Source organism: Dipteris shenzhenensis, chromosome 5 (genome assembly GCF_047967505.1).
Source record: "Dipteris shenzhenensis isolate YYH24624 ecotype China chromosome 5, Dip_SZ_1.0, whole genome shotgun sequence".
Classification (NCBI taxonomy): domain Eukaryota; kingdom Viridiplantae; phylum Streptophyta; class Polypodiopsida; order Gleicheniales; family Dipteridaceae; genus Dipteris; species Dipteris shenzhenensis.
Window position 1 is genome coordinate 25,675,007 of NC_141600.1, and position 72,089 is coordinate 25,747,095.

Sequence of the window (72,089 nt, forward strand, 5' to 3'; positions counted from 1 at the left end):
GCATGACCTTCATAAACATTTTTCCTCATATGTTTGGAGTATCGTGCAAGCGATTTCAAACCCGGTCCACAAATAGGACAAGCATGGTACCCACTTGCAAAAAGTCCTACACGTGTGCATGAATGTGTTACTCAGGGGGGTTACTCATCATATGTAACCCTATCACGTGAGTTCAACAGAAGGATATTTTCTATTTCTAAAATTTACATAAATAAATATACATAAGGGACTATTTAAAATAGTTTTGGAAAATTTTTACAGATTTGTATAGAAAAGGGGTACATTTTATTAATGAAAAAATTTACAGATAAGGGATTTTAAATATAGGCCTTGCACGCACGTGATATAAAGGGTTTATACATAGTGACCCCCCTGAGATGTGTTAGTATAAGACATGCGTGTGAAAGAGAGACATAAAAGCATAATCCTATATTATACATGAAAAGACACAATCACGTACCTGCGCACTCTCCATATCCTGGGTAGTCATGCATGGTCCACATCAAGATACCCCTGACTAAAATATCATTGGTATGTCTAGGAGCTCTGGAATTATCAAAGATCCGCACTCCTCTCCATAAGATATGTAACTCCTCTATCAAAGGTGCCATGTACACGTCCATATTAGAATATAGCTTAGAATACCTGTAAGACATTGAGCATTAAGCTTAGAATCCTACAGCATGACATTTAGCAAACATTTACAAACTCCTGCATTCTTTGAATTAGAGTGACAGAGGTTTGTATTTGTTTCCTCAATGGTAGGCTATTGAAGCTTCACGTGGGAAAAAAGAGAAGGAAAGAGAAAGGAAAAGAGAGGAAAAGAGAGGAGAAAAAAGAGAGAAAAGAGAGGAGAAAAAGGAGAAAAGAGAGGAGAAAAAGGAGAAAAGAGAGGAGAAAAAAGACAGAGAAAAAGAGGAGATAAGAGAGAAAAAGAGGAGAAAAGAGACGAAAAGAGAGGATAAAAGAGAGAATGATAAAAGAGAGTCATAATTCAAACATACGTAGGCTTCAAATAATGATGATTCTCAAACATACATGATGATTCTCAAAACAAGCAATATCCAAATAATGAGTCAAATTAATGCATGAGCTAACCTCATTAAGGCAGAGACACTTGTATCCGAGCACCCATAGTTTGCTTGCAGATTCAAGATTGAGAGACAAGCCCGTAGTTTAGACATCCTACTACCCTCGTACAACTGTGTTGATTGCAACTCTCGCATATTGACCTCAGACTCTGACATCACGTGTACATGTGATGTAGTGCCCTTGAAAATAGAATCCATCATGTCCACCATACCCTCATCATCATCTGGCACATCCGGGAGACTATAGTCTTGCTCAAAGTGTCAAGATATATGCACACCCTCGCCACCCTCCTCATCCTATCTCAAGATTTCGTGTAAATATAAGATCTTGTCTCAAGGTTTCGTGTCATAATGGTATCCAATATTAATCACAAACTCAAATAGCATTGACTTACTGATGATCCATCACCATGTGCAACACCAACAGTGGGTACTGGTTTGGGCTACTCCCCATACATCCACAAGTGGCACATGACAGTACGACATTGATGTCGTACTTCTCGCTTGCAATGAGTGCAATGACAATACAACCTCTCCATAAGCCATTCTGCACCCTCGGGCGTTGACGCATCATCTAACGAGCTTCCACTCGTCCCTTCCATCTGCACACTTCCAAAATCACAACATGACCTACAAGGAGATCTGTTAAGATCCAAAAAATAGCCACCCATGAGCAACATCTTCATATTTTTAGAGGCAAGAGTTGCCACAATTGTAATGCCAAACTAGCAAAAATTGTGCATAGCATGAACGAAAAGTTTTTCAATTATAGAAACATGTTGTAACTATTTCCACGCAAAAAATGCAATCCACTAACTTCTTGACACAGCTACTCAAACAACCTTATGGCCTTTTCTTGAACGAGACCAAATTTAGAAGTGGTTTGTTGGAGAGAGTTGTGGTTAGTGGATACACATATATTGAGACCTAAGGCCACTGTGTATACAAAATACATATGCTTGTAAGCTATGAACTTCCCTTTCTCAAACCTTTGGACAAAGTCAATGCATGTGCATTGTCGAGCCTTGATCATAGTCACATTGTAAGTACTTCCAAAAGGAATGGTTGCATAACTTTCAATCTGAATGACATCCTTCCTTCTAGTTATTAATGAATTTCTTCTGCAGAACCACAGCTTTCAAATTTATTGCTATCTTGATCTCCTGTCATTTGCTATGTAAAAAAATGTTTTCCTTTTTCTTCGTATCTCCCTTATGCAACCTCACCAGGCTCGAGAGTATTTTCTGACACCACATTATTGGCTTGCACATCATGGACCTTCAACATCTAGCTTCCTTTGTTTAATGCATCAGTTCCTCCTCGCTCATGTTAGCTCCATTGTCATCTAGCCATGGTTGTAGTGGCACTATGGGTGGATTTACAATGCTTTTATTTAGATGCTACATGTGAGCCACATTATTAGGATAGAACCACATGGATTGCATCATCTCACCCCCACTATAAGACCACTTTCCAAAGAATCCTAGGGCCAAAGTGTTCTCTGTTGTCCTACCCAAGGTGATTGCCTCTCTCTCTCTCTCTCTCTCTCTCTCTCTCTCTCTCTCTCTCTCTTCCTTTCTCTTCCTTTCTCTCTTCCTCTCTCTTCCTCCCTTTCTCTCTCTCTCTCTCTCTCTTCCTTTCTTGCTTTCTTTCTCTCTTCCTCTCTCTTTCTCTCTCTTCTTGCTTCCTCACTCTATTTCTTTGTCTCTTTCTTTCTCACCACCCTCTCTTCTTTCCCTCTCTTCCTTTCTCTCTCCCCTTCTATTCTCTCAATCTCTCTCATTCCTCTCTCCCTATATTTTAACCTATCTTATTCCCTATATTTTCATATTTTTCTTCTTATCTTCTTTCTCCTCTTTCTTGTTAAAGATAGTGTAAATTGCACTATCCACATAGGGCATAGGGATAAACCCTAACCATAGGGCATAGGGGTAAACCCTAACCATAGGGCATAGGGGTAAACCCTAACATAGGGCATAGGGGTAAACCCTAACCCTAACCCCAAGGGGTTCACATGTATATCTTCATGTTCATTGTTATTACACTTAGTGTAGAGGTAGCTATATCAAGTGCACTCATCTCTCTCCCTCTCTCACTTCCACTATCATGGTATTAGAGTCGATGGTGCTGCCACTCCCTTCATGAGTGTCAAGCCCTCCTTGCGTGAGGCATCTTCCATTGAGAGAGATTTCTATCAGAGAGAATAAAAGCCCTTTCTTTCATCAAGGCACAAGTTCTCTCATCGAGGCATCTTCATTCATCTTCAGCTTCCATCGTATAGCTCTTCTCCACCTTCATTTTGCTTGAAAAAGCTCCCAGATTTGATCTCTAGAGCTCAAGATGTGGTGTTGAGAAGATTCGTGGTTTCCATGAGCGTTCAATGAAAAAGAGACTCTGTTCTCTGATTTTCTGAGAGATTCTCTATGCATTCCTTAAGGTACGACCTACAGAACTGTGGTCGCACAGCAAAAACAAGGCCTTTTTCTGAGTGCCTGTGGAGAACTTCTGCCTCCAAAATGAGCCCCGAAATGACCTTGAATCAGAAAAATAAAGTCACCAAGGGCTTTGCCCTTGCCCGCAGCATATAATGCCCTCTCGCCACACCGCGAAGGGCGTCTCAATCTGAGACAGTGCACTCTTGCACTTCCGGCTGTGCTACCTGCAAAGATTTGCTCCCAAACTTGAAAGAGGAAAGCAATGTAAAGAATAAGGGAGAGAGATAGGAGACTCAAGTTCAGCTTTCTTCACAACACACAAAAGAGAGAGGACACACGGTTGGAGGGTGAAGCCTTTCTTCACTTTTGCACACAACAACAATACAATAGAAGAGGGAAATACCCTATATGTCAAACCTAGAATACGTGGTTCATATGTGAATCCAAACCAAAAACATACGTGGCAGTCTAACTACACCACGAGTACAACTAACATAGGCGGTGACATAAATGATAGTCATCCAGGAGATATATTGGGGGTAGAGCTTGATATCTCAACACTCCCCCTCAAGCTCAAATCCATCTCACGTACACCAAGCAAGCTCCTAAATCTACGAAGCTTCTCGGTACCCAATGCCTTCGTAAAAATATCAGCCACCTACTCCTCAGTGCTGACATAGACAAGATCAATCTCACCAGCTAGAACCTTCTCTCTCACAAAGTGATAATGCACCTCAATGTGCTTCGTTCTACATGATAAACTGGGTTATTAGCAAGCATGATGCTGCTAATGTTGTCACAATGAATGACAACTGCTGCATGAATTGACTGTCCCATATCTGCAAGTAGCTTCCGTAACCAAGCTACCTCACATGCAGCCATTGCTGCACCCCTGTACTCAGCCTCTGTGCTCGACAAGGCAACTGTTGGCTGCTTCTTGCTGCTCCAACTGATGGCACCACTCCCAAGGGAAAACATAAAACCACTAGTAGATCTCCTGTCTGAGACACTACCAGCCCAGTCAGCATCTTTGTATCCATGTACCTGTAATGCACACCCAGCTTCATAAAACAGTCCATAATGCAATGTGGACTTCACATACCGTAGTATGCGCCTAGTCGCATCCAAATGTGGCTTCCTCGGTTCCTGCATAAACTGACTCACCAGCCCCACAGCATAGCTCAAATCTGGTCTGGTTATAGTCATGTAAATCAAGCTACCTACTATGCGCCTGTACATAGTAATATCTTCAAGAAGCTCACCTGTCTCTGCATTGAGCTTCACATTCTGCTCCAATGGAACAGAGATAGGCTTACAGCCTGTCATCCTATATTTGGACAGCATGTCCAAACCGTATTACCTTTGCAACAGCCATATCCCACTCGGGGATCTAATAACCTCAATGCCCAAGAAGTAACGCAGCTCTCCCAAATCCTTCATCTCAAATTTCTGCTTCAACAGTAGCTTCACTTCATAAATGTCTGCATCACTATCACCTGTAATAATCAAGTCATCAACATAGATGACTACAAGCACAATCCCTCTGTTTGTCCTTTTCACATAAAGTGAAAAATCTGAATTGGAAATCTGAAATCCAATAGTGACAAGATATTGCCCTATCTTGTCTGACCATGCCCTCAGCGCCTGTTTTAAGCCATACAAGGCTTTGCGCAACCTGCATACAAAATCGAGGTGTGAATTATCCTCATAACCTTCTGGCTGCATCATATAAACCTCTTCCTGCAAATCACCATGCAAGAAGGAATTTTTCACATCCATCTGATGCAAAGACCATCCCTTTGCAGCAGCCATAGCAATTACTGCTCTCACGGTTGCCATCCTTGCAACTGGGCTGAAGGTTTCCTCATAGACAATTCCATATGTCTGCGCAAAGCCTTTCGCAACCAATCTTGCCTTGTACCTGCTAACAGACCCATCAGCATTGTGCTTTACTTTGTAAACCCACTTGCAGCCAATAGCCTTCTTATCATGAGGCAAAGGCATCAAATCCCAAGTGTGGTTTGCATCCAAGGCAGCCATCTCTTCATCCATAGCTGCTTCCCAATTTTTATGCCCTGCTGCATCCTCAAAACATGTGGGCTCTAGCTCCTCTAGAACCTTGACCATATAAGCATAGTGATGTGCTGTATACCCATCATATCTCAACCTGTCAACTGGATACTTAATACGAGTGGACCTCTGTACAATTGGATCAGTTGCAGGGGTCTTTAAATCATGCCTGCTTTTCCTTGCACCAGGTGTAACAATAGAAGGAATCCCAAGTTCCTCATCAAGGCTCATTTCAGAGCCGCTTGACTCTCCATCAACATGAGAGCTACCAGCAGACACATCAAACACTGGAGCATGGTCTACTTTTTCTTTTCCCTTATGTGATACCTGCACAACACTATCAGGGCTGCCATGTGACGATTCACTAGATCTCAATCTCCCTGTCCATGCATTAGATCCACTAGTAGAGGACTCTCTGGGTCCACTCAAGGCTTGAGATTGCTGCTCTGCATTTATTGCAGCATTCCCATTTCCTGCATCTGCATCTCCTACCATAACAGTTGGTGCATACCAGCTGCTCATTTCATCAAAAACAACATCTCTGCTCACTTGCATTTTGCGCGTGGAAGGGTTATAACAGCGATACCCTTTCTGGTGCAGAGCATATCCAATAAAGATGCATTTTTCTGCCTTTGGATCCAGCTTTGTTCTCTTCTCATCAGGAACATGAACATAAGCTATGCAACCAAATACCTTCAAGTGAGAAATATCTGGTTTTTGGCCTGTATACATTTCTTCAGGCGTCATGCCATGGACAGTTGCAGTGGGGGTTCTGTTCATAATATAAACAACAGTTGCTACTGCTTCAGCCCAAAAATAATCAGGCATGTTTTTCTCATTTAGGATCGCCCATCCTACTTCTGCAATATGCCTGTTCTTCCTTTCTGCAACCCCATTCTGCTGAGGGGTAGACCTGCATGAGTACTTCCTTTGAATTCCCTGTTCTTTCAGATATTCACAAAATTCTTCTGAAAAGTACTCTCCCCCTCCATCAGATCTTAGCACTTTAATATACACACCTTTCTCTTTTTCAACCATGGCCTTAAAAGCCTTGACATGGCTGAACACTTCACTTTTGTGCTTCATAAAATAAATCCACACCTTCCTAGTGTAGTCATCAATAAACGTCACATAATAATGGCATCCACCAATAGAAGCAGCTTTGGTTGTCCAAACATCTGAATGGATCACTTCCAAAGGTCTTCTTCTCACCTTAGCATTTTTGGGAAATGCATGTCTGGCCTGCTTACCCATTTGGCATGCTTCACATACCTTTTGCATTCCCTCAACTCTGAATTTAGGCAAACCTGCAACAATGTTTTTCGTTTGCATAGATTTCAGCCTTTGTATATTCACGTGCCCAATGCGCTTGTGCCATATCTCAATATCTGCAATGACACCTCTCCCATGCGCAAACATAGCAGCTTTCACCTCAGGCATATCAACATCCAAGGTGAACATTCTGCCATTTTTGTTGCCTTTCGCAACCAAGCGGCACTTATTTTTCAAGTCCTCAACAAAGCATCCATCAGGATTAAATCTAACTTGCAGACCTTGCTCAACCATCTGGCCAACTGAAACCAGGTTCTTAGTGATTTTTGGAACATGAAGTACATCTGCCAGGTACTTCGTTTTGCCATCCTGCATAGCCAATGGCACTTTACCAACCTGCGTAATTGGGTGCGCAGTATCATCACCTGTTTCAACATAACCTGGCTTATCCAGATTTCTAACATCATGAAACCACTCACCATGACTGGTCATGTGGTTAGAGGCACCTGAATCAACATACCAAACATCATTGCAAGCTGCAGCATCTCTTGACATGGAGTTAACCATATGCTGCATCACAAAAAGGTGCTCATTTCTGTCGTCACCATGCCCACTTGATGATGCATAGTTGCTTTGCTGCAACTTCCCACTTTTGATGTCATTCTGCTTTTTATAGCATGTATTCTCCTTGTGTCCAGGCTTTCCACAATAATAGCATTCTGTGCTGCTATTTACTTGCTGGTTCCTTTGCCATGAACCACGGCCTCTTTGGCTCCCCCTGCCTCTAGAACTACCACGTCCTCCTCCATAGGACTGGTTTTCCTGTTGTTGCTGTTGGTTCTGATTTCCTGCACAGCCACCAAAACGGCCTCTTCCTCTACCCCTGCCTCTACCTGTATTTGAGTAGAAAGCAGTCTCTTGAGAAGTTGAGGTGGCTGAACCACCATTCCTTTGCTCTTCACTCAGCAAGAGAGCAATAAGTTCCTGAAAATCAGGAAATGTTTCACGGACTCCAATGGATGTCCGAAACTGTGCATAATCTTTCCCAAGACCATTCAAGGTCACAGACACTAAGTCCTCATCATCAACAGGTGCTCCAATGGAGGCAAGAGAATCTGCAAGGCCTTTCACCTTCAAGGAATACTCATTTATATTCAGATTTTTCCTTTGCAAATTGTGCAACTCCTGCTTTAGCTGCATCTTTCGTGCTTTGGTATTTGTGCTATACAGCTTCACCAATGTATCCCATGCCTCCTTAGGCGTCTCTGCATCCTGTATATGCACAATCATAGAATCTGAAATGCTAACAGAGAGCCAATACAGGCATTTTCTGGCTTTTTCATGCCATTCTTTAAAGGCCTTCAATTCAGCAGGAGTGGGAGCAGCACCCAAAACTGGTTCTGCAGTTTCACCACTGATGTACTCCCAAACTCCCTTTCCCATAAGGAAGTTTGTCATCCTGAACTTCCATGCTTGGAAGTTGTTCTTGTCAAGCTTCTCACTGACAATGGTAGACAGATTCTCAGACATTTTACAAATCACGAATTTCAACAGCAACCTATAAACATAGCAAATGCCTCACAAGGGCAAATATCAAAACTTCTGCAAAAAGCCTCACAGGGGCAGATCTGCAACACTGACGAAAGTGGTATTTCACCACACAGTCACTTCCTAGTGACGATTTTGCATCAACAGGCAACATGCATGAATCTGCAACTCCCAATATCTTTGCACACAGGCATACGATGCAATTTCTGTGGCACCTTTCCACCGACTAGCCGCGCAGTGGTCGCACAGCGAAAAACAGGGCCTTTTTCTGAGTGCCTGCGAAGAACTTCCGCCTTCAAAACGGGCCCCAAAACAGCCTCAAATAAAAAAAATAAAGTCACCCAGGGCTTTGTCCTTACCCGCAGCATATACTGCGCTCTCGCCACACCGCGAAGGGCCTCTCAATCTGAAACAGTGCATGTAAAGAATGAGGGAGAGAGATAGGAGACTCAAGTTCAGCTTTCTTCACAACACACAAAAGAGAGAGAGGACACAAGGTTGGAGGGTGAAGCCTTTCTTCACTTTTGCACACAACAACAATACAATAGAAGAGGAAAATACCCTATATGTCAAACCTAGAATACGTGGTTCATATGTGAACCCAAACCAAAAACATACGTGGTAGTCTAACTACACCACGAGTACAACTAACATAGGCGGTGACATAAATGATAGTCATCCAGGAGATGTATCGGGGGTAGAGCTTGATATCTCAACACTCCCCCTCAAGCTCAAATCCATCTCACGTACACCAAGCAAGCTCCTAAATCTGCGAAGCTTCTCGGTACCCAATGCCTTCGTAAAAATATCAGCCACCTGCTCCTCAGTGCTGACATAGACAAGATCAATCTCACCAGCTAGAACCTTCTCTCTCACAAAGTGATAATGCACCTCAATGTGCTTCGTTCTAGCATGATAAACTGGGTTATTAGCAAGCATGATGCTGCTAATGTTGTCACAATGAATGACAACTGCTGCATGAATTGACTGTCCCATATCTGCAAGTAGCTTCCGTAACCAAGCTACCTCACATGCAGCCATTGCTGCACCCCTGTACTCAGCCTCTGTGCTCGACAAGGCAACTGTTGGCTGCTTCTTGCTGCTCCAACTGATGGCACCACTCCCAAGGGAAAACATAAAACCACTAGTAGATCTCCTGTCTGAGACACTACCAGCCCAGTCAGCATCTGTGTATCCATGTACCTGTAATGCACACCCAGCTTCATAAAACAGTCCATAATGCAATGTGGACTTCACATACCGTAGTATGCGCCTAGCCGCATCCAAATGTGGCTTCCTCGGTGCCTGCATAAACTGACTCACCAGCCCCACAGCATAGCTCCAATCTGGTCTGGTTATAGTCATGTATATCAAGCTACCTACTATGCGCCTGTACATAGTAATATCTTCAAGAAGCTCACCTGTCTCTGCATTGAGCTTCACATTCTGCTCCAATGGAACAGAAATAGGCTTACAGCCTGTCATCCCATATTTGGACAGCATGTCCAAACCGTATTGCCTTTGCAATAGCCATATCCCACTCGGGGATCTAATAACCTCAATGCCCAAGAAGTAACGCAGCTCTCCCAAATCCTTCATCTCAAATTTCTGCTTCAACAGTAGCTTCACTTCATTAATGTCTACATCACTATCACCTGTAATAATCAAGTCATCAACATAGATGACTATAAGCACAATCCCTCTGTTTGTCCTTTTCACATAAAGTGAAAAATCTGAATTGGAAATCTGAAATCCAATAGCGACAAGATATTGCCCTATCTTGTTTGACCATGCCCTCGGCGCCTGTTTTAAGCCATACAAGGCTTTGCACAACCTGCATACAAAATCGGGATGTGAATTATCCTCATAACCTTCCGGCTGCATCATATAAACCTCTTCCTGCAAATCACCATGCAAGAAGGCATTTTTCACATCCATCTGATGCAAAGACCATCCCTTTGCAGCAGCCATAGCAATTACTGCTCTCATGGTTGCCATCCTTGCAACTGGGCTGAAAGTTTCCTCATAGTCAATTCCATATGTCTGTGCAAAACCTTTGGCAACCAATCTTGCCTTGTACCTGCTAACAGACCCATCAGCATTGTGCTTTACTTTGTAAACCCACTTGCAGCCAATAGCCTTCTTATCATGAGGCAAAGGCATCAAATCCCAAGTGTGGTTTGCATCCAAGGCAGCCATCTCTTCATCCATAGCTGCTTCCCAATTTTTATGCCCTGCTGCATCCTCAAAACATGTGGGCTCTGGCTCCTCTAGAACCTTGACCATATAAGCATAGTGATGTGCTGTATACCCATCATATCTCAGCCTATCAACTGGATACTTAATACGAGTGGACCTCCGTACAACTGGATCAGTTGCAGGAGTCTTTAAATCATGCCTGCTTTTCCTTGCACCAGGTGTAACAACAGAAGGAATCCCAAGTTCCTCATCAAGGCTCATTTCAGAGCCACTTGACTCTCCATCAACATGAGAGCTACCAGCAGACACATCAAACACTGGAGCATGGTCCACTTTTTCTTTTCCCTTATGTGATACCTGCACAACACTATCAGGACTGCTATGTGACGATTCACTAGATCTCAATCTCCCTGTCCATGCATTAGATCCACTAGTAGAGGACTCTCTGGGTCCACTCAAGGCTTGAGATTGCTGCTCTGGATTTATTGCAGCATTCCCATTTCCTGCATCTGCATCTCCTACCATAACAGTTGGTGCATACCAGCTGCTCATTTCATCAAAAACAACATCTCTGCTCACTTGCATTTTGCGCGTGGAAGGGTTATAACAGCGATACCCTTTCTGGTGCAGAGCATATCCAATAAAGATGCATTTTTCTGCCTTTGGATCCAGCTTTGTTCTCTTCTCATCAGGAACATGAACATAAGCTATGCAACCAAATACCTTCAAGTGAGAAATATCTGGTTTTTGGCCTGTATACATTTCTTCAGGCGTCATGCCATGGACAGCTGCAGTGGGGGTTCTGTTCATAATATAAACAGCAGTTGCTACTGCTTCAGCCCAATAATAATCAGGCATGTTTTTCTCATTTAGGATCGCCCGTCCTACTTCTGCAATATGCCTGTTCTTCCTTTCTGCAACCCCATTCTGCTGAGGGGTAGACCTGCATGAGTACTTCCTTTGAATTCCCTGTTCTTTCAGATATTCACTAAATTCTTCTGAGAAGTACTCTCCCCCTCCATCAGATCTTAGCACTTTAATATGCACACCTTTCTCTTTTTCAACCATGGCCTTAAAAGCCTTGAAATGGCTGAACACTTCACTTTTGTGCTTCATAAAATAAATTCACACCTTCCTAGTGTAGTCATCAATAAACGTCACATAATAATGGCATCCACGAATAGAAGCAGCTTTGGTTGTCCAAACATCTGAATGGATCACTTCCAAAGGTCTTCTGCTCACCTTAGCATTTTTGGGAAATGCATGTCTGGCCTGCTTACCCATTTGGCATGCTTCACATACCTTTTGCATTCCCTCAACTCTGAATTTAGGCAAACCTGCAACAATGTTTTTCATTTGCATAGATTTCAGCCTTTGTATATTCACATGCCCAATGCGCTTGTGCCATATCTCAAAATCTGCAATGACACCTCTCCCATGCGCAAACATAGCAGCTTTTACCTCAGGCATATCAACATCCAAGGTGAACATTCTGCCATTTTTATTGCCTTTCGCAACCAAACGGCACTTATTTTTCAAGTCCTCAACAAAACATCCATCAGGATTAAATCTAACCTGCAGACCTTGCTCAACCATCTGGCCAACTGAAACCAGGTTCTTAGTGATTTTTGGAACATGAAGTACATCTGCCAAGTACTTCGTTTTGCCATCCTGCATAGCCAATGGCACTTTACCAACCTGCGTAATTGGGTGCGCAGTATCATCACCTGTTTCAACATAACCTGGCTTATCCAAATTTCTAACATCATGAAACCACTCACCATGACTGGTCATGTGGTTAGAGGCACCTGAATCAACATACCAAACATCATTGCAAGCTGCAGCATCTCCTGACATGGAGTTAACCATATGCTGCATCACAAAAAGGTGCTCATTTCTGTCGTCACCATGCCCACTTGATGATGCATAGTTGCTTTGCTGCAACTTCCCACTTTTGATGTCATTCTGTTTTTAATAGCATGTATTCTCCTTGTGTCCAGGCTTTCCACAATAATAGCATTTTGTGCTGCTATTTACTTGCTGGTTCCTTTGCCATGAACCACGGCCTCTTTGGCTCCCCCTGCCTCTAGAACTACCACGTCCTCCTCCATAGGACTGGTTTTCCTGTTGTTGCTGTTGGTTCTGATTTCCTGCACGGCCACCAAAACGGCCTCTTCCTCTACCCCTGCCTCTACCTGTATTCGAGTAGAAAGCAGTCTCTTGAGAAGTTGAGGTGGCTGAACCACCATTCCTTTGTTCTTCACTCAGCAAGAGAGCAATAAGTTCCTGAAAATCAGGAAATGTTTCACGGACTCCAATGGATGTCCGAAACTGTGCATAATCTTTCCCAAGACCATTCAAGGTCACAGACACTAAGTCCTCATCATCAACAGGTGCTCCAATGGAGGCAAGAGAATCTGCAAGGCCTTTCACCTTCAAGGAATACTCATTTATATTCAGATTTTTCCTTTGCACATTGTGCAACTCCTGCTTTAGCTGCATCTTTCGTGCTTTGGTATTTGTGCTATACAGCTTCACCAATGTGTCCCATGCCTCCTTAGGCGTCTCTACATCCTGTATATGCACAATCATAGAATCTGAAATGCTAACAGACAGCCAATACAGGCATTTTCTGGCTTTTTCATGCCATTCTTTAAAGGCCTTCAATTCAGCAGGAGTAGGAGCAGCACCCAAAACTGGTTCTGTAGTTTCACCACTGATGTAATCCCAAACTCCCTTTCCCATAAGGAAGTTTGTCATCCTGAACTTCCATGCTTGGAAGTTGTTCTTGTCAAGCTTCTCACTGACAATGGTAGACAGATTCTCAGACATTTTACAAATCACGAATTGCAACAGCAACCTGTAAACACAGCAAATGCCTCACAAGGGCAAATAGCAAAACTTCTGCGAAAAGCCTCACAGGGGCAAATCTGCAACACTAACGAAAGTGGTATTTCACCACACAGTCACTTCCTGGTGACGATTTTGCATCAACAGGCAACAGGCATGAATCTGCAACTCCCAATATCTCTGCACACAGGCATACGATGCAATTTCTGTGGCACCTTTCCACCGACTAACCGCGCGGTGGTCGCACAGCAAAAACAGGGCCTTTTTCTGAGTGCCTGTGAAGAACTTGCGCCTTCAAAACGGGCCCCGAAATGCCCTCTCCCACAGCATATACTACGCTCTCGCCACACCGCGAAGGGCCTCTCAATCTGAAACAGTGCACTCCTACACTTCTGGCTGTGCTACCTGCAGAGATTTGCTCCCAAACTCGAAATAGGAAAGCAACACTGGTCCTCTTACCAGGACACCACAAACTTGGCTTGCTTTCTTGAGCTCCTTACCTCGAACAAGGCTCTGATACCATGTAAAGAATGAGGGAGAGAGATAGGAGACTCAAGTTCAGCTTTCTTCACAACACACAAAAGAGAGAGAGGACACAAGGTTGGAGGGTGAAGCCTTTCTTCACTTTTGCACACAACAACAATACAATAGAAGAGGGAAATACCCTATATGTCAAACCTAGAATACGTGGTTCATATGTGAACCCAAACCAAAAACATACGTGGTAGTCTAACTACAGCACGAGTACAACTAACATAGGCGGTGACATAAATGATAGTCATCCAGGAGATGTATCGGGGGTAGAGCTTGATATCTCAACAGTGCACTCCTGCACTTCTGGCTGTGCTACCTGCAGAGATTTGCTCCCAAACTCGAAATAGGAAAGCAACACTGGTCCTCTTACCAGGACACCACAAACTTGGCTTGCTTTCTTGAGCTCCTTACCACGAACAAGGCTCTGATACCATGTAAAGAATAAGGGAGAGAGATAGGAGACTCAAGTTCAGCTTTCTTCACAACACACAAAAGAGAGAGGACACACGGTTGGAGGGTGAAGCCTTTCTTCACTTTTGCACACAACAACAATACAATAGAAGAGGGAAATACCCTATATGTCAAACCTAGAATACGTGGTTCATATGTGAACCCAAACCAAAAACATACGTGGCAGTCTAACTACACCACAAGTACAACTAACATAGGCGGTGACATAAATGATAGTCATCCAGGAGATATATCGGGGGTAGATCTTGATATCTCAACAAGCAACACTGGTCCTCTTACCAGGACACTGCGAACTTGGTTTGCTTTCTTGAGCTCCTTACCACGAACAAGGCTCTGATACCATGTAAAGATAGTGGGAGAGAGGGAAGGAGTCTCACTTGAGGCTTTCTCACAAGCACAATGGGGGAATACACACAAAGGTGGAGGCTGAAAACAGTTTTCCTCTTCTTAGTTGTGAAAGCCAAAAGTACTCTAGTACAAAGAAATAGAAGAACCCTATTTGTGGGTCTCAAACCAAACTCAACTAACTAAGGTGGCATACTAACTGAGCCACGAACTAGTGTAGATAAGGATAGCTATCATCCAGCTATTATTCGTCGGTGGTGTACCAACCGCATCTCCAGCTAACAAGTCGGTGACATAAATACACAATGGTCACCCTGGCATATCACGAGTGGAGCTCGATATCTCAACAACGGGCAGCTCCAACAATATGCTATAGCCGCCGAGAGCTCCATACCGTAGCCTCTAATCAAGTGTCCTTCAATGCATCTCCACACAACCTCTCCACTTGTGAGCAGTGAAATGCAAACGTCAATGACCTCCAACGAGTATCTAGGAAGCAACACCTCCATCAACGAGGCCATGATGTTTCTCCAACCATGAGCGCCCTCCTCCACATCCATGCCTATGGTTAGCAACGAGTGCCTCCATCAATGGACTACACTGGTGAATGGCTCAAGAACTCCCCCATTAGCTCTCAATGTCGACCACTTGAGAGCCACTCCTACAAGTGCTCTAGCACACATAACCGCATAGCTCCTCCATTAATGCCCATGATGGCTCCTGATGAGATCAAGGCGCTCCGGTAGATGGCCACTGGCAATCCACAGTGAAGGGGAGAGCACTACAAGCAAAGCTATGATCAGCATCTTGCCTCTACATCTCTCCAACCAGCTTCACTACGCCCCAATAGCCTGACGACCTCATCTCTAAACAAAGATTCAATGCCAAGCCAACGTTAAGCTTGAGGCTAGCGTCCCAAACGTACAGTCGATGGAAAATCATGAACGGCCTTGGACAGAATATCACAGATTCCGTCCAAAATCTTATCTCCAAGTACATGGTTAAGGTCATTGCCACATCATCCAAAATCCACCTCATCACCTACCCAATCAGTAGTGACATGTCAGCTTGCCACATCAGTAGGGGATACCTCAACTGCGCAGTCAATAGCACAATCACCCATGTGCCACCTCAGCACACAAAGAGCTAGCTAGGCACAGTTGCCTCTTCATAGGCATGCACTGCATTTAGCATGTGACCTCAGGCTACCACATCACCCTCCATGCCACATCATCATTTTGATCACCCTCTTGGGATCAAGTTTGGCCCATTCTTCTAGGAGCCATAACTTTTGATCCAGGGGGAATTTGGAGGTGATCCAAAAAGAAAAAATGCTTGTCAGATCATGCTCTATGCACTGAGCACCTCAGATCTTCCATCTGACATTTCTACAGGTCAGCATCATTAAAACCTCATCATTGGAACCACCTCCTGATCCATTGCAACGCACCCAGCACTTAAAATGAATCAGATAAAATTCATTGCTGCATTTTGTAATTTGATGTATAGTCTAGCTATAGACTAGCACTTCCATAGAGGATATCCAACTCCACCAAGCTAAGTCATGCCACATTACTCGATTAGTTCCCATCGGCATGAGTCCACACGGTTCTATCATCGGTGTACACATTCACACATTGACATTAGCTCAGTCTCTTGGCATTTGGCACTTCATCACTCAGTGTGACACTTGGCAGTGATCTTCCTCTTGGATTCATTATTGTTGCACCTTTGCATGCACACATGCCACCCATGTACAGTCATGCTTATTGACTATTTTTTGCATTGGTTTCCATACATATACATCAGCCTTTTATAGCCTCTTAGCTACTTCCGACACACAATTGTCATCATTCGTTTATAGGCTTGATCCTAGGCACATTGCAGTTTTTCCACCATGACTTGGTTTTGATAGTTTAGTGTAATCCCCCTAGTGGCAGCTCTTTTACAGTGTTCTCATGGGTAGACACTCTCGCCAGTACATGGGTAAGCCTGTTGCACAGAGCACGAGACTACCTCCGGCATGGAGTTATCCACATCATGCAATTGATGATACACCAGTCATGACCCCGAATGAGATCCGTGAGTGGAAAGAGAACCTTCTGCGACCATTTATTGCCACAGGGTATGTACCAGTCTATGATGCCAACTCGAGCCTCATTGGCCTTGACAGATCAGATGTGGACGCAGATGCTTCAGATGTTAGCATAGATCACCTTGCAATTTTTGATCATGCACATTCCTCGATAAGCCCTCAGCATGAGGCACATTTCCTAGTAAGCCCTCAGCATGAGGCACATTCAGAAGTAAGCCCTCAACACGAGGCATATTTGATGGTAAGTCCTCAATACGAGGTAGTCTCATCAACATCAGCTCAAATTGATTCTTGTGATGCACATCCATCACCCTCATGCATGGATCCGACTCCTTCCTTTGCCATAGATGCAGATACTCAGCAGGAGTTCAGTGATCATGCAGATTTACAGCAGGTAAATCCTTAGTACGAGGCACTCACAACTTCTGCCGCATGTAGAGATATATGCCCCAATGCATTCAGCTCTTCAGGTGATTTTTTAGCATCCATTACTGATGCTTTCACCTTTTACATAGAGCATACCTCGGGCTCAGTTCACTTCAGCAATAGAGATTAGCACATTAGTCTTTAGAACATTCTAGCATCGGCTCAGTCATGCCGCATTGCACCCTTGGATCCAATTATCACCACCTCCGATCAGCAGATCATTCCTCAGCACGAGGATACATATGCATAAGTGTGGTCCTACCCTAGTGTAGTGGACATTATCAGGTTCAGCCATAACGTAACTTGGGGAGACTCAGTGTTTCAGCGTGCACTTATGGCTGTCGTATACAGTCCATACTTGATGCAGATTGGTGGTTGGGGATCCATGACTACAGATCGATCCCTTCATCAGCATTCGGCACCTCGTTCGCCTCAAGGACATCTTATGCATTCTCAGTTGTATTTCAGGCTTCTAGGCCTTTACATTGTCAGCTCCTTCTCAATGAGCCTATGACAGATGCTACATCCCATGCTGATGGATGTTTAGCCATGCACACATCAGATGACCTCTAGTTCATGTCAGTTGAGCATACAGGTTTGATAGGTTTCCATACCTTGTCAGTTTTATGGGCCTCTTCTTCAGCAGAGTAGCGTATCATACTTGCACCTTCGTCCCCAAATTTGCAACCCTTGGATCACTCTATCCTCATCGACTATGCGGTCTTCTTTGACCCACATCATTCGATAGAGATTATAGCTCTATTGCAGCATACCTTCACTATTGTTGCTATCAATTCTTTTGGGTTGGTGACAACCTCGTATGTCACAACCTACCAGATCACATTGCCATAGCTACATCGACTAGCTTCACATCTGGATGCCTCTTCTTCAGAGCAGCTGCATAGTCCACGGTGACTTATGACATGTTCAGCTTTGACATGTTCATCACGCAACCATACGTATAGACCTTAACGTAGTCATGTTTCGATCAACCAGCCTTTGATCCAGGTGGACCTGACTTTCTGCACATTTCCTTCCTCTTCCTTTTGCCCTATCTTTTGGGTTTTATTCCCAAAGGCAAAGGATGACCCACAACTTAAGAGGGGGAAATCCACATTATGTACAGGATCATAAGTTGTACTCATTGTATATGCTTCTACTACATAGTCACTGTGCTCACATATGCACATACTACTCTAATTTCTTTTCAGTTTTGGATGCTATCACATGCACCAAACGAAATCCACTTGAAATAGGTCTTGTACATGCACCCTCTACTTACCCAGTGCAATTTAAGAGAGGGTGTTAAAGATAGTGTAAATTGCACTATCCACATAGGGCATAGGGGTAAACCCTAACCCTACCGTAAGGGGTTCACATGTATATCTTCATGTTCATTGTCAATACACTTAGTGTATAGGTAGCTATATCGTGTGCACTCCTCTCTCTCTCCCTCTCTCACTTCCAGTATCAATTCTATCACATCTCTCTTCTTTCTTCGCTTCCTATCACTCCTTTCTTATGTCTTATTTCTTTCTTTTCTCGAGATCACCCTTTCTCCTCTCCCTATCATGCCGATCATCTTCACTCCTTTCTTCTTCACGCTATCATTTGAAGCTAATTTGTATCTTTTTTGAACCTGACTTTTCTCATCCATATCTTCCTTGAAGCTACAAGCTACCAACTTGCCATTCGCTACAAGCTACAACCTACCAACCTGCCATTCGCTACCTTTTATCTTCTTCACTCTCCTATCCTACCACCACTTCTAGAGCTCCCTCCCCCAAAGCACAATGAAGCTCACCTCCCACCACTACCCTCACAACTCATCTCTATTGGTTGCTACATGCAAGCTCCCCCCCTCAAAGCTAAGACAAAAGATACATTGTTGTTGGCAAATTCCAAGCCACAGGCAGCAGAATCCAAAAAAACAAACTCCAAGCTGCTAAAATGAAGCTACTGGAATTTGTAGGAGCACTTGTTTATTCCCTCCCTCTTGGCATAGTAATTGTAGATGTTATCGCTTTGACGAGCTACTTCAAGCTAGTGATGTCTAGAGAGTCCCATCTCTCTTCAAAATGGTAACATTAGATGCCACGGTCCTTTATTTGCAACCATGCCTCTACATTCTAAATGTCATCCATTCTACACTCGAAAGCTTGAAGAGTTGAGCCCCATAATTTGTTTCCACAAGGTGGTAATTGGAAACTGTGACATCTCTGCCAAGTTCCTGGAACATTTGGCCTTCTCATCAAAGGTGAGGGCACTGACTAGATTGCTTGTCTTGCCTCAAAATCCCATCCACATGCATCCCATCCCATTATAGAATCATGAGCCACTATTTTATCTCATGCCCCCACAGTGACTGTATTAAAAATAATCGAGAATTCTTTCACCCCAAAAATAATGACATGCAAGCTCGACAATCAAAAGCATGCAATCACATGCCACCACAATGATTAGTAATTAGTTGCACTAAACATAATCGAGATGTCCAAACAATCTTGAAGGAGCCACCATGCCAGTGACTAGTAATCAAGTGGAAATTAAATCGCATGCATGCCAAACTAGATTTCTTGTTTTGCCCCAAAAATAATTACTGACATGCAAGCCCATCCAATTATAGAATCATCAGCCTCTATTTAATCTCATGGCACCACCGTGATTGGTAATTTTAACTACACTAAAAATAGTTTTGCCCCAAAAATAGTTGCATGCAAGCCCAACATTCAATCACACGCCACTATGGCGATGACTAGTAATTACATTGGGATGTCCTAATAATCACGAAGAAGTTGCCATTCCAATGACTAGTGGTAATCAAATCGCATGCATGCCAGTGCACCGTATGACGTGCAAGATTGCCGTGGTTTCCAAATGAATGTGGTCACACCATCCTGGTGGTTTTACAAGATAGGTGGCAAACATTACACACACACACACACACACACACACTTGTAAGACTAGAATACGTCCAATCATTTGGGATTACTAAAAAAAGCACAGTGGGTTTGAGATCTACTCTAAAAAACAAGCACAGTGGGTTTGGGATTTCTGTAAAAAATAAGCGTAGTGGTTGTAAAATAAGCACGGTAATGATTTACTATTTGGGATTTACATAAAACAAGCATAGTGGTTGTAAAACAAGAACGGTGGGTTTGGGACATCCATTTTTCCAAAGTAAGGGGAACACATTTTCCTTAGAATGCATTTTGTTATACTGTCTTAGTCGTCCACCACTCCAAGAAACCCCATGATGTGCTCATGCATGTCTAAATACATTTTGAAGATACTCTTGCCCTTTTCAAACTACCATTCAGATTCAAGTCGGGTTGGAGCCTCGAGTTAAGCAGCAAGCATCAACCATTACTGGGGATGGCCCACGAGGTGTAGCGTAGTCTGGTAGCACATCTGTTTTGGCTGAAACTTCAGTCCCAATGGATTTCACTCAAGTAATAGTTGTGGTAGTTAACCTAAACTTCTCAAACTCACTCGGAGGCACAACTTGCAACAACTGAAACTTAATAGCTCTTACTAGACGAGATTACACAAATATTTGCTAACTCTTGTCTAACAATTTGTAATTTGTGGCCTCTCTTCGATTTTTTTGGTATTAGATAGCTTGAAATACTATGTCCCACTTCTTGTATCTTGTTTCCCAATGATCCTTAAATGCTTCCTCAACCTTGTGTTTGGCCTTGGTACATTGCAACACAAAGTATGGGTCAACTTCCTTGTTCTCTTAGCGACAACTACAAAGTTACCACCTCTTCCAAACAGTCAATGAGGTCATCAAAAGACTCCCGAAATTGTGGTAAGTCATCATTTGTCTCTCCATTGTTTGTCACTCCATCTTCATGTAGAGGGAAAACTTGAACTGTCGCCCATCTCTTCACAATTGCAATGTCCTGATGATTGTCATTGCCCCTTGTGATGCATGTACTACAAAAACAAGAAATTTTTCTTGTTTTGACCACACGGTTGTTTGAAAGGCCCCAGATGTTGTGCAAACTATGAGTTCCTCAATGGCCTTACAATCATATCTATTTCTCCTTTAAACTACAATGCTCAAAGCTCCTTTGCCCAATGGAAAGGTCAAAATTTTAAGCCATAACATTGCAAAAATTTTGGACTAAAAAAGGGCCCTATAAGGGAGCCCTTGGGCTAGTGACATGGAAGAATAAGGTGAATAAAACCCAATATACTATTGGCTAGTGGAGGGCAATAGAATATTGGAAGTGGCCAAACTTCTCTATTTCTTTATTCAATGGCCCAAACAATGATTTAGAGCACCCACTTGCTGCCTCAACTTTCCCATCACGTTTTTAAACTGTAACCAAACTCAGAAACCTAGTTTCTCAACCAAACTTGTACCATTTGACCTGAAACCAAGTCCTTGCATCCAACTACCACAGTCTTTTCATTCTCTCTCATTCCTCTTCCTTCCTTCTCATTTCTGAGCACCATTTCAAAATTTTCTTTGCTCCAGTCCACTTTTCAAATTTCTTGCTTGCTTCTAAGTGGGAAGCTTTTTTTTCTATTCTCCATCTCATGGGATGGACTCTCATGCATAAATCTTGTCACTTCTCTTCTCTACCTACGTTTCCCTTCCATTTCACTCTTATTCTTTTAAAACTTTTAAGATTTTTGAATGAGATTCACCCTACCTTCTACTTTCTCTATTTTGGATGCTTCTCTTTCAAATCTCACCACTTCCTCTCTCATTTGAGATTCTCCCATGATATGAAATCATTTCATTTAGGAAGTCAAGGAAATCAATGATCTGAGTGAACCATGAATGATGCAGGGTGTTTGGAGCTTAGAAGGAGCTACTGGGCAAGACTCTTTGAGAAAGGATCAAAGAAGATTGACTTTCAGCCATTGCAGAATTGTTGGGCCCTTTTAAAAGATCGACGAGCTACAGTAAATTATTTTACTTTAGCTTCTCTTTTACTTGGAAAATTTTCCTTTGGATGCTTAAAGCTTTTTAGTGTTGTCATTTTAGCTATCTTTTGTACCGAAGAGGTGTTATGAGTACCATCCCATGGTAAATGGGTTTCAGCAAAAGGGCTGCATGACTCATTTCATAGGAGTATGGAAACAAAAGAAAATTGAATTGGAGTAGAGAATTAGAGAAGCATTTTCTAAACAAGTTTTAGAACTAGGTTATGAGAAGAAGGTAAATTTCTAGAGCTTAGTGTTCCAAATCTTTTTGTTTTACTGCAACCTTATGTTACCACCTACTAATACACTCTCTCTAAGTCTTTAGAACACTCAAAATAGCAAAGGTGAATAGTATTAACATTGAATCTATTTGAAGAAATTGTAAAAGTGTAAAGGTGGTTGGCAAGTGTCAAAACATTACTGCTTTGAATGTAACCAACACGTTGAAGTAAGTCAATCGGTAACTTTGCAGGGAAAAATTACACTAAGGGACTCTACACAAACAAATGTCACTACTTCAAGGCATCAATGTTGACAAAATACTTGCTTTGCATGAACCTTTTCTCACTTTATGCAAAGAGCTCCTTGAATGTGAAGGTAACCCTTAGTAACTTCAAAAAAGTTGGCACATTTTCAACAAACCAATAGGGGCATATTGTTGACTCTCAAGGCCAATATAGGCTCATAAACCAACAACCTCACATAGTTTCCCTCTCTTAGATAACTTCAAGTTTGAATAAGTGGGCATCTTTTAGTTTTTTGGACACCACAATGGTCTCCTCTTCTTTGAGAAGATGTCTTGGAACAAGTAGGCAGCCCTTAACTATTTTTGAGCACATAGCAAAGTCTTTCTTGAATTGACAACAAATGTAGTAGTATATGCAATTTTGGCAATACATCTTTTTCCCAAACATATACAAAAGTTTGTTGAGAGTACTTTGTAATCAATTTTGCCAATACATCTTTTTTCCAAACATATAAAAATGCTTGAGAGTACTTTGTCATCGATTTTGTATATTCTATAGTCGCCCATGGAACCGTGGTTGTAGATCCGATTGACACTTGGATACAAATGGGAATATCATCACATTGGTGGAAGATCCAACAAGATCTTTCTCTTTTGCCAAGGAGTGGCTACATGATTACATGGAAAGAAATGGTTAGCATGTTGGCATGGCCCAATTTTTGGGATAAGGCTAGATGGCCAATAAAAATGTGCTACATGAATAAAAATAATAGATGGGTTAACTGCTTAGGAAAAAAGAGGCTCATAATATTGTATGCATTGTGAAAAGCAAGAGTGGAGATGAAAAGCAAAAGAAACAGCCTATATAGTTTGAAGAGAGCAGGCTGATTTGATAAACAGGAGGATGGTGTCACGAGATAATGAGGACATGAGGCTCTGGTTGTGTGGGTGATTATTTTCCATATGGTTGAGTTGACAATGATATATTGTGATGCCAAAAATTGATATTTTTTATTTGGCATTGGTATTGTTTTCTTCTATGTTTGATAAGAGTTTGAGTATCAAGTGATAGCCTAGCGGCTCTCAATTATTTCTATTTTCTAAGATATTGTATGGGATTGAGAGGATGAGTGGAATGGATCATTGTAAATACCATAGGTATGAATTACCTTGGTAAATACCTTGGTGTGGGGTGAGAGTTATTTGTGTATGGGATATTATGAGGTTTTTAGAAAATAGAAACAGTGAGTCATATAAAGAGGTGGGCTCATGTCCATGTGTTCCAATAATATAAGAGAGGCAACATGCCAAGCGTGTGGTAGGCATGTGGAGGAGTGTGGAGTCAAGAGGAATCCCTCTAGAATTCCCATGTGGAATAAGGAGGATGTGGACACATGGAAAAGAGAGGGTCCCTATGGGCTCCATGTGGGGAGACTCTTGACTTTCTCAATATTTTAAGAGTCTTGAGCATCTTTTGATGGGACACATGGCAAGAGTAGCCAAAAAGGACATGGATGGTGACATACGAGCTTATGTGATTGATGGGGAAAAGCAACAATTGTAAATGGGTGGAGGGTGACAAAATCTCTATAAAAGGAGCCCTCCTCTCCCTTGTTCATCATCTCTTCCACCATTAGGCCTCATGTTGCTATAGCTCTAGTCTCCTCAAGCCTCTTCCATGAGCCTTCTCTCCCTCTTGTAGATATTCTCTTATGTAGACTCTTGAGTCCATCTCTCTCTAGTTTATTCTCTCTCGATGAGTAGTCTTGGAGCTTCCGCTCCCTCTTGTATGTATGAAACCTCATCTTCTCCCTTGTTTCTGTAGTATATTGAGTGTATTTTAGTGGAATATTACTCTCATGGCAATGAAAATCACTTCTTATCATTTTCCTTGAGTCTCCATTCCTATGTTCTTTTCTCTCTCTATTCAAGTCTCTAAAGTAGTTCTTGTTTGGCTGATCACTGTGCACACATGGTCCATCCGTTTCTCGAGCCACCATGCAAGCTTATTCCTCTCTTTTAGCCAAATTCTAGGGGTATTGGATCGTTGATAATTGTGGAGCCTTAACAGAGTAGTTTGCTTAGGCGAAATCTGCATGGACAGATGGTAGTTAATATAGGAGTTAGACCCCCTGTCAGTATTTGGCCTATAACTTTCTCCTCGGTGGTCCGATTTCAATGAAAATTATATCATACAAAGCTCTCTTTAAGGGTCCACTCCCATGTAATAAGTTTCTTGTATTGGGTCCAAGACAAGAAGTTATGAGTCTTTGTGTATGACTATTTATTTCTATGGCAGTTTTGACCCCCTTTCAGTAAATTGTCCATATCTCTTCAATCGGTTATCTATTTTCAACGAAACTTATATCAGTACGAAGCTCACTTCAAGATACATCCCTGTATGTACTTTAATTTCTAATATCAGTTTTTTGGTGGAAGTTATAGACCTCTTTGTTTTCTAGCAGTTTGTAGAATGATTTTGAGCTATTTCTAGAGGCTTCTGTGAAGGAGGTGCCATGTTTCCCTAGAATTTACCTATCCAGCCAAATCAGCCCCTTCAAGCCCCTAGATATATATCAGTTCATGTCATGCTGAGCTGAAAGATCTTCTTCTAATAATGCATCGCTCTTCTCCTTGGCGCCGATCGGCTTGGTGAGATAATGGCCTCTACGGATCCTTTTCTTCTCCCGATGCTGGACTACAACATCACTTGGGATGTTACCATATTCATTCTCCTCTAAAGGAAACAAGGAGAAAGATACGTTGTGGTTTTCTTTGCATGAAAATATTTTCTTCATTTCTCTTTGCAAGTGATAAGGGTCTCTATTATTAAGATTGGGAAGAGCAAAAGCTAAGAGGTGCGTGAAGTTTCATTACCCCCAACTTCATGTCACATCTTTTTGGTGGAGACACCGGGTACGTTTGGTATTGGATTCATCCCACCTTACTAAACGTTCTTGGGTGTACTTGATTGCATGTTATGCCTAGTATAGGCATGTGTTTCTGATGTGATAAAGAAGATGCCTGGAAGAACTCCGTTAGAAGAGATTGCAACCTATTTAAGAGAACTTGAAGATTGTGAAGGTGATGCTCAAGCTATTTGCACGGTCATTACGATCATATCCTTTATGTTTGCACTCTTGAATATGTTGATGAATCGACAATGCCAGCAGCAGGCACAATGATAGATTGGGGATTGTTTCATGCACTGGCAGCTTGGTGTGAAGAAGAGTTGAGTCTTTGGGTAGTTTTTGTCTATAACAGTGGAGTGGTGATTCTCAATGCTTTCAAATTCTTTTGCTATGCAAATGATGAAGAGTACAATATCTTGAAGTTGTTATGTGCACTTCCAATTGTGAGAAGGGTGATTCTTGAATGCATGTATACACAATGTTTTCATGGTGCTGGTTGGTCACTTATTTTTGAAGATTTTGTTGAGGATCACATTGTGGAGGGTTTTCAACAAGTGGTTATGCACAAAAGTTAGTCTTGGTATACTAAGGCTCTGTGGGACCTTGTTTGGATCTTGTTTGGGATACTATTTGGATCTTGGTGTTTCCTTTTTTTGTTTCATCATGGTGAAGTTTCTAGTGTTTTGAGGGACCCAAGTTTTGCAATACAAAGTGACATCCTTGAACAAGGTCAGCCAATAGTATCCAGCACGTAAAATCTTCTTAGCTGTATAGCTGTATAGTCACTGGCATAGTGGCCTCCACAAAATCCATCATGATAATGCTTCAATACCTTAGGTACTTCATCTGTAGCAATGGCCCATCTTAGTATCCCATCCATGCCTTAACGGTACAACATCCCATCAAAGAGGGTGTAGCGCCTGCTATCTTTGCGGATCTTCTTTCTCTCATAGCTAGTACTTTTTGGAGGAAAGGAGAAAGCAGTCAGAAACCTATAGATACCGCCATCCCATGATCCCCCACTTCTATGGCTGCTACAAGGGTTACATCAAGGCACTCCTCTAAATCAATCAAAGCATTCTTCAAGTTGGAACAACCCCCTTTTACAATTTTGAAAGAAAAATCATATTCTTGTAGAACTGCCAACCATTTGGCCAACCGGCCCATGGGATTTGGTGATTGAAGAACATGCTTTGCAAGACCATTGCTAGAGATTATAATGAAGGACTTTCCAGCCACATAATGCTTAAATTGGTCAATGTAGAAAACCAAAGACAAGGCATGCTTGTCAGCCTCTGAGTAGCGTCGTTCGGTGTTGAGCAATTGTCGAGAAGCAAATCGAACGGGATACATGAACCGATCCTCCCCTTGTTGGAGAAGAATACCTGCTAGAGTGTGCTCACCAAACCCAGGATTGATATAGAAAGTCTTTGACCAATCTGGATTGCGTAGAATGGGTTCTAAAGCCAAAGCATTCTTGATTTGTGCAAACCCATGATCACAATCCTCATCCTAAGAGAAATCAACCCCATCTTTTAATAGCATAGTCATGGGTCGTGTCAAAGCAGCATATTGATCAATGAACTCGGGAGGGTCACTCATCATATGTAACCCTATCACGTGAGTTTAACAGAAGGATTTCTTTTATTTCTAAAATTTACAGAAATAAATATACATAAGGGACTATTTAAAATATTTTTGGAAAAAATTTACAGATTTGTATAGAAAAGGGGTACATTTTATTAATGAAATTTTTTACATATAAGGGACTTTAAATATAGGCCTTGAACGCACGTGATATAGAGGGTTTATACATAGTGACCCCCCCGAGTCAATGAAGCGGCGATAGTATCTTGCTAGATTGACAAATGAGCGTACCTAACGTTTGGTTGTTGGCGGGGAGAGCTTGAGGATGGCTTCTACCTTCTCGAGGTCAGGCTTGACACCCTCGGATGAGAGAATGTCCCAGTAACCTCCCTTGAGTGGCTCCAATGGTGCATTTCTCCGGGTTGAGACTGCCATTTGCATCATTGACCCTTAGGAAGGCCAACCTAACCTTCATGGCGTGCTCCTTATGTGACGAGAATATACAAAAATCATCGAAAAACACCTCCAAGAAATTCCCCAAATAAGGAGCAAACACCATCTGCATAAATCTTTGAAGGTAGCAGGAGCATTGGTGAGGCCAAATGGCATTACTTTGAATGCAAATGTCCCCCAGGGTGTGGCAAATGTGGTTTTAAGCACATCTTCTGTAGCAATTCTGATTTGATAAAACCCAGAGTAACCATCACAGAAAGTATACATCTCATGACCACTTACCTTCTCAAGAATGAGGTCTTGAAAGGGAAGAGGATGATGGTCCCTCTTGGTGGCTGCATTGAGTTTCTTATAGTCGATGCAGACCCGCCACTTGTTTTTCTTTGGGGTGACTACCACTAGTGAAACCCATTCAGTATTGTGAAACGGAACAATAAACCCAGCTTCTATAAGCTTTTGCAACTCCGAGCACAAAGCATCAATCTGTAGGGGCCCTAATCTCTGATACTTCTGAGCCACATGCTTCGCATCACAGGCTTCAGCTCTATCTTGTGCTCTATGGTAGCCACATGGCAAAGGTGGTGGTAGCTAGTTGCAAAGAGGTTAAGGAAATCTTTGAACATTTCTAGGAACTCGTCTTTCTCACTTGGAGTGAGGTCTGGGAAAAGCATAGATTCAAGCTGTTGAGGACTAGCTGTTACCTTTTTTGCACCTGGCGGGGTCGGAGACACCCCCATCATGTAAACTTCCTCCTCTGAGAACTCCTCCCCCCCATCTGATTCTTCCATTGATTTAGACACCGAGGATGAGAGAGTATCACTGTCTTGCTCCTCTTCTTCTTCTGGTTTTGTGGCACCTGGTTGCATCGGGATCTTCTCCTTAGAAGCACCAAAAGACATGTGTCCTATCTTCCAATAGCTGACTGCATCACTCTTTCTCAACCATGGTCTCCCGAGTATGGCTGGGTAACTCCTACCTATATCTTCAATGTCCACTACATAAAAATTGACGGTGGTGGTCAACCCATTGATAGTGATGGGCAAATCCTCAATGACTCCCAAGGTGGCGAGTCGTTGACCATCTGCTACCTTGATTCGAGTCGAGGAACGCCTTGTACATTTCAAATTCAATTTCTTTATGATTTGGGGCACCATGATATTACATGCAACTCCCCCATCAACACACACATTTTTGACATGGCAATTATCTATGATGACATCGACTATATGTGGGTGCCGATCAATTTCTTTAGAGATAGAAGACACCTCTCTTACCTTTCCCTTTTTCTTGTTCCTCCTTGTTGAGAGCCCTTGCTACAGCTCACGTCTCACCTTAGGGCTTAATGCTATTAGTTGAGGGAGTGTGATGCTCAAAGAATGATGAGTAAGGTCCTGAATGACCGAATAGTTTTCTTGCCTCGAGCCGATGGGAAAATCTGAGGGCGACCACTTACTCCTGCGAGATCTTTTAGTCTTCTCTATTGGTGGGTCTGCCATCTCAGCATCTGAGGGCTCTCAGAAGGACACCTTCTTCCTGGGGCGGCCTAGTCCACAGTTTGGAGAGGGGTCCAAGGTGGTACAACTTCTTTTCCCGAGGTCAAAGATCTCTACATCAGAATCCTCAGTGCCAGATTCACTTAGAAGATTCACCCTTGGAATATTGGGACATTCCGTGTGATAATGACCTTTCTGGTGGCACTCGTAGCATACAACATTAGCTTGGTCTCTTGGAGGGTGGTTGGCTTGATTTCTGATGCCCACCATCTCAAGCCGAAGATCATTCAGGGCCTTGGCTAGGTCATTGACTCCAGGTTCTTTTGCAAGTGGGGCCTCTTTAGCTGGAGGGGCCGAGGGAGTAGAAAGGAGGGGGGTTCGTGGGCGAGGCTGGGGAAATCTTCAAGGCGGAGGGTGAGAATATACACCTTGTTGAGGGTAAGCATCTAAGGGAGGTCCATACATTTGAGGTGGAGGTGGTGGATACATCCTTGATGAGGGGTGGGGGTATGCCCCTGAGTTAGACCCCCCAGGTTGTTGTAAGAATTGAGGGGGTTGCAAAGGGACAATCGTCTTCTTTGAAGCAGGATCAGACTGAACTTTATCAAACTTTTGAGCAATCTCATTTGCTAGCACCATAGTTTCTGGATTCTCCCATTTAAGCTTCTCGTCACTTGCTCCTGCTACAAGGTAGCCCAACACATGTTGAGTCATTCCAGCTCAAAATCCGGCATTGTCCTCCTATGTGGCAATTAAACGGTCTAGGAGCACGGCCGCTCGATCCACATATCGACGTGCCGTCTCACCTTCTGACTGCTTCAAGTTTGCCACCTGCAGGTACACATTCTCCGACTCCTCTTCTTTGCCGAAATACTCAATCATTGCTTCTGTCAACCTTGGCCAGCTTTGGCGAACGTCTTCGGCTTGCTTCTCATACCACACTTGAGCCAAACCCTCTAGAAATGTGGGAAGAACCAACAGCCATCTGTCTTCAGTAAGAAAGTTGAGAGAAACACAACGGTGCTTGAAGGCCACAAGATAGTCATTTGGATTTTCTTCAACCCATCCACAAAACACGGAATGTCAGCCATGCTTGGAAAATAGAAAAGAGATAGACGAAAATGAGGCTTATCTATGGGCAAACAATGGAAAGAGGTAGCTTGAATTGAAAATCAGGTGAAGATACATCCACAAAGCACACATAGGCAGGGTAGGGTATGACTGGTGTATTGTGAAATACTACATGGGAAGAATTTTCAGCATAGAATAGCTCATAGACAATCTTAAAAGGACCAACCCTCATGATATCGCAGCCATCTTTACAAGCGAGGGTTAGAGACGTGGCGCTGCATGAGGTTGTTCATCAAGGCAAACAAGAATGCCATGACAAATGTCAACAGTTGGAGAGCTTGCACATCACCTTCAGCTTCTTCCAGTTCTTATAGTCACCATGCTATTTCTTCAAGGGGTGTGCGGTCTGGCATCCTTCTTTTGAGCAATGTCCTTGAGGAACTTTCTGATGATCTTCCAAAGTCGGTAAACTCGTATCAAGTATGCCCAACACTTAGTTTCATGATGACCACAACCTTTGCATTCCTTACAAATGATCACCCTCCTTCGTGGCTTGCAGCTTTGTTGGGGTGGTGCTTCCACTCACGTCATGCGTGATTGAAGTACAAGCTTCACGTGCCAAGAAATCAGCAACTATATTTTGAGCTTAAGGAATATGCTGAATTTTTACCTCTTCAAATTGTTGGCACAGTTCCAATGCTTGTTGATGTCGTGGAACCAAGCCTTTGCTCTGCACCTTCCACTAACTTGTTCACACACTAGTTGAGAATCTCCTTGCACCTCAAGTTGCTTGATGCGATGCTCTTGTGCCTTTTGTAGCCCAAAAATGAGTGCTGAGTACTCAGCTTGGTTGCATGTACTAGTAGGTGCAGACTTGCTATAACAATACTCCTCACCAGCCGATGAAGTGAGCTTCACACCCATGCCAGCAGCCTTGGTCGAAGGTTTGTAAGCTCCATCAAATAGAAGGATCCAAGATGTCATCACACCAAGACTAAAATCCCATCCCAAGTTTCTCAGCAGTCCAAGATAGGTAGAAGGAGAGGGTGGGGAGAATTCAATACTTGAGCCAAACGTTCAGCCCCAAATAAATTGGAAATCCTTTGTTGATAGTTTATCTTTAGACCAAAAAGAATTACAACTTGAAGCTCAAAATGAGGCGCAAAGGGTTGATTAGGTACAAATGGATTCCTTGGTTGAAACATTACCAACCATAGCCAAGGCCTAGAAACCTTTGTAGTGAGATTGAGAATAAACCATTCAAGACGAGCTTATCCACAGGAATTAATAAGCAGATGCACCAAATCTCCCCCCAAGCTTGGGGAGCATCCCACCCTTTGAAGAAGGACACCCTTTTAATTACCTCCGAAGCAGCAAGTAGTCGATCACCGTACAATGAGTAGAATTGAAATCAAAGTTCTCCCAGTGTATCAGTAGTTCTTCACCTTGAATCATCCACAGTGTATCATCCCACCCGTCGTCTCCTTGAGCAATGCACTACACAATCAGTTGTTGCAGATCAACATGAAGATCAAGAAAAAGATCTCGCCCATTGGTAGCCGTGAGGTGCGGAGGACCAGGCACCAAATCCTTGAACTCGTCGAGAAGTGACATAAATATCCGTCCTCTTCGTGTGGTGTGCGTTCGTGAAGTGAACTTGAAAAAGTTCAGAATCTGCGATCTAGTAGGAGATATGAGTAGAGCACGTGAAGTGAAGTACTTTTGCTTTTTACAGCATGTGAAAACTCCCTACGGTTAGAGAGTTATAGTTTCTGAGATTTCAATATATAAGCAAGAATCATTACATTTTCATCACTTCTTATCTGCTGGCCCAATGGTAAGTCTCCCTTTTGTGAAGGGGGAGGTCTTGGGTTCAAATACTCTTTAATAAAAAGAAAGGAGAGGAGAGGAGAAGGAGAAGAGAAAGAGAAGGAGAAGAAGAGAAGAGAGGGGCGCACGAGATCTTTTACAGTTTTGCAGAAACCCAAAAAAATAGTCCATGACCAGAAGACGCAGGAACCCAGAAAAACGTCGCGATCTGTCCGCAATGTGCACAGGTGTGCACAACGGATGTGCAAATGCACGCGCGGGAGCACAGATGTTGCAGTTTTGCAGCTGCGATTGGTACGAGCAAAAGATTCGCCAGCCAGAATACACGTGGGAACACGTGGGAACCGCAAGCAGAAAGCAGGCCGACTGGTAGCGCAGAAGCAGGGCGGTTTTGCAGTCGTAGAGACAGGGAAGGCACTTAGTTTGGACGTGCAAAAGAAGAGAACTGTGCAGAAAGAGGCCGCAGTGCCGCACCCAGTCGTAGGAGTAACAGATTTTATACCACTAGCCATGGAGATTTCAATCCCAGCACCGACACCATTTCTATTAGCCGGAAAAGAAATCAGGACCAGAGGCTAGAGGCTAAGAATGGCGACGCTCGAGGGCCATAGAGGAAAGGAGAACGTGAGGGTGAAACGTTATCATGGGAGGGGAAAAGGAATTTGAAGGGGAGGGAATGAAGAGGGAGACTATGACACAAGGGGAAAGGGAGACGGGGAAGAGAAGCATGTACATGATGGGAGGTGGAATGTAAAGATGGAGACATCAAGGGAAGAGGACCATGCTTTATTTTGAAAGGAAGGAAAGGGAGAAATCAAAGTACTAGCTAGGTGGCTTGACAAGAATGAGCGTGTCTCATCAATGAATAGCCCCCTCCTTTTATAGCCAAGAGAGAGGGTCTCTCCCAATAAATGCATCCTCCCACATGCATGGTGTGTGTGGAAGAGTCTCCCATTTGGGCTAGGCGGTTACGCACTCTCAATTGTGTGCGATAACGCTTGGCCACATTTTTCCACATATATCAACTCCATATCCCAAGTCTATGATACTCCCTTGGTCTCTTCCCAATTTTATAATACGTTCAAACATCTAGGAGGACAAGTGGAGGGTTGGCACAAGGAATCTTGCCACCTCATCCTACTTTCACCATTATTTAACTTGCATCCTTGGACTATCTATACCTCCCCCACATGGGCCTATCCTATATGGAGGGAATAACCCAATATAATATCCCTCTCCACCTATTTTATATTACTTCTCCCATGGACTTTGAGCCATATCTCACTAAATGCAGCCTAGGTGGAGGGGTGGCATATGGAGGAGCCATGCCACCTTACATTTTACAATATTACTACCATGGATCACACCTTATGGGTCCTCTTACATGGGAGGGTGGCACATGGTCATGCCCTGCCACCTCAACCCTAGGCCCTATGCACACAATATTTTATTATACTATTGCCACACATACAAACACACACACATATTAATGCCTTTTTCCTTAGACAAATTTATCCATAACAGCACTCAATCTTCTTTGAATCTACTCGAATCCCATTGGCAGATACAATGTGACCCAAATACTCTATCTTATCTTGAAAGAAACTACTCTTTTCAGGATTTATGTACAATTGATTTTCTTTCAAGAGTGAAAAGACTAGCTTCAGATGTTCTTTATCCTCCTCAACATCTTTGCTAAACACCAGAATATCATCAAAACATACTACCACACAATCTTGGTGTTTAAGAAAGATTCGGTTCATCATTCTATTAAAAGTGGCTGGAGCATTGGTTAGCCCAAAAGGCATAACTAGGAACTCATAATGTCCCGTTTGAGTTCTAAAAGCAGTCTTGTATATATCCTCTTCTACCATACAAACTTGATGATAGCTGGATTTGAGATCTATCTTACTGAAGACCTTGGCCCCTTTCAATTTGTCCAAAAGATCATCAATCCTAGGGATTGGATATTTGTTCTTCACTGTGATTTTGTTTAGTGCACGATAGTCTATGCACATTCGATAAGTTCCATTTTTCTTTTTGACTAATAAGATAGGTGCTCCATAGGAAGAACTGCTAGGTCTTATTAATCCTCTCTCTATCAGTTCCTGCACTTGCTTTTGAATCTCTTTTTGTTCTAGCTGATTGACTCTATAAGGAGCTTTGCAAGGTGGAGTATTACCCAGTAAGATTTCTATACTATGATCTTCAAGTTGAGAACATGGTAGTCCAGGCGGTAAATCCTCTAAGAAATAATCAAAAAATTGACAAAGAAACTTTTGGTGTGTAGGCTTAATGTTTGACTGAGTAGCCATTACCGTATTCACCAAAATTAGATATGTCTTCTCACGTTTTCTAATTGCTCTTTTGGCTTGTGTGTGGTTGAGTAAAGGACTGATCTCAAGTCTCATTGAGCTTTTCAGACATATTTCTTGTCTATCATTCTCAATCCACATCTGATGTGAAACGTAATCTATCTTAGGATTATATTGATGCCTCCATGGCATTCCTATCATTGAGCTTTTCAGACATATTTCTTGTTTATCATTCTCAATCCACATCTGATGTGAATCGTAATCTATCTTAGGATTATATTGATGCCTCCATGGCATTCCTAAGATGATGTCCACTCCCTGTAGGGGTGCCACTAGAAAGTCTCGTGTGTCCTTGTAGGAATTGATTGAGATTTCAAGATTCTTGACTTCTCTAGTGCAATTGTACTTTGTTTTGGTAAAAGCAACTTTGACCTTATAGTTAGATGGGAAAGACTCTAGGTTTAGCTTTGCTAAGGCTCTTTCCGAAATGAAATCATGTGTGCTAGCATCGTCATGTAGAATAACCACCTCTTTGCCATTAATGAAACCTTTCATCTTTAGAAGAGCATGACAATTATACTTACCTCCCTCTTGTTTGGCTGCTTCGTCGTCAATCATGTGCACTTTCGCCGTCAGGGTCTTCTTTCTTTCAGGACACTCAGTGGCTATGTGTCTCACCTTATTGCACTTGAAACACCTTATTTCTTTCTTTAGAAAATTTCCACCGTTCAGCTTCAAAGAAGAATCTGCTTTCTGTGGAACAAAACCATTTTTAGATTTAAAGAAGGGCTTTTTATCAAATCTCTTTTTCTTATGGAATGAGACATGCCGTTCTGAATCTTTCCCTTCTTTTGGGATTCCATTCTTCCTTTCACAATTCATTGCAAGAGAAATTGCAGAGCTCAGTGAGCGAGGATGAAACATGTTAATGTCGACTCTCAACTTAGACTTTAGACCTGCCACATACTTCCTGTGTTGATCTTGCTCATTAACTTTCTCTAAGGATTGTAATTGGATCAATGTTTGCCAAAATCTATCAGTATATGTGGAAATTGTTTCCTTATCGAACTGCTTGAAAGTATCCCACTGTTGTCTGGGTTTTGCTTTGAAATGTGAGGGAAGGAAATCTCTCTTGATGAGCTTTTGAAAAGACTTCCAAGATTTTGGTCGCCTTTTACTGTGCTTAGTGATGTTCCACCAAAGTGCAGCACTCTCTACTAAATGATTTGTAGCACATTTAATCTTATCTTTTTCAGAGAATTTCTCCCCTGAAAAATAATCATCTAGCTGACTGCAAGACAAGACAGTGCGTGCTTCTTTCTTTCCATCAAAATTTTGAAATGAGAAATCTTTTCTACTTATCTTACTCTCCTTCCTCGAATTTTGTGCTCTTAGTGTGGCTTTGACTGTCTTGATAATAGTATCATCATCGGAATCATCGTCAGATCACTCATCATCAGATGAATGTCTCTTTCTTTTATTACCATTGATTTTCTTTTCCAATCTCTCCCTATGCTCATGCTCATCGGCCAACTATGCCTGAAGTGCGTCTAACTGCTCTTGGAGCATGGGTGGTTGTGGCTAATGTGCCATGATAATGCGATAAGTACAAAACAAAGCAGAGCGGAGAAAGATAAGGATACTAAGTGTATGAGAATTAAACGAATGAAAAAGTGTAATTCGAGTGGTAAGAAATGGATGGCGGAAGATACTAAGTGTATAAAATATAAAGCAAAAGAAATCACTTATCTCACTCTTTGATCGGAGGTGAAAAGGACTAGAGTGGGAGATATGTGACCAATGATGTCGCTCGTAGTCGTCTTTGCACTCGATTGATCTCCAATTAATTGCTCGGTGATTCGTGGTTCCAATCGCCTTCTTAGTTCGAGCTTCTCAGACTTTGCTTTGCCTTCTTTTCTTTTTTTCTTTTTTTCTTTTTTTTAAAATAAATCCTTTTTGAAGGGCTTTTTGAACCTTGGGGTCCCTTGATTTTTTAGGAAGTCAAGGGAATCCTTTGACTTGGAAAGCCTATGCTTCAATCCTCAGAGCTGTAGATGGGCAGAGTCGTAGAGAGACTCTCAAATTGTCTTAATACCTTGTTGCAACAGGCGCACGGATTAAGGAGTAGATTTTGGTTGTGTTGGCCCATGGCCATATATAATGTGCTGTGTGACACCTCGATCGGTACCCTCGCACTAACTCCAATCCTCGCTATGAATTCCATCACCTGTACTCAAGCTGCCAATTACATTAGTTATTAACAATCGATTGAATGAATCACCGAATCAACCGATCCCAACATAACTGCACTCAAAGCACAATAATCAAGCACAACACCAATAACACTAGCGACATCAATATTAACATGGAATCACCCACAATACTGACCATATAGCATGACAAAACACAAGCTAGTTAAGTGTCCCCAACTAACCACACAAAGTATCCACTAGGACCCTCGTCGCGTTTGGTGCGCTCCTATGGAGTACTTTGCCATAGTCACACTTGACTAAAGTAATAATATCCAAAGCAAGATATATCAGAAAATATAATTTCCGTAACATTGCACTATTGTATCACATGCACTAAAGGGGTACTTAAAAAATCCCACTGCTAAAATTTCCCCCCAAATAAAACTACCCCTCTTTACTGATGAACTAATGGATTTTTTTCTTAAGTTGAATTGAAAAACCCCTCTTGTTATTGTAATCCTATTAAATTTTTTCCAAGGGTTGAATTAAAATAATCCTCCATTTGTATGCATGTGGTACACTAAAATTCCATTGGGTGAACCCCCCCGAGCATGCAAGGTCTAAGGTGTCTAGAGGACTATGGAGTCTACAAGGCTATAGGAAAAGCTCTTAGGGGGTTCACCTCCCAAAATTTCAGTGTGCCACATGCATTCAAAAGGAGGGGTATTTTAATTCCATTTGTGGGAAAAATTTAATAAGTTTACAATAACAGGAGGGGGTTTTTAATTAACTTTAGAAAAAGATCAGTTAGTTCATAAGTAAAGAGGGGCTATTTTCTTGGGAAAAAAAAAATAGTTCAGGGGTATTTTTAGTACCCCTTGAACGCACGTGATACCAAGGATTTCTTAGTGGTGCACCCCCCAAGGAAGAGCTATGAGAGGTCAAGGAAGGATCAATTATTATTGCAGACCCAAGGTGTGAGGTAGAGATTCTTTGTGGGCTAATCAATGTCGACTTCTATATAATAGACAATCTTTTTTTTCCCCTTTAGTTGCCCTTTGACCTACACTTGCCATGTGTCCCATTTTGTTTCCAACCAACTCCAACAAAAAAAAGTCATAATTTCTTATGACTAATCTTGAATTCAAACTCTTGGAGTAGTAGCATCCAGTGGAACCCCATTGGATCATGCAAGGCTTGAATGCTTGATGGTCCATGTAGAACACAAAGGTAATGATGAGGAAAAAAAAAATAAGACGTGCCCCCTATCCAACAAAATGTGGTTATGGCTCTCAAGGTGGAGGAGTTGCTCATAAAAATAAGGGTTACATGGGTGTTGATCAAGCACAGTGCACAAGAGAAGCTATAGCTGTACATAATCAAGTGTCTACATCCAAGACAAAGAACATGAATGTCTCTATTAGGTTCATGCCTGCAGGGAGATTAGCCATCGAAGTGGCGGGCACTATTGCAAACGGACACATGGAAATAACACATAATTCTACAAATCAAGTTGCTAGATCTTCTAGACTAATTCTCGTAGAGCATCTAAAGGTCACGCTCGCAACAGTATGATGTTCACAAACATATATGGGCCGCTATTGGAACTTATGAAGAATGAGGTGCCCTTACTTGATAATTGACATCATGGGTACCTCCATCACCTGTGTTAGATGGAATGTTAGGGGATCTTTCTCTTTCTAGAAAAAGCATGCTATTATTGCTCTGAGCGTAAGTATAAACCCAACTTATGCACGCTTTAAAAACTCAAAACAGGTGATCAAGATATTGATGGGTTGTAGATGGATGGATATCTGTTGTTCATGGACTAGCCTATCAGAGGCTATGGAGGTCCTGTAGTATTGGCTTGCATGCACCTCAGCCCCATCATCTTCACTGTTTTTTATGATGGTTCCTTTTTAGCCGTGTAGATCTCTTTACTTGGGCAGTTTTGTCAAGTTTGTATATGCTCCAAATGCATTTCAGGAGAGAGCTTAACTCTGGAAAAGTCTATCATGGACATTTGTAGGGAAGCAAGCCATATTCATGAGCAATTGCAACATGAATTTGGAACTGCATGACCGATCTCATGACACCTTGGAATGGACTCCAACAAAATGTGAAACGTGGAATGAGTGTCAAGAGTCTATGAAGCTTGTTGACTAGTGTAACTTTCATGGATTCAAACACTTGCGACGACAACACACGTGGCATAACCGCCATGTAGATTCTAGTTGGTGGGCTGGTAGGCTAGACCATTACTATATGTCCAACCGTGCCTGGTGGATTGACCCACGAGTTGATGGAGGAAGTGCTACAGGGTAGCTGCCAAGTCTTTCTCTTCTAGCCTTCACATTTATTGTGTTTCTATTTATAGGTATTTGCATTTCATTTCCATCATGCATTATTATTAGCATTTGTACCCCCTGGTCATGAGTACCTTAGCAACTTTGAGCCACAATCACCCTAATAGCTATGGGGTACCCTCTTTTGCTCTCCATCTTCACCACAATGAATGTTACAGTGAACTAAGCTCCATTTATCTTCATCAAAATGTCATTTAGCATGCTTATACGCATGACCAACTACTACCATTGGTCCACCATCTAGATTTTGAATGGTGAGGGGTTCAAATTTCTCACCTTTAGCCTCTTTTGGACTTCATCTAAAATGATGTTGATTCTCAAGCCCCCATTGATTATCATGCCCTTCATCATATGGCTTTAGAATTTGACATCAACTAGCCTTTGGTCTACCATTTGGACTTTGAATGGTGAGGGGTTCAACTTTCTCAACTAGAGCCTCTTTTGGAGTTTGTCTAAAATGATGATTCTCGAGCTCCCATTGACTTTTGAACCCTTCACCATATGGTTTTGGACTTTGACATCAATCACTAGTACTTCTTCATCCCAAACCACCATTTCATTCAAGTTTCTCAACTATAGCCCCTTTTAAACTTCATCTGAAATGATTTTTATGCTCGAGCCCCCATTGACTATCACACCCTTCATTGTATAGTTTTGTACGTTCACATCAATTGTTGTTGATACTCCTTCATCCAAAACTGCTCATCACTATATGGATCTAGACTTTGACATCGAGCGAGTGACACTTCTTTGTTCCAAACCACCATTTTTTATCACTTCAAAGCTCAACACCATGGGCGGGGTTGTTGATCCATCACCATAATTAATTTTTGGCAATGAGGAGCTCATGAGGAGTGAGCTCCATCATTAGCCCGATTGAAATAATCACATTCACCTCATGGAACACCTCCTAGACTGTGTTGATCTATGCTTGTTCCATCAAACCTTCGGCCTCTTTCTCTACGGAGCTCCTTGGCCTGGGGCACTAACTCAATATGTATTATGTTACTACCCTCATCCAAAATCCATGTTATGGGGGAACAAGGTCCATATAGAATATGCATGAATTTTCTTTAGAAAATTCAAATATGCAAGGGAAAAATATGAAAATTTCATGTCCCCCCTCCTATATAATAAAAGATATATTCCTTGAAAAAAATGCAAAATGTTAAGATTTGTGCATATTTTTCATAATAAGTGAGGCCCAAGGGGAGGGGTCTTTTGGGTGAGGGGGGTTTAAACAAAAAATACACTAAAATATGAGAATCCATGTCCTTTCAAACTAGTGTAACTTTTTCATGTGTTACCTAAATTTCAAGGTCTAAAGACATATTTGAAGCCCTTTTAGTGTAGAACACAACCATGCTAATTTGAATAATTTCTACTCATGGAATATTGTTAAATTCATATCATACTCAAGATTATGATAGGTATACTTACTAAAGGGAGTTGGCCCCCCAGACTTCTTGGTCCTCGTTCATTTGTTCACTTTGCTCTGTTGTTCACCCTTTTGGTTATTATCTAAACCCCACTTCCATGAGTGGTTCCTTCTATTTCACTCATGGTTTATCTTTGCTGCCATCATTTTCTCCTCCTTCCAATGAAATTGCTACTCGTTCATCTTCTTCGATTCTTCCTTGGGTGGTCCTTGCGATTGGGTGACTATTGTTGCTTCCACTTTGGTAATTACTACACCCCACTTGTTAAACATGATCTTCTAGGTCACATGCTTTTTGTAGCATCCCTAGATGCTTCATCCACAATCAACACTCACTTTTGCAGTGCTCCTCCTTCCCCTAGAAGAAATACCCTATACTGGTAATCTTTATCCTTTCACCTTAGTAGGTAGCTCTTCTTGGCCCATATTCCACTCTATGGACGTCCCTTTACTAGCAATCTTTGGTGTTGTGGGTTGAGTATGTTGCAAATTCACACCATAATATTTTGACCAACACCCGTCCATTGTATGGCCCTAGGTTTTGTAATTGTGACACCAAGATTAGCCCTTTTTTTGGGCTACCTTGAATGGCCATGTCCTTTAGGAATTTCTTGAGCTTCTGTCCTTCTCTGGCACCTCCTCTCATTTGTCTTCTTCGTCTTCACTCTCCACTTCTCAAACAATTCGGGGACTCTATGTTTCCACTTTCTAATGCAGCTACTTGTTGAAGCAAATTGTCATATGTCCTCATTAGGTAGGTTATCTCCATGCTGCATAGCTCTGCCTGCTGACCAAGGGGAGGCCACCCATGACTTCAACACCATGTAGGGATATTTGGAAAAAAAATTAATCAATTTAAATGAATTTTTTATTCAAAAAATACATTTTAAATCAATTTAAATCGATTGAAATTATCTAAATCATTAAAATTAGCTACTTTTATTTGCATAACCTAGTAATTAGTTGACTAAGAATATACCACTTAATGTCTAATTTTTTTGCATGGTGTACACCATGTACAAATAATATATATCATGTGGTAAGCATTGAGCAATCCAACAATCATTGAGGGGGAAAATCCTTGATTAATAGCTTTTTAAAATGACTTTATTTTAAAAAATTGATTTAATGGATTCAAATCATCATTTTAAACCCAACAATTTAAATCCCTTGAAAATCCTTGTCATCGTCTCATCTTATGCATTAGTGAGCTGGTTGGTCAGCACGCTGATCTTGCCTATAATGTCACATAGTTTTTTGCCCTTTTTTAATCAAGATTTTTTATCTTTAGCAATCCATCTTCCTCATTGAATACCTGCTAGAGAATCTTTAGGAACATAGCCTTCAACTCCTCGTTGTAATGAAGGTATTGGTGATATCATTCAATGGCCTCATTGGTGAACACAGTGGGTGAATATAGTAATACTACTCCCATGTATTGACTTACACGTCATACATCATCTCCTTAGGGCGGGCTATTTGGTGGATTTTGAATCCATCCTCTCTCATCTTGGCTGAATTGGTTGCCTCTATCAGCCTTCTATCATCTCCTCCCCTCTCATCTTTCATCTTGATAGTCTTCTCTTCCATTATCTCTACAATCTCTTTTTGGCTCATCTTTAGGAACTATAAAGAGGATATTTTCTTAAAAATTTATGATCTATCTAATGGTGAAATTAAAAAAAAGGATATTTGAAAGTCATAAAATAAGTCACCATGTGGAAGTTATATATGTATATTATATAAAGGTATATTTATATCCATCTCTACTCATCAATATTCCATATGTACTTACATATTCCTTGAAATAATTTGGAATTTTGTGCTCCTCAAAAATTACTGGAGACTATATATTTTGACCCCTCCCACCTTTTTTCTGCTCGTCGCTCGAGGGTTTTTGCTCGGAAAATGGAAGCCCCCCCAATTTTCTATTTGGTTTCTAGTTCATTCCATCTCAATTTCATCTACTTTCTGTGGTCTTCCTCATGACGATGACGAGGATGTATGTCCTTGTCCTTGTTTGATGTTAGTGATGGTGATCTATTTGGCCTGCCACATTCCTCTACCAAGATTTTGTCTCCTTCAATAATCGTGTAAGCTTTCTTCTTGTTGGGGCATCAATCTTCACAAAAAGACGTTCTTACTATTGCATGTAGCTCAAGTATCTTCTTTCTCTCTCATTTAGTGGCTCCATCATTCCTCAGGGGGGTCACTATGTATAAACCCTCTATACCACGTGCATTCAAGGCCTATTTCTAAAATCCCTTATCTGTAAATTTTTCATCTAATAAAATGTACCCCTTTTCTATACAAATTTGTAGATTTTTTCCAAAACTATTTTAAATAGTCCCTTATGTATATTTATTTCTATAAATTTTAGAAATAAAAAATATCCTTCTGTTGAACTCACGTGATAGGATTACATATGATGAGTGACCCCCCCGAGCATCATTCTCAAGAGTCCCTCCACTTGTGCTCTACTGGTTTCTCTAGCACATGTAACCTATATTCCATAGTAGGATCACCAAATGTTAACACTAAAATGCTAACTCTATATTTCTAATGTTGAATGCCCACTATCATCTTTTGGCTGGTGTCCTTCCCATAAGCCCTTTATTCATTTGGGTCATGCGGTGACTTTTTAAAAATCCACATAGCTAGAGAAGGGGAGCAAATGCAAAGCACATCATGACAACACACCATGGTTGTGACTATTAAATCGTACAACACACACACACACATACACCCACACACACACACATGCACGAACACACGCATGCGCACATGCACATGCACATTCCTATGCCCACGCCCACACCCACACCCATTCCCACATCCATACAAATGCACACACCCATGCACACACACACCCATGCATGTATGCCCGTGCACGTACATATGCATGCCGAAGAGCAAACACACATGCATGCGATCACACACACACACACACACAAACATACACACACACACACACACACACATGCACCCATGTAAGCATGCACATGTACATGGATGTGAATATGGAGTCAAGAAGTGATGATATAGATCCCTATTTTTCAAAAATTCATCTATATATAGGATCACCTATTAGTAATAAAGCTCAATTGCTATAATGCACACATGAATGCATGCACACAAGGACATACTTGTAGGCATGTCCATGCATTTTTGCATGCACACACACACACACACACATGTCCATGCATGCATGTGTGCATCCACAGACGTGCATGTGCATGCACGCAGGCACATGCAACACACACACACACAGACATGCACACTTGTGCATCCACACATATGTGCATGCATGCACACACATGTGTGCACACATAGATGCACATACATGCACATGCACGCACGTGCACACACAAACACATGCACACATGCACATGCACATGCACAGACACATGCATATGTACACGCACATGTGCACACACACGCACATGCATGTACATGTATGGATGGATGTGGATCAAGAAGGCACGCTTCTATTGCATCAATAAATGATACAGCCCAAACCAAAATAGCATCCTTGTAAGATATGCAAATTGTTTTAGCCAAATGTGTCAAATTTCTTAAAATAAAAAAATAGATAAAAATGTCATAGAAATTTACACGCTTTAACCAATGAGAATGTATTGTTGTCATGTTTATAAGTAGCATGATCATGATTTTCAAAGGCTTATTATTGATTTACATTTGTAGTTGTTTCGAATAGCTTATAATAGTAAACATTTTCATATCCAATTGTTATTGCACATGATTTTCTGTCATCAGGTTTTGCCTTCATGCTATGGTAGCTATCTATTTGTGTCTATGGTTAGAACTAGATATTTTCCAAGTTAACTATATAACAAATACACCTCCTAAAAAACATGGGCATTCATATTGCGTAGATTGTGATTCTATAAACAAGTGTTGATGCTTTAAATTTTGTAATATTGAAAATTGATTACACCATTTCTATGAAAATCAAATACTACTTGGTTCATGTGCATTTTTTCTTTAACTTTTGGCCACACTTGTGCCAAGTTGGTATTTGTTCCAATACTTGAGCAATGAGTTACAAAATTTTGAGGTTTGAGGAAGCCACTAAGATAGGTCCTCATGAGGGCTAGAAAGGCCCATCCAATCACCTTTTCTAGACAAATCAAGTATTTTCCATGATTACCAAATGTTGCTACAATGAAGAAAGGGTCTTGCCACTAAAGCTTTTTATCCCTCTTAGTTTCTTGTCTTATTTTAAGGCTTATTTTGAGGGCATTCCACGAGCTCATGAGGTCTAAAAGTGTCACACACCATCCAATGAGAGCAATCTTGGGTGGAAAAGAGAGAGAGAGAGAGAGAGAGAGAGAGAGAGAGAGAGAGAGAGAGAGAGAAGGGGGGGGGCACTATTAGCATAGACTAGTAGGGCACTATGTAAGAGCTAGATAGAAAAGGAGAGGGAGAGGGAGAGGGGGAGCGCGAGAGGGGGGGATTTTTCCCAAACAATGAAGGGGAGGACTAGAGAGAGTTAGGAGGGGGGACATATATTAACGTAGACTAGTAGCACACCATGCAGGAGCTAGAGAGAAAAGGAGAGAAAGAGAGAGAGGGAGGGAGAGCGAGAAGGGGAGATTTTTCCCAGACAATGAAGGTGAGATCTCTATCATCTAATCAAACAACTTTGTAGCTTAACTTGTAGACTGTGCGCCATTTTGAACAACTTTTCTTCCATTTGGTCTTCACCTGCATCAACTGATTACAGTTTCTCCCAGTCAACTTGTAGCCACGCCCACCATTTCGAACAACTTTTCGTCTAGGTTGGATCTTCATTTGCATGGTTTCTCTTCCAATGCCTTTTTGAGCCATAGGTCTCTATGTCACCTCATTCTTCACCATCCGATTATTCTTTGTTCTCTACCTTTTTGAGACCTCCCCATTTGGAAACAATCCCCAATGGTGATTTCTAACTAAAGAGTTAGGCACAACATAAAATGTAATGAGGCTGGCAAAAGATAAACTTTGGGAGTTGCAAATGATAAGATATATTTTGCCGGCCCAATGGGGAAAAGTGCACCGACAAGTGAATGAATAGCTGCCAACACATAAGAACTCTTCATGGGGAAAAGCATTATGGTGGAGTCAAACGGTTTCTTTGTTTTTTGACCCAATACTTTCCGGATTGCCCATAAATATGAAAGCCTACCATCTCGTCTCCATTACCTGTATCGCCCAACTTCTTTTATCGCTCTCGTATCCTTGCCGTAGCTCCCAGCTTCTCTCCCCGGAAGTTCCCTACCCTTCTTCCCCATGATCTTCTCCAGTTATAACGAGGCATTGGGCGCCAGCATCCGGCTTCTCTTGCGATTCTGGGGCCGCTACCCTCCCACCTCCCGATCTTACTACAAGCCGCCTACTTCTTCTAGCGATGATCATGACCGGCAGGTGCGTTGTGGTGTCTTTACTTTCAGAGCACGGGATCCAGATACTGCAGCATCCTTTACGAGTAGCACCTCGGAGGACTCGGAGGCTGCAGCGATTTGGTCTAGCTCAGTCAGATTGTTGTCGGAGAGAAGCTTTCTGGAGGCCTTGGATTTCTGAGGATCACCTGGACGAACTTGCGCTTACCATTTTATGTCTATAGTCTGTGATGGGAGCCCTTGATTTTGCGAAGCATGAAGTCCATCTGTCTTTCCGTCGAAAAAGTCGTTTCGCACCCTTGTTCTCTATGTAATCCGTTAAAGAATACGGGGAGAACATTGTTTAAATCCGAGCCTTGTACAAAACGCAACGCATTTTTACATTGACCACAATTTGGTTCATATACTTCTATGAGTTTTACATGCCTCTTAGTGCCCATATGCTTTTATTTTCATTTATGAGTTGTTGATTCACTCCACTATATTAAGCTTGAATATGCTTACTTTACATGAATCATGTATTATACTTTGTGTAATTTCAAGTTATGGCAATGTATGATGATCTCGGTAGTTGTGGTAAAATCACAACTATCATTAAGGAAATGACATCATAATATATTTAAGAGGTCATTCTAATCTTCCATTCTAACTTTGAACTCAAAATGTTTGTGTGCCTTCTAGCACGAGCAATCTTGTAGTAATGTAAGGCATAATAATCGGATCAACTTTGTTTCTGCAAGTAGTTAATATGTCAAACACTATTTTCACTTTAATTCCACGACAGGTGCCTGACTATCCCTTGAAGGAAGATTATTGGAATCTAGTAGTATCTTTACCTTCAAGTAGACTAAGTGTAGTCCCTCACATAATTTGATGTTGAACTAATACAAAGGAATCAACATGGTGGGGATCCTACTAGTGGAGATGAATTACATATCCTTTGTGGTCACAGTGAGCCTTTCCCTATGGATTGCAGCCAACTGGGTGTCATCCTTGAGGTCTACCAGGTAGGCCTCAGCTGCATGTTGTAAGTCAAGCAAGGCATATTTAGAAATATGCCATGGAACGTCCACAATTCCCCACATGGGACTAATGGTGAGGTCCTACATGACCTCGCATACCACCGTCACGAAGCTTGCCATATCGAGATGAGCAGATCAATAGATTTCTGAAACTTTTTTATTTCTTGAAGTGCCACAATCCCTAGCTTGATCCTATATCTCCTCACTCTTTGCCTTGGACGTGGAGGGCCTCTTTGCCCTGGACTTGGAGGTGGGTGTTCTCGCATGCATGCGAGCATTCGCGTGTGAATTTGCTTACGCACACGTGGTTGATGGTCAATGGTCAATGGTCTTTGACCGGTGGAAAAATTCAAGCAAACATGTGCCACCGTCCTTACACTTAGTCATGCAATGTGCTAAGTCAATATGCATGTGCCACCGCTAGCCCACTAGTGTGGTGGAATCAGTCTACTACGAAGGGATAAATAAGAAGGCCAGTTCCCAAGCGTCAACATTGAATGCCAATACCCCTACCTCAAGTCCTTTTCCATCCAAAGTCTGTCTAGATCATCAGCGAAGCTCGCGAACGGGTAGGCAACACCATCAGTTTTATCTTATTTAGTGATACAAATTTTTTATTCTCCCCTGTTGTGTCTATTCTTTGGTTATTGTACTATCGTTGTTGTCAAACGATCTCTCTGCTACATTGTATTTCTATAAACCCACCATCTGTTAACATGAAGCAATCCTGCTCTTGCCTATAGTACAATTCAGCCATCTCCCTCCTCAGAGCCTCCTCATAACAGTTTACTAGTCACTTTTGAGTTTACAAAAGCCAAACAAGAAGAGAAAAAGTTGTAAGTAGCTAGCAACCCCTTTTTCTTACAAGAGAAAACAAAACCAAGCTCCTTCTAGCTGATGTAAGAGGTAAATATTCAAGTTGTTGCTCAAAGCTAGCCATCAACCCATTCGTGAGATGATAGATATTGTGACATGAAGTTGGGGGTAATGAAACTTCACGCACCTCTTAGCTTCCTAGTCTTCCCAATCTTAATAATAGAGACCCTTATCACTTGCAAAGAGAGATGAAGAAAATATTTTCACACAAAGAAAACCACAACATATCTTTCTCCTTGCTTCCTTTAGAGGAGAATGAATATGGTAACATCCCAAGTGATGTTGTAGTCCAGCATCGGGAGAAGAAAAGGATCCGTAGAGGCCATTATGTCACCAAGTCGGTCGGCGCCAAGGAGAAGAGCGATGCGTTGTTGGAAGAAGATCTTTCGGCTCAACAGACATGAACTCATATATATCTAGGGGCTTGAAGGGGCTGATTTGGCTGGATGGGTAAATTCCGGGGAAACATGGCACCTCCTTCACATAAGCCTCTAGAAATGGCTCAAAATCATTCTACAAACTGCTAGAAAACAAAGAGGTCTATAACTTCCACCGAAAAACTGATATAAAAAATTAAAGTACATATAGGGATGTGCCTTGAAGTGAGCTTCGTACTAATATAAGTTTCATTGAGAACAGATAACCGGTTAAAGAGATATGGACAGCTTACTGAAAGGGGGTAAAAATTGCCATAGAAATAAACTCTCATACACAGAGACTCATAACTTCTTGTCTTGGATCCAATGCAAGAAACTCATTAATGGGAGGGAGACCATTAAAGAGAGCTTCGTGCTAATATAAGTTTCATTGAAATCGGACCATCGAGGAGAAAGTTATAGACCAAATACTGATAGGGGGTCTAACTCCTATATTAACTGCTATCTGCCCATGCAGATTTTGCCTAAGCAAACTACTCCCTTAAAGCTCCACAATTATCAAACGATCCAATACCCCTAAAATTCACCTAAAAGAGAGGAAGAAGCTTGCATGGTGGCTCGGGAAACGGATGGACCATGTGTGAACAGTGAGCGGCCAAACAAGAACTACTTTAGAGAGTTGAATAGAGAGAGAAAAGAACATGGGAATGGAGAAAAGGAATGGAGACTCAAGGAAAATGATAAGAAGTGACTTTCATTGCCATGAGAGTAAGACTCCACTCAAATACACTCAAAATACTACAAACACAAGGGAGAAGAAGAGGTTTCATACATACAAGAGGGAGCGGAAGCTCCAAGACTACTCATCGAGAGAGAATAAACTAGAGAGAGATGGACTCAAGAGTCTACATAAGAGAATATCTACAAGAGGGAGAGAAGGCTCATGGAACAAGCTTGAGGAGACTAGAGCTACAACAACATGAGGCCTAATGGTGGAAGAGATGATGAACAAGGGAGAGGAGGGCTCCTTTTATAGAAATTTTGTCACCCTCCTTCACCAATTTACAATTGCTGCCTGTAGATTCCTTTCCCCATCAATCACATAAGCCCGTATGTCACCATCCTTGTCCTTTTTGGCTACTCTTGCCATGTGTCCCATCAAAAGATGCTCAAGACTCTTAAAGTCAAGAGTCTCCCCACATGGAGCCCATAGGGACCCTCTCTTTTCCATATGTCCACATCCTCCTTATTCTGCATGGGAATTCTAGAGGGATTCCTCTTGACTCCACACTCCTCCACATGCCTTCCACACGCTTGGCATGTGGCCTCTCATATATTATTGGAACACATGGACATGAGCCCACCTCTTTATATGACTCACTCTTCCTATTTTTTAAAAACCCCATAATATCCCATACACAAATAACTCTCACCCTATACCAAGGTATTTATAATTCATACCTATGGTATTTACAATGATCCATTCCACTCATCCTCTCAATCCTATACAATATCTTAGAAAATAGAAATAAGTGAGAGCCGCTAGGCTATCACTTGATAGTCAAACTCTTATCAAACATAGAAGAAAACAATACCAATGCCAAATAAAAAATATCAAATTTTGGTGTCACATCTTTCCCCCCCAGCAGATCCTCTCTAATGATAGAGAGGGTCTGCTGGCCCTCAAGGTGGTTGAGCATAGAAGAATTTAAGGTGATACTCATTGGTGCGTCAGGGTATCACCATGCCATCAACATCCTCAAGCTGATAGGTTCCATTTGTGAACTTCTTTTTGACTCGATATGGTCCCTCCCATCGGCTGATAAACTTTTTGTCTAGCCGCTTGTCCAGACGGCTATCAAATCTCATGACTAAATCTCCTTCTGCAATATCTTTCTTCTTCCGTAATTTGGTGTCAAAACAGGCCTTGCACCTTTTTTGAGAAGCTTCCAAGTTTTGTAAGGCCTATAATTTGCATTCATCCAAGGCTTCTACCTATACCAAGCGTTGAGCATAGGCATCTTCTTGTCCTTCTTTTCTTGCAACAGTAGTGCGAAGACTATGTATCTCCAATTCAATGAGTAAAATGGCTTCTATTCCATACAGTAGTTGGAATGGTATAAACCAAATACCTAGCTTGTGTGTGGTTCTATAGGCCCATAAAACGTCTGCCAAGTGTCTATCCCAATGCCTTTTCTTGGTGTCTACAAGCTTTCCCATTGAATTGCACAACAGTCCATTTGTTTTCTCAGCCAAGCCATTACATTGGGGATAGTATGGCGTGGAAAATGCTATGATTTATCTTTAGCTTATGCACCACATCTTCAATTAGTTCATTTCTAAAAGAGGTTCCTCCATCAGTGAGAATTTCCAAAGGACAACCAAAGCGTGAACAAATTTGATCAAAGAGAAATTTTGCAACTGTGCTTACGTTGCTATTGACTGTGGCCTTGGCTTCTGCCCACCGAGTCGCATAATCTGTGGCCACCAATAAATAATTATTGCCCTGAGATGAGTGAGGGAGTGGTCCCACAAACTCCAACCCCCACCTCTCAAATGGTCCATATGCTGGAATAGGTTTCAAGTGCCCAAGAATCAACTATCGCTTTCCATTCTTTTGGCATACTTTACAACTTCGACACCATTCATATACATCCTTATGGAGGCGTGGCCAAAAGTAACTTGCATTAAGAATTCTGCTACCTGTGCTTGCTGAAGCAAAATGACCAGAGCATTCATGAAACATTTCTATGATTCTCCTAGTCTCCATGGGATGGACCACCCGACAGAGCACCTTATCTTTTCCCAATTTATAAAGAATGTCATCAACAATAGTATAGGGACAAGCCTTCCTTACGAATCTTTGCTTTTGTTGTGGAGTTAACCCTCGAGGAAACATGCCTTCTTCCACATATTGCTGAACATCTTGTAGTTTTGGCCATCCAGTGTCTACCAAAGAAACCACCCCCGGTCTTGTACTATAATGGCTTGAGTAGCTAACTCATCTACCCTTTGATTTTCTTTTCTGTTTATATGAACAAACTTGCAAAAATCAAACTGACTACATAGTGCCATAGCCTTTTGATTAAGCTCCTTCAAATGAGGACTTCTTGTCTTGTAATGCCCTTGCATTTGCTTTATAATAAGCTGAGAATCTCCTCTTACTTCCAATTCTTTAACTTAACTTTGAAGACAACCCTCCAAACCAAGAATCAAAGCATTATACTCAGCTGCATTGTTAGTTGTGATACCTAGAAGCTCTTGTCCTCTTGCCCACACCTCTTGACCTTTAGAATTCATCAAGACTATCCCCCCGGCTCCTTGTTGGCATGAAGGACTAAAAGCCCCATCAAAATATAAGACAAAAGCTATTGGTGGTGTCTCCCTTTCATCCTTAATGTCCCTCTTATATTTCTTTTCTTCTTTTAGATCATGCCATTCTGTGAGCAAATCTGCCATAGTGGACCTAGTGGTATTTTCTGTGACAAAAGAGAAAGAGGACTCTTGAAGCTCTAACAACCATTTTGCAAATATCCCCCCAAGATTAGGCTTGCCAATTAGATATGCTAATACAGACTAAGAGGTAAGGAAGAAAAATGGCCGAGGTAATAAATAGGAGCGAAACTTTCTGACTGAAAGCACCAAAGAGAGGGCTTGCTGCTCCATTTCTTCATACCTTGTTTCCACCTCTGTAAGCTGTTGGCTAGCATAATAGATGGGTTGCATTCTACCTACCTCTCCTTTTTGTAACAATATAGCACCAACTGAATGCTCATACACTTGGATTTACATAAAAGTCTTGAGACCAATCAGGGGGCTTCAATATTGGGCCCTTACTCATGGCCTCCTTAAGTTGCTGAAAAGACTCTTGTTGCTCCACACCCCATTGGAAAGAAACTCCTTTTCTTATCAACAAGTTCATGGGATACACTCTCTGTATGAAATCATCACAAAAGCGTTGATAATACTTGCTCTTTCCTAGAATTCTACTCGGGGGGGTCACTATGTATAAACCCTCTATATCACGTGCATTCAAGGCCTATATTTAAAGTCCCTTATCTGTAACAATTTTCATTAATAAAATGTACCCCTTTTCTATACAAATCTGTAAATTTTGTCCAAAACTGTTTTAAATAGTCCCTTATGTATATTTATTTATGTAAATTTTAGAAATTAAAAAAATCCTTCTGTTGAACTCACGTGATAGGGTTACATATGATGAGTGACCCCCCCAAGGAATTCTACGAACACTAGTGACACTCTTAGGACTTGGCAATGCCATGATTGCTTAAACCTTGTCAGGATCCATTTGCATGCCTTCTTCAGACACAATATGCCCCAACATGCCCCAACAAGACTACTTTTGTTTGAGCCAAATGACACTTGCTAGGATTTAGACACCCTTTTGCTTCATCAATCCTAGCTAAGGCCATCTTTAACTTCTCCATGTGATCTGTGCATCAAGAATAAATGCAAAAATCATCCAAAAACACCCTTATGAACTTTCCCAAGTAAGGCTCGAGCACTTGACTTATGAACCTTTGAAATGTAGCTGGTGCATTGGTCAACCCAAAAGGCATCACTCTGTAAGAAAACACTCCCCAAGGTGTGACAAATTATGTTTTCTTTTGATCTTCCTCCCGAATATGAATTTGAAAGTAGCCAAAATACCTATCACATACAGAATACATCTCATGCCCTGCCACTTGGTCTAGTATTTCATCTTGGAATGGCAAAGGAAAATGATTCCTCTTAGTGCATGCATTCAAAGGACGAAAGTCCACACAAACCCGCGACTCATTTCCTTTCTTTGGTGTGACAACTACAGGAGATATCCATTCTGAATCATCAATAGGAAAGATGAATCCCGCTTCAAGTAGTTGTGTTATCTCTTTCTTTAGTGCCTCAGCTTGGATCACCCCCAATCGCCTTAAGCGTTGCACAATTGGCTTGCTTTCTGGCTTCAACTCAATCTTGTGCTCCACAAGAGAGACTGGTCGAACCTGTGAATAGCTTGTTGCAAAGAGACATGGAAAATCATCTAACATATCCATGTACTAGAGCTTCTCACTACCTGATAGAGAATCACCAAGAATCTCTTCATTGCATTGGCGTCATTTAGTATGCTCCACATCCTCCACATGAAGTGTCTCTACAGGATCTTCTTATGCCACCACCTTGTTCCTTCTTGACTCATCTCGATCAGCACCAAGACAAAGACCAAAGTCCACTCCTTTCACCTCACCCTCTCAGCTGGACTCCTCGGAGCTACACCCTGTCTCTTCTTCTTCATCGGTTAAGTCAGAGCTCGAACTCTCTGATGTTGAAGACTCCTCCTTGACAACTTCCTTTTTGCGGTTTCTGATGTTGTAGTGCACCTTCTTATCATTTCCTTGCAAAATCAATTCTCCAATGTCCCACTTTTGAACAGCCTTCACCTTGCATAGCCAAGGCCTTCCCAAAATCAATGGATAGGTATGATCTGGCTTGGTAGGGATCACTTGAAAAGTAGTTGGCATAGAAATTCCACATACATCCACTTCTAGATTCTTCACAACTGCCAAGGTCTTTACCTTAGTATTGTCAACCAATTTGATGTGATAAGGAGAGGTAGTACTCGAGTATTTCAAATCAGCATCTATCATGGTCTTCTCACTCATGACATTAATCGATGCACCTCCATCAATGTACACATTAGAAATCACTTGACCATCAATGATCACATCAACCACAGGTACAGCATCACCAACATCTATATCTACCTTTTCAACAACTGGAATGGTACTTTTCTTCTTTTTCTTCTTTGACACTCTTGTGCTTGCTAGCTTTCCCCATTCTTTTCGTAGTTTTGGATAAAAAGCAAGAAATTGATCAAAGGTGATATGAGCTTCCTTTTCTTTAAGGTTGGACAACAAAGTCATAGCTTCCAATGCCTTGTCCTAAAGGAAAGTCTGACTGGCTGATTCTCCTTCTAGATGCCCTCTTTTTCTTAATACGGTGTTCCTCTTCTTGATGTTCCTCCTCTACTTCTTCCTTGCTTTCTTCTTCTTCTTTTGCTTTACCACGCCCCCGTTTAGCCATCATTACCTCTCTTTCCTCATCCCTGAAGAAGCTTCTAACAACGATACTTGTTTTTCTTCTTTCTTTCTCAATCTAGGACACTCGAGGCGATAGCAACCTTTTTCATTACATTCATAGCAAGTGACCCCACTCTTATCTCGAGGCCTATCTTCACTCTTTGGTGCTCTAGGTTGTCGTGCATTAACCAAATGCAATTTCAAATCAGCAAACTCTGCCATCAATTGGGAGATATTATGATCTAACTCAGAGGACTTTGGTACCTGAGGAGTGCCCATTACCTCCACCTTAGAAGTTGAAGTTTTTGAAGACACAAAAGAGGATTCAATCTTTAGAGAAGCTTCTTTCTTGGTCGCAATGTGAAGTTCCTCCATGTATGTTGTTGGATCTTTACTCATTACTTTCGAGCAAAGACAAGGCTCCAAATCCATAACAAATTTGCTCATCTTTAAGTGCTCCATCCCTGAGAGACTTTGAGGGGCCGATGATGCAGATGCCACAGCTCGCAAAGATGCCCTTTCATACTTTGTCCATAAAGTTTCATATCGGATTGCCAACGCAGAGACCATCTCACCCTCTCCTTGATAGAACCGGTCCAACTACAACATCAAAGCATTTGGTTACTCCACTACCCCAAATCTCTACTTCATTGCTGCCACCACTTGGTCCTAATCCTCCTTGGTAGAGTCTGGCAAGGCCTCCTGCCAACTCAAGGCTACACCTTCAAGAAAATTAAGCAAAATCTCCGCTCGATCCTTCATGGACCATCCAGAAAGCCGGCATCCTCGAACAAAATCCCAAAGATAAGACTCCGGGTCATCACCCCGGGTCATCACCCAGTGATGTCCATCCATCTGTTTCAGAAGTGGGGAATAGATTTTGTCGGGCCCTTGCCCATGACTGCCCGCAAAAAGAAGTATCTTTTGGTAGCCACTCAGTATGTTAGTAAGTGGGCTGAAGCTATCGCCCTCCCCGCTGCAAATGGTAAGGCAGTTTTAAATTTCATATTTGAACATATATGCACAAGGTTTGGGACACCCATGGAAATAGTCTCTGACCATGGGAGTCCATTCTTAAATGAAGCAGTGGAGTTACTCATGGATCGCATGGGTATTGATCATCGCACTTCTAGCATCTATTATCCAGCATCCATGGGTCAAACGGAGCAAACCAAGGGCCTCCTTGTAAAACCATGGGAAAAATGGCCATAGGGAACAGGAGCCAGTGGGATCAGAAGGTCACAGAAGCCGTATGGGCTTACAACATCACTCATAAAACATTTACAGGTCACACTCGTTTTGAGTTGGTATATGGTACTGAGGCCGTTTTACCACTAGAGATAGAGATTCCAGGTTTGAGATTGGCACAAGAACAGAGGATGACAGAAGATGAACATGTAGAGGCCCCGTTGGTGCAACTTGAGAAGCTAGATGAAACCCGACACCTTGCCCTACATCAAACAGAAATTTAAAAGAATCAACAAAAGGCCCGCTTGGATGCTAAGATTTGCAAGGGATGGGAAAGACACTTTGCTGAGGGGGATGTTGTGCTATGCTTTGATAACAGATTGGACCACCAAATGGATAAGAAGTTTCTGCCACTGTGGACCGGTCCATACAAAATCATCAAGGAACCTAGCAATGGGTCTGTACAAGTTTAGGAGCTGCATGAGCCATATGGCAGGAAGGTGATCAACAAGCGTTATCTCAAGCCCTTCTTTGTGCGTGATGGACCCAGGCATGGAAATGCTGTGCATTCCTTGCCTGGGGGGGGGGAACTATTATGGATAAATTTGTCTAAGGAAAAAGGCATTAATATGTGTGTGTGTTTGTATGTGTGGCAATAGTATAATAAAATATGGTGTGCATAGGGCCCAGGGTTGAGGTGGCAGGGCATGACCATGTGCCACCCTTCCACATAAGAGGACCCATAAGGTGTGATCCATGGTAGTAATATTATAAAATGTAAGGTGGCATGGCTCCTCCATGTGCCACCCCTCCACCTAGGCTGCATTTAGTGAGATATGGCTCAAAGTCCATTTGAGAAGTAATATAAAATAGGTGGAGAGGGATATTATATTGGGTTATTCCCTCCATATAGGATAGGCCCATGTGGGGGAGGTATAGATAGTCCAAGGATGCAAGTTAAATAATGGGGAAAGTAGAATGAGGTGGCAAGATTCCTTGTGCCTATTGAGATATCGAGCTCCACTCGAGATATGCCAGGGTGACCGTTGTGTACTTATGTCACCGACTTGTTAGCTGGAGATGAGGTTGGTACACCACCCACAAATAATAGCTGGATGACAGCTATCCTTATCTACTATAGTTTGTGGCTCAGTTAGTATGCCACCTTAGTTAGTTGAGTTTGGTTTGAGACCCACATATAGGGTTCTTCTATTTTCTTTGTATAGAGTTCTTTTGGCTTTCACAACTAAGAAGAGGAAAACTGTTTTCAGCCTCCACCTTTGTGTGTATTCCCCCAATTGTTTATGTGAGAAAGCCGCAAGTGAGACTCCTTCCCTCTCTCCCACTATCTTCACATGGTATCAGAGCCTTGTTCGTGGTAAGGAGCTCAAGAAAGCAAGCCAAGTTCGTGGTGTCCTGGTAAGAGGACCAGTGTTGCTTTCCTATTTCGAGTTTGGGAGCAAATCTCTGCAGGTAGCACAGCCAGAAGTGTAGGAGTGCACTGTTTCAGATTGAGACGCCCTTTGCGGTGTGGCGAGAGCGCAATATATGCTGCGGGTGAGGGCAAAGCCCTTAGTGACTTTATTTTTTTGATTTGAGGCCATTTCGGGGCCCGTTTTGAAGGCGGAAGTTCTTCGCAGGCACTCAAAAAAAGGCCCTATTTTTTGCTGTGCGACCATTGCTGCGTGGCTAGTCGCGGTGGAAAGGTGCCGCAGAAATTGCATCGTATGCCTGTGTGCAGAGATATTGGGAGTTGTAGATTCATGCCTGTTGCCTGTTGATGCAAAATCGTCACTAGGAAGTGACTGTGTGGTGAAATACCACTTTTGTCAGTTTTGCAGATCTGCCCGTGTGAGGCAAAAGCTGTGTTTTTTTGCAGTGACAGAATATTTTGCAGTGTTCTGTAATGGCATCTGATTCTCTTTCACAGATTGTCACTGAAAAGCTTGACAAGAACAACTTCCAGGCATGGAAGTTTAGAATGACGAATTTCTTGATGGGAAAAGGCTATTGGGAATTCATTACAGGAAATGAAGAAGAACCTGTTCTTCCTAATGTTCCCAGTCAACAGGAAATGCAGGCATTCAAAGGATGGCATGAGAGAGCCAGGAAAGTTATGTACTGGCTGTCTATTAGTATTTCGGACTCCATGATTATGCATATTCAGGATGCAAATACGCCAAAGGAGGCATGGGATACTTTGGCAAAAATGTACAGCACAAATACGCAAGCCAGGAAAATGCAGCTCAAGCAGGAGCTGCACAATGTGCAGAGAGAAAACATGAGCATCAATGACTACCACATGAAGGTGAAGAAAATTGCGGATGCACTTGCTTCCATTGGGTCGCCAGTGGATGATGACGATTTGGTTTCTGTGACCTTGAATGGTCTAGGAAAGGATTATGCACAATTCCGGACATCCATTGCCGTCCGTGAAAAATTTCCAGATTTTGAGGAGTTGATTGCTCTTCTAATTTCTGAAGAGCAGAGAAATGGGGGTGCATCTTCTTCAGCAGGAACTTCAAAAGAAACTGTCTTCTACTCAAATGCTGGCAGAGGTAGAGGCAGAGGTAGAGGAGGCCGATCTGCAGGCCGTGGTAGAAATCAAAATATGCAGCAAACGCAAGAAAACCAGTCCTATGCAGGAGGACGTGGTAACTCTAGAGGCAGGGGGAGCCAAAGAGGCCGTGGTGGATGGCAGAGAGGCCAAAATGCAAACAGCAATATTGAATGCTACTATTGTGGCAAAATGGGTCATATGGCTAAGGACTGCTATAAAAAGCAGAATGACATTATGAATGGAAAATTGCAGCAAGGCAATTATGCATCCTCTAGTAGACAGGGTGATGATAGAAATGAGCATTTGTTTATGGTGCAGCATATGACAAATTCTGTAACAAGTGCAGAAGAAAGCAATGATGTGTGGTATGTTGACTCGGGTGCGTCAAACCACATGACAGGTCATGTTGAATGGATGCAGGATGAAAGAAAAATGGGAAAACCAGGATTTGTGGAGACTGGTGATGATACTGCACATCCTATTGTGCAGATTGGCAAAATTCCTTTGTCTATGCAGGATGGGAAAAAGAAATACTTGTCCGATGTATTTCATGTCCCGAACATCACCAAGAACCTGGTTTCTGTTGGTCAAATGGTTGAGCAGGGCTTGCAGGTTAGATTTAATCCTCATGTATGCTTTGTTGAGGATATGAAAAATAACAGTCGCTTGATAGCAAAAGGAAAGAAGAAGGGCAGGATGTTTACGTTGGATGCAGACATGCCTGAATTGAGTGCAGCAATGTTTGCACATGGGACCGGTGTAGTTGCAGATATCGATATCTGGCACAAACGCATTGGTCATGTTAATATACAGCGACTTAAATCAATGCAAACCCAAAATATTGTTGCAGGATTGCCTAAATTCAAGGTTGCAGAAATGCACAAGGTTTGTGAAGCCTGTCAATTTGGGAAACAGGCAAGGAAACCTTTTCCTAGGCATGTTCAAGAGAGTAAAAAGCCATTGGAATTAATCCACTCTGATGTGTGGACTACAAAAGCTGCATCTATTGGAGGCTATCACTATTTTGTCACATTTATTGATGACTTCAGCAAAAAACTGTGGGTGTATTTTATGAAAAAGAAAAGTGAAGTGTTTGGGCACTTCAAAGCTTTCAAAGCTATGGTTGAAAAAGAAACAGGCCTGCAAATAAAATGCCTAAGGTCAGATGGAGGGGGAGAGTACCTCTCAAATGAGTTTGCAAGGTTCTTGCAGGAGCATGGTATAAAGCAGCAATATTCATGCAGTCATACCCCACAGCAAAATGGAATTGCAGAAAGAAAAAACAGGCATATTGGAGAGGTATCTCGGGCTATGCTAAATGAAAAAGATCTACCAGATTATTATTGGGCTGAAGCAGTTGCTACAGCAGTCTATATAATGAACAGGACTCCCACTGCAGCAATACATGGCATGACGCCAGAGGAGATGTATACTGGTAGGAAACCAGATATTTCTCATTTGAAAATTTTTGGTTGCATTGCCTATGTCCATGTGCCAGATGAGTTGAGGTCCAAGTTGGATCCAAAAGCTGAGAAGTGCATCTTTATTGGTTATTCTCTATAGCAGAAAGGGTATAGATGCTATAACCCTTCTACTCGTAAGTTTACAGTGAGCAGAGATGTTGTTTTTGATGAGATGAGCAGCTGGTATAAACCAGTAAATGTGATGATTGATGTAGATGCACAGAATTCACAGCAGCAATCACAAAATATCAGTGGACCTGCAGTGTCCTCTAGCAGTGGTTCACATACTTCACCATGGACAGGTAGATTGAGATCAGGAGAATCTCCTCAAAGCAATGCAGATAGTGGTACGCAGGTATCACGAAAAGGAAAAGAGAAGGTAGATCAGCCCATGTTTGATGTGAATGCAGGTCACTCTTATGTGGATGGTGAATCCAGTGGCTCAGAACAGAGCATTGATGATGAGTTGGGTATTCCTTCTGTTGTTACACCTGGAGTAAGGAAGACCAGGGATGTTTTGAGAGCAGCTGGAAGTGAGCCTATTTTGCGTAGGTTTACCAGGGTTAGGTCTCCTGTGGATAGGCTGAAATATGATGGATTTACAGCCATTCACTATGCCTATATGGTCAAAGTGATACAGAAACCAGAAGCCACTTCTTTTGAGCAAGCCATGGGAAATGAAAAATGGGAGAAAGCCATGGATGAAGAAATGGATGCCTTGGATGCTAATGCTACATGGGAATTGGTGCCTTTGACTAAAGGCAAGAATGCAATTGGTTGTAAGTGGGTTTATAAGATCAAGCACAATGCAGATGGTTCTGTGAATAGATACAAGGCAAGATTAGTTGTCAAGGGGTATGCACAGACATATGGCATTGATTATGAAGAAACTTTCAGCCCGGTTGCAAGGATGGCAACCGTAAGAGCAGCCATTGCTATGGCTGCATCAAAGGGATGGTCTTTACATCAGATGGATGTAAAGAATGCCTTCTTGCATGGTGATTTGCAAGAAGAGGTCTTTATGGAGCAGCCAGCAGGTTATGTTCATGCTACTCATCCTGAGTTTGTTTGCAGGTTGAAGAAAGCCTTGTATGGCTTGAAGCAAGCACCTAGAGCATGGTCTGACAAGATAGGACAGTATCTTGTCACTATTGGCTTTCAGATTTCCAAGGCAGATTTCTCACTCTATGTGAGAAAAACAGAGAAAGGGATTATGCTGCTGGTCATTTATGTTGATGATTTGATCATCACAGGTGATAGTGATGAAGATATCCTTCATGTGAAAATGCTATTGAGGCAGAAGTTTGAGATGAAGGATTTGGGAGAGCTGCGTTATTTCTTGGGCATTGAGGTGATTAGATCACCAAGTGGGATATAGCTCTTGCAGAGGCAGTATGGATTGGACATGCTGTCCAAATATGGGATGACAGGTTGTAAGCCTATTTCAGTTCCTTTGGAGCAGAATGTGAAGCTGAGCACAGATGCAGGTGAGCTTCTGGAAGACCCTACTATGTACAGACGCATAGTAGGAAGTTTGATTTACATGACTATTACCAGGCCAGATTTGAGCTATGCTGTTGGGTTGGTAAGTCAGTTTATGCAGGCTCCAAGGAAACCGCATTTGGATGCCGCTAGACAGGTATGTGAAGTCCACATTGCAGTATGGACTATTTTATGAGGCTGGGGTTCAGATACAGTTGCATGGATACACTGATGCTGATTGGGCTGGTAGCATTTCTGATAGATGATCTACCAGTGGATATGTGTTCTCTTTTGGGAGTGCTGCAGTCACTTGGAGCAGCAAGAAATAGCCTACAGTTGCCTTGTCAAGCACAGAGGCTGAGTACAGGGGTGCATCAATGGCTGCATGTGAGGTAGCTTGGTTGCATAAGCTACTCTATGATATGCATCAGTCTACAGATGGGCCAGTTGTCATTTATTGTGACAACATGAGCAGCATACACTTGGCAAAGAACCCAGTCTTCCATGCTAGAACAAAGCACATTGAGGTACATTATCACTATGTGCGGGAGAAGGTTTTACTAGGTCTTATTGATCTAGTTTATGTCAGCACAGAGGATCAGGTAGCTGACATATTCACGAAAGCATTGGGCGCAGAGAAGCTGCGCAGGTTCAGAGACCTGCTTGGTGTGCAGGATTTGGGATTGAGCTCGAGGGGGAGTGTTGAGATATCGAGCTCCACTCGAGATATGCTAGGGTGACCGTTGTGTACTTATGTCACCGACTTGTTAGCTGGAGATGCGGTTGGTACACCGCCCATGAATAATAGCTGGATGACAGCTATCCTTATCTACTATAGTTTGTGGCTCAGTTAGTATGCCACCTTAGTTAGTTGAGTTTGGTTTGAGACCCACATATAGGGTTCTTCTATTTTCTTTGTACAGAGTTCTTTTGGCTTTCACAACTAAGAAGAGGAAAACTGTTTTCAGCCTCCACATTTGTGTGTATTCCCCCAATTGTTTATGTGAGAAAGCCGCAAGTGAGACTCCTTCCCTCTCTCCCACTATCTTCACAATGCCAACCCTCCACTTATCCTCCTAGATGTTTGAACGTATTATAAAATTGGGAAGAGACCAAGGGAGTATCATAGACTTGGGATATGGGAGTTGATATATGTGGAAAAATGTGGCCAAACATTATCGCACACAATTGAGAGTACGTAACCACCTAGCCCACATGGGAGACTCTTCCACACACACCATGCATGTGGGAGGATGCATTTATTGGGAGAGACCCTCTCTCTTGGCTATAAAAGGAGGGGGCTATTCCTTGATGAGACACGCTCATTCTTGTAAAGCCACCTAGCTAGTACTTTGATTTCTCCCTTCCCTTCCTTTCAAAATAAAGCATGGTCCTCTTCCCTTGATGTCTCCATCTTTACATTCCTCCTCCCATCATGTACATGGTTCTCTTCCCCCTCTCCCTTTCCCCTTATGTCATAGTCTCCCTCTTCATTCCCTCCCCTTCTAATTCCTTTTCCCCTCCCATGATAATGTTTCGCCCTCACATTCTCCTTTCCTCTATGGCCCTCGAGCATCGCCATGCTTAGCCTCTAGCCTCTGGTCCTGATTTGTTTTCCGGCTAATAGTGCATAATCACATGGCCTAAACCCCGAGATATACATGAATTAAGATCATTCTTGGGATTGTGTAGCTTTTATAGAAAGTTTGTCAAGAATCTCACATACATTGCACATCCATTGACAGAAAGCTAAGCATTTCTTATGGACTGAGCATCAAGATAAATCTTTTATAGCTTTGAAAGAAGCTCTCACACAAGCTCCTGTGTTGCAACTACCCGATTTCTCTAGACCATTCTTTATAGTTGTAACCGATGCTAGTGGATATGGAATTGGAGCCATGTTTATGCAAGATGGACATCCAATAGCATATGAGAGCCAAAAATTAAAACCAACAGAATGCAATTATAGTACATATGATAAAGAGTTAACCGCTGTTGTGCATGCTTTACGAATGTGGAAACACTATTTGATGGGAGCTAAGTTTCTTATCAAAACCGATCAGCAAAGTATCAAGCATTTGTTGACTCAGCCACTTATATCTGATAGGCACATCAAATGGGCATCATTTTATACAGAGTTTTTAGCCAAAAATTCAGTATGAACTTGGAAAAGAGAATGTAGTTGATGATGCTCTTAGTAGAAAGCCAAGTATTAATCACATCACTACTGTAGAGACCCAGCCTTTCGAAGGTATGAAGAATTCTTATCAAGAGGATCCAGACTTTTCCGATTTATGGAACAAATTAGAGAATAACAATTGGAATCCTATGTTGGACTATTCATGCAATGATGGATACCTCTTTTATCAAAAGAAATTATGCATCACTCAACCCTTTAAACAAATTGTAATGGAGGAAATGCACCAACCACCATATATGGGACATAGGGGAGTGACTGCCACTTTACAAGTGATAGCAAGAGAATTTCATTGGCCTACTATAAGAAAATATGTGGCTTAGTTTGTAGCCGAATGCATCACTTGTCAGAAGATCAAGAGTTACAAAGGAAAGACCCCAGGATTGCTGATGCCTTTGCCTATTCCTACACAATCTTGGGAACAAATATCTATGGATTTCATAAGTGGTTTTCCTACTACAGTGAATCAAAATGATATGATTTAGATGATAGTAGATCGCTTTAGTAAGAACACCTATTTCATTAATTTTGTACTGGTGCACTGTCCAAATTCGTTTTGTGAGATAATTTTGGATAAAGCATTTAAAAAAAAGAGGCTCTTATAAAACAAAACTTTGAGTCAAAAAGTAAGATTTTAAAAAATCAAATTAGAAAAAATGACACGACATGTTATTAAAACTAGAGTACATTAAAAAAAGAGGACATCACATTGTTAAAAGAGACAAAAAGTAAGATTTTTAAAAATCAAATTAGAAAAAATGGCGTGACATGTTATTAAAACTAGAGTACATTTAAAAAAAAGCATGACACATTTGTACAAGAAGTAGATCATATAACTCAAAGCCATATGGTGTTAAAAAACACCTTCCATTAGCTCAGCCTAGAAGATCTCAGCTTTTTCTCTCTTGTCTATTACAACTTTACATTAGAGAACTAAAAAGTCTTTGTGGAACTGTAGTTTCATTTCTTGTCTATTACAGTTACTTTAGAAAACACATAAGTCTCTATGGAATTAAATTTCCATCACTTGACTATTAAGTCATTAGAGAGAGCATATGTCCTCGAAAGTGCCTACTATGGCATTGGCTTCATGAAAACAAGCAGACTTTAAACTCGCAGGCCATGCGTAACCAGGGCTGGCATCGCAAATCTCCTCACAGACTCTCCTCACAACCTATTTCAAATCTTCCGCCGACTTGTAAGCATTCAACAACTCTTCTTTTCTCTCTTGGCTTTCCTCATCTTCACCATTTTTTTCAATACAGCTTCTAGCCACCGCCATATCCTGTATGAAAATTTAACTCGTTAGCATAAGAAGTACGTGATTAAAAGAAGCGAAAAAGAAAGATAGGGATATTCACCTCTTCTACTGAGTTCAAATCAAGCAGCCATGTGCGTAACATATCCTCCTCGAATGATTTTCCCTTCATTGGTCCATACAAAAGGGATCTAAGATCTAAGATAGAATTTGAGTTCAGTAAATGAAGTCGGGTAGTAACTAGTCATTGTCTTAGAGGGAAAGTGGGAGAAGGAGAGTGAGGGAGCGATAGAGAGGGATGCATAGTGAGCCGCCCCTCCTTCAAGAGTGATAGAAAGGGAGGGAACCTACCAACTTTCGAGCCGATCTGCACATCAAAACATATAACAACAGTGAATATGTGCATTGCATATCAATCTACATGTCAAGAAGTGACAACGAGTGTAGTCTATACTTACTCTAACACAATGCCATGGACGGACATTGAGTTGGCAAAGAAGCACTTCTTAGCAAAGATGTCCACGACCACCAAACTCCAATGTGAGCTGCATTATCAATAAAGAATAATTACTGTGTTTGAGACAATTCTAGCAACGCAATAGAAAAAACAAGTAGGGTTTGATGCTTACTTCTCATAATATGCTATAAAGATAACTCGTGCCTCATTCATAGGAACATGCTTCAACCACTTGCAAACATCCTCTATGGTTTCTTTTTTGTTGCTAAGCACTTCTGAAATAAGAGGATCGAGCATATATGAAACTCTTTGTATATTTTGAGGAAAATCTGCTATAACATTACTATATTAAAAAAAAAATGTATTAGCTTCTTGGGTTTAATCAAAATAAGCAAAGTATAAAGCCAAGGAAAAGGCTGCATCAAACCTGAGGATGGTTGTAATGACTTTGACATTAACCTCTTTCTTAGGATTCAAGAGGATTAAAATCTCTTCTTCACCAAATTAAAAAAAATGAGGTTGTTATCGAATTAACAACATAGCGGTGAATGAACTTCCAATCTGTTGCAATAGAGTCATATTTTCATGACTCATCTTATTGAGAGAGTAGTCTACATCATATTCTTCTTCACTTGCTATGTCTTCTACATCCTCCTTCTGCTATAAAATTATAAAAAAGTTATGAGATGTACACATCCCAAATAAAGGCTTAAACAAGCATAGAAATATAAAGATAAGATTTCATACATGCTGCAATGTAGTCATATTTTTAGGGATAAGGTTTCATACATGCTTTCATTAGAGTAAGTCTCTCCTCCTCTTGGAGCAAAAATTTAAAAAGTGAGGTTTCATACATGCTTTCATTAGAGAGTCTCTCCTCCTCTTGGAGGAAAATTTTAAAAAGTTATGAGATTTACACATCCCAAATAAAAATAAAGGTTTAAATAATCATAGAAGTATAAAAGATAGCATGCTTTCATTAGACTCTTTCTCTTCTCCTCTTGGAGGAAAATATAAAAAAGTTATGAGATTTACACATCCCAATTAAAGGCTTGAACAAGCATACAATTATAAAGATAAGGTTTCATACATGCTGTAATGTAGTCATATTTTCAGGTTGTTTCCCAATGGTAGCAATTAGACGCTAAATACTCTCAGCCTGAAACACTAGTAGATCGGCTTCTGTATATGATTCCATTTTAACTGGTAACTCCAAATCAAAAATCTCTCTAAGAAACAACATGCAGTTGTAGGCAACTCTTCACCCACAGCTGTGCCCATCTTTTTGCTCCACTGGTAGACGTCATTTAAATTCTACTTGGTCTTGTTGCTCCGTGGTTGTTTTGACAATAGATACTAGCCGATATGTAGCACTATCCATCATGACATATTAAATATATTAATATGTCATGATCATAAGATACAAAATAAGAAAGTAACAAAAATATTAAGAGAATAATTACCTTGGGGAGTTGGCATGATAGCCTTCCATTGAATTCACAAACCACAAATAGTTGACTTCAAGGTCCCAAGCGATAAGACTCCAATGTGAGCTACACGACCAGATTAAAAATGATTATTGTTTTACACAAACTTGCCAAAGAAATAGTAAAAATAAGGTTGGAGTTGATACTTACTCCTCATGATAAGGCATAAAGATGACTCGCACCCCATCTAAATTCAAAGGGCTTAACCAGGTACAAACATCTTCTATAGTCTTTTGAGGAGAGCTAAGAATAGAAGAAAGGAGAGCATCGAGCATGTAGACATGATTCTGCAATGCACTAGGAAGTTGAGAAATAACTACACTGCACCTAGAAATAGACAAACGTTAGCTCATAGAATTGATTTGCATTCTGCACTAGGAAAGTGAGATATAACTACACTGTAAATAAATAAACAAATGTTAGCTCATTGAAGTAGCAACAAATAAACAAATGTTACGTGAGAATGGCCAGGATAACATTGTCATTAACCTCTTTTAAAGGATTGGAGAGGATTTAAACCTCCACCAAAGCTCAAATATTGAGGTTCTCGTTTCGAAACGATCCTAACTTCAAATGAGCTTTCCATTTTATCCAATGCAGCTAAATTTGCAGAATGGGTCTCTGTCATAGCTTGTATTCTATGTTTGCAGTCATTCTGCTTTTCCATGGTGTCTTTAAAGCTCTTGTGCTCATGGGATTCTTCAACCAAATTTAGAGATGGTTGCATTGCTGAAGTAGAAGGGAGTGCCTCCATATAGACTTCATCCATTTCTTCTCCCTCTATTGCCTGTAAACAAATATGAGAGATTAGATTCATTATCTTTAAATTTAAATCTTATTTAAAAATTTTTATTTAGTTGAGAAATAGAGAGTTCATACCACTAAGTATTGTCGTAGTGGCCTTTTTACATAACCCTGCGAGCCATAATTATCAAAGAAGGCATCATCATCTTTCTCTTCATCCACCAACCTCTCTCTGAATGGGTCATGTAAGTCCATCTTTTCATCATCATCAACTGGGATATTATGATCTTCAAGGTCATCATCCATGTCATCAGTCTCCTTGTGCTCTACCTCTTTTTCATAGCCTGTGGTTAGATCTGCTTGAAGTTGAAAATAGGCCATGAAATGCTTGTTTTCAATAATATTTGTGGAGTTTCCTTTTCTGAGGAGATCCTCAAATAAATATCCCATCCTGCACAAGGTGACCTCGCAACCTGCCGGTAGCAAATTCTCCACCATGGTAAGCATGAGACTCCCACTTTTTGCAGGACTTCCATAGTTGTTTTTTTGATAATGTATGGACCTGGCGGCATCCTTATCTCACTGATTAATCTTTCCACATATGCAACTACCTATTGTGGGATTTCTTTTCTCATGTAAGAGGTTACTATTTCTGACCCATCTTCATCCTTTTTAATCCACTTGTTTGCCCATAGCTTTACCTTGGTTGTTTTCAAAGAAGCTATATGCTTGACCACAGTATAGTCAATGTTACAATGACTAAGTGGGATTTGTTTCTCTAACAGCAAATACTTAATGGCACTATGCACTGCATCACACCTCGCCTGTACATTGATGCATTCTTCCAAGCAGTGGTCTTTGTCTTTCTTTCTTCAAAAGTTTTTGTGCTGCCATGGATGCATACTTGTCAGGTAAGTACTTTATAGGCCTCCACATCCTTGCCATCAACTCCTTCTTATCCATTACCTTTGACTTTCCGGAGATAAACAAAGGAGCTTCATAGGTCAACTCTCCACGCTCACATGCAATGCATGCTTTAAGCATCTCATTGAACACTTCAACAGGACGAAATATGATGGAAGTGTAGTCGGCATATCTGTCTCTCACCACCTTGAGGCTTGTCATATTTTCTTCTTACTCTTGAGTTCCCCTAGGCACAACTGCACTCAAAGAAGTATAGAAGTTTGTGAGTGTGTCGGCGTCTCCTTTTGTGACCTTTCTTTTCAAATCAGGATTTGGAGAACCAAATGTTGTCCATACAACCCTTGCCTTCTATAAGACCTCTGATGTTGAGGATATCTTACACTTTCCATGGACATTATGATTAAGTCTTTCAGACTCAATCAAATACTTGATCTCATGCTTGAATATACAGATGGTTGTAGGATAACAATGGAATGAAGTTATCTTTGCAAATTGTTTTGAAGTGAGTCTTTTGACCTCCTTTGCTTCTTTGGCAATCTGATTACAAGCATAAGCCCAATGTTGACCATCAATGGGCTGGAATCTGCAATGAAGGAGGAATTCCTTCTTTGCTTCCTTTAACATATTCTCACCTTGTGCCTCTTGGCCTTGTTCATGTGGAATATTTTTAAGAGTGTCTTTAAAGAATTGAGTGAAGGTTTCCTTGAAATGTGTAGGCCCTGTAAATGTAATTTGATCCAAAAAGCTATTTTTGATTGGACAAAACATTATTGGACGCATGACCACGTTGCTTGCCACAGGTTTCTTTCCATCTCTCAAAGCCTCGTATATTTGCAGTGCATAGGATATATCAATGTTTCGGCTATTAGTAAAGACAGCTGCAGTTTTCACATCTTTGGCATTCACAAACCACGTCCTTTGACCCCAGATATATCCCAGATCATCATCTGTTACTGCTTCATTAAGGCGCAGATTGAGATTTTTAATTGATGTGAGTTCATCCTGATCATCTTCAGCTTCCGGTTCTGAGTCTTCTTCATCTTTCTCTTCTTTTAACCATTTTTCATCCACATGATCTTTCTCTACAGTGGGACGATGCCTTTTTCTACTGCTTGGAACTGTGGCTCTTGCAATACTAGCCTTTTGCATTTCACATCGTGGTTTGCGAGCAAGAGCTTCTAGCATAACTGCAGTGGATCAACCTTCATCTTCTTCAATTTTTTTTAATTCCCATGCACTCAAGGCTTGTGTTTCATCATCCTTAGTGACATCCACCATTTCTTGCTCTAGAAGTTTGCGCTCATGTTGTACATGTTTGTGATAGTGTGCATGTTCTTCTTGCCCCTGCATCGAAGTCTGTGCTTGATCTCCTTCATGTGAAGATCCTTGAATCTGAGGAGCATATTGTGCATCCTGAAAGTACTCAAACGTAATCTTTGCATGCATCCTTTTTGCCACCACACTAGGAAATTGCTCCCAAGTATATGCAAGAGCCTCCAATGCACTTTGCAGCTCTGGAAACTTTGATGGTTGAGGAGGAGGCATCACAAAGTTCTTTGAGTCTCTCCTTGACACAACAAAATGAAGACCGCCAACTTCAGGGTCTGAACTCTTTGTGAAAATATCCATAAAAGTCTCTTTTGGCTCTATCATTATGCCTACTACAAGGCTTGAAGTCATATCTTTTTTGAAGAATGTAGCATCCCATGGATCGTCAACATCATTGAACCCCCTTTTTGACATAAGTAGAAAGAGTCTCTTTTCCTTTTGATGAAGAAACCAAGCTCTTCTACCCATGTGATATCGAGTCCACCTACCAAAGCCGTTGGGGCTATATTCCTTTCCTTTTAAAATCTCTATATCAGATTTGCCATATCAAGAGTGACACCTTGAATTTAGCGGTCCAATCAGAGTAAAACGACATCAGAGAACCATGCTCTAATCTTAGAGTCATTTAGGCTAGCCCCCACATTAGTTGATTGCTCCATAATCCTACAAGAAAAGATAATGAAGAATTTAGATATATACAAGTAAAGTACAATATACAATGCTTGATACAATAAATGTGGGAAATAGCCCAAAAGGCATTACAAGGCTTCATATGGCAATAAATGTGACCAATAGCGGAGAGGGCTTTACAAAGTATTTTATAGCAATAAATATGGGAAATAGCCTAGAAGTCTTTACAAGGCTTAAATATTTGTACAAATGTAAGAAAATTAGCCAATAAAGCTTTACAATGAAATAAAATGCTCTCTAGTGATAAAGCTTCAATTTTCATGATGACATGTAATCTGTCCATCCATTGATTTTCCCTCTAGTGATAAAGCTTCAATCTTCGTGATGACATGTAATCTTTCCATCCATTGATATCTATGCACTAATACCCAACTGATGCAATCTACCCACTAAAAGCTGTTCCACTGATATCCACTTATGCAGCCCACTGATACTCATTAAATAGTGAATGGTCGGGATGGTCGGGTTTATTACAAGATGCTTCATATGGCAATAAATGTGAAAAATGGCCTAGAAGGCTTTACAAGGTTTTTTATGACAATAAATGAGTTTAAATATTTATACAAATGCAATAAAAATAACCAATAAAGATTTACAATGAAATAAAATGACTACTATAATCATCAAGCTCCAATATGCCCCATGACATGTAATCTGTCCACTGATATATGTAATCTGTCCACTGATATCTGCTATCTACTCATGCAATCTGCCCACTGATAAACTTCTTGGTAAATGGTAAAAGGTCTTATTTAATAGCATGTTATGAGTGTGAAACCGCATGTGAGCGAAGGGACTGCGAACGATTAGGAACTAGTTAGAAAAATTTGAGCATGGCTTCGATTGGCAACTTGGAGAATTGTCTCTCCTCTAAGGCAATCTAATCTATGCTAAACTATGCTAAACCAACCGTCGAGCGAAGAAAAGCAATAAATAATTTCTTTTTCTGTGTTCATTTTAATGTGCTGGGTTTAAGAGGCTTAAATATGCAAAAGAAGGGGTTTTGATGTAGAGGCTAAACCTGCATGTAAGAGAAATGAAGAGCAAGTATCTAAAGAAAAGTTAACATTTTTCAATTTAAAAGATGAATATATATAAAAATATTATCTCACCTTCAAAACAAACCATAAATTCACTCTTTTATAATTTTTTAAAAGTATAATATAAAACATGTAAATATATAAAACTCTCTCTTTCCTCTGAACTTTCTCTCTCTCTCTCTACTCCTAATTCTCTCTGTAGCCATAGTCAAGACACCTCATTCTCTCTCTTAATTTCTCTCTCTCTCTCTGACAACTCTTATGTCTTTTCCTCTCTCTCCTCATCCCACTCATTCTCTCTCTTAGTTTATCTCAAGTCTCTCTTTCTCTCCCTCCCATGGCCGCTAGGATTTATCATTCTCTCTCTTCATCTCTCTCTCTCCCTAGGATTTGTAATTATTTCTCTCTCTCTCTCTCTCTCCAACTCTCTCTCTAGAGATTTATTATTCTCTCTCTTGATCTCTCTCTAGGATTTGAAATTCTCTCTCTCTCTCTCTCTCTCTCTCTCTCTCTCTCTCTCTTACCCTCTCTACCTCACTCCCTCTATCCTCTTGGCTACTAGGATTTGTCATTCTTTCCCTCTCTATGTCTCTCTCTCTCTCTCTGAATTCTCTCTCTTAATCTCTCCCTCCCTTCCTCCCTCCCTCCCTCCCTCTCTCCCTTTCTCTCTCTCCTCTATCCCTCTTCTCACTCTTAATCTCTCTTTCTCTCCCTCCCCTCTTCTCTCTCATTTCTCATTCTCTCTCTCTGTCTCTCCCTCCCTCCCTCCCTTGGCGGCCACGGCCGCTAGAATTCTCATTCTCTCTCTCTCTCTCTCTCTCTCTCTCTACCTCCCTCTCTTGGCGGCCACAGCCGCTAGAAGTTTCATTCTGTCTCTCCCTCTCTCTCTTTCTCTCTCTATCCCTCTCTCTCTCCCTAAGTCTCCCTCCTCTCTTCTCTCTCATTTTTCTCTCTCTCTCTCTCTCTCTCTCTCTCTCTCTCTCTCCCTACTCTCTCCCTCCCTCTGGCAGCCATGGCCACCAGAAGTTTCATTGTCTCTCTCTTCCTCTCTCTGCCTCTCTCTCTTTCTCTGTCTCTCCCTCTCTCTCTTTCTCTCTCCCTAAGTCTCCCTCC